Source organism: Coenobita brevimanus, chromosome 57 (genome assembly GCF_032717465.1).
Source record: "Coenobita brevimanus isolate Jiangsu-jjx chromosome 57, ASM3271746v2, whole genome shotgun sequence".
In the NCBI taxonomy this organism is placed as follows: Eukaryota; Metazoa; Arthropoda; class Malacostraca; order Decapoda; family Coenobitidae; genus Coenobita; species Coenobita brevimanus.
Genome location: NC_137010.1, coordinates 9,367,633 through 9,439,721, shown reverse-complemented (window position 1 = coordinate 9,439,721; position 72,089 = coordinate 9,367,633). Strand labels below are relative to the sequence as shown.

The 72,089-nt window shown below is 41.1% G+C and overlaps 2 protein-coding genes and 1 non-coding gene across 3 annotated transcripts in view; 1 reads left to right on the top strand and 2 right to left on the bottom strand.

The window, feature by feature from the left end:
* The window catches only part of LOC145402274 (sec1 family domain-containing protein 2-like), a 44,847-nt gene extending 42,013 nt beyond the window's left edge, over positions 1-2,834 (bottom strand). The window contains exons 1-2 of the mRNA XM_080274402.1: positions 2,736-2,834; positions 1,867-2,077 (exon numbers count right to left, since the gene is read on the bottom strand). Of these exons, the coding sequence (XP_080130528.1) occupies positions 1,867-2,046 (180 nt within the window). The 5' untranslated portion in view covers positions 2,047-2,077; positions 2,736-2,834. The remainder of the gene's footprint in view (positions 1-1,866; positions 2,078-2,735) is intronic.
* Positions 2,835-21,357: 18,523 nt separating this feature from the next.
* Positions 21,358-60,011, bottom strand: LOC145402275 (uncharacterized). The gene is made up of 10 exons (XM_080274403.1): positions 59,866-60,011; positions 53,555-53,664; positions 53,360-53,449; positions 49,033-49,172; positions 43,823-43,905; positions 42,688-42,865; positions 38,571-38,723; positions 36,775-37,728; positions 29,130-29,285; positions 21,358-21,477 (listed from the first exon to the last, which is right to left on the bottom strand). Exons 1-10 carry the CDS (start codon positions 60,009-60,011, stop codon positions 21,358-21,360), a joined length of 2,130 nt encoding a protein of 709 aa, XP_080130529.1.
* On the top strand, positions 23,797-23,915 carry LOC145402406 (5S ribosomal RNA). The gene has a single exon (XR_013897761.1). It is a non-coding gene; the product is annotated as a 5S ribosomal RNA (ribosomal RNA).
* Positions 60,012-72,089: the final 12,078 nt, after the last annotated feature.

The window sequence follows — 72,089 nt, the reverse complement described above, 5'->3', positions numbered from 1 at the left end:
ATTACTTATTACTTCAACATCTATCACAATTTGCGTGTCTTTCTCACTGTGAATGCATTATCTTACACTTACTTGAAGACAGGTATACTTATTACTTCAACATCTATCACAATTTGCGCGTCTTTCTCACTGTGAAAGCATTATCTTACACTTACTTGAAGATAGGTACAACCTGACTTCATTATGTGCAGTCCTGGCACTTACAAGAAAGTATTTACAACTTGGCTTCACTATATAGTCCTTACACTTACAAGAAAATATTTACAACTTACACTTATGTGAAAATATTCACAAAATGCCTTCACTATGTACAGAACTGGGTGAGGCACACACACAGATTGAAGCAGAGCGAGAGTGAGGGGGGAAGCGAGTGACTGTATGGCCTTGGCAGCCTGCGGGATGGTAGAGGAACAGTTACCATACGAGCCTGCCAATTTTTACCCGCGAATCTTGAAAAATGAAGTCACAGTCAATTTTTTTATTTTAAACTGTTTTAAAACGGCACTGCCACTGGCCGCGGAATTATGTCGGACCATTTTAAAACGGCACCGGCATACGGCGGGATATAAAATAAGAGTGATAGTATCTAGGGCTGTTGGTGGTACTGTCAAAGCAGAGGGAGGGTGGCCATGTGTGGCTTGCCACAAGGGTGTGGGAAGTACGGTAACTCCATCTTTTGCAGTATTTGTAATAACAGAGTGCATAAGAGATAAGAGAGGTAGACTGTAATATAATGCTAATTTCGTGTGTATGGTGTGTTAGGAGAGCATGCAGAGATTGAGAGGCATGAAAGGCCTGATCATGCCGAAGTGTCTCATGAGTGTGTGGAGAAGTTGATGAGATTTGCTATTTGTGGAGCATGTCAGGGCTCTTGTTTGGCGAGCCACAGCTCGCAAATGCGAGTATTTTTTCCCTTTGGCGAACAAATTTTACATACAAGTCGCCTTTTGGCGAGAAGAAAATACATCCACTTCAAAACCCAGTAAACAACAAAATTAGTAAATCTCACTTAAATGAACAAAAAAGCACATTGTGATCGATTATTAAGTCTTTCCTTGTCATCATTGAGAATGTTGAAAACCTCATTTCATGATTCTATTCATCACAATGTGTAAATAAATAAATATACTTATTATTCGTAAAATATTTTGGCTCGTAGTCAGTTTGGCTACTAAAAATTTATTTGGCTCGCAAATCTGAAACCTTAAGAGCCTAATGGCTCGCAACCATTGGCAGTTAGCAAGAGCCCTGTATGTTATGTGCTGGAGGTGGGGCTGGAGCTAGCACTGTGGCTAGGGTAAGGAATGGTTGGAGGAAGCTCAGGGAGCTGTTGTCTCTCCTAACACTGAGGGCTCTCCCTCCATGCTAAGGGATCTTTGTATGCAGCATGTGTCAAGAATGTAATGCTGTATGGTAGGGAGACCTGGGCAGTAAAGAATGAGGATATTTGTAGACTAAAACATACAGAAATGACAATGATTAGATGGATGAGTGCTACATCCTTGAATGCGTGACCTGGGGGGCTAGGATTGTGACATCAGGGGTAGGGTTGTGAGAGATAGACCAAAAAAGACTTGGGACGAGGTCATAGGGTGTGGTCTCAGAGATAACAGACTAATAGGGAGGCTGCCACAGACAAAGCTGTGTGGACATCTGCCATTAGGTGACCTAGGCCACCACATGCAAGCATACTGGAGCCTTTATAAGCAATCTGATACAAATATCTATGGGAAGTAGCTGTGAAATTCGTTGCTCCTTGGATTCAGTCCTGCTGATATTGTTTATCAATAAACAAACAAAATACAATAGTTTGTTGTGACACTCATAGACTAACAGACATGCACATTAAACAAAATGTATCTGCACCTCAAATGAAGAAAACTCCTTGACATTTTTTGCCCCAGCTTTGACCAGTCTGTCAAGGCCACCACTCCAGTGTAAACACTCAGCAGTGGGATTGTCGAGGAACACCACAGCATTCTTCATTTTCTTGCAGGCCTCTCCCCACCAAGCCTCTGACACATGACCTGCACTCACACTCCCCATGATGAGTGGAAGTGATGTGTGTGTGTGTGTTCTGTGGGGTACAAAATGTCAATACTACAAGGACAATGAAAAAATAAGATTACATTATTTATCATACCTTTAATGTGACTATTTCACAACAATGCTCTAACTTGAAAGTAATAACTGTACCTATTACTGACACATACTTCTGCTTGAAAGAGGTAGCACAGTTAAAACTATGTTTACACAAACTTTTCATATCTCAATTACTTTTATTTTTATACTGCATCCTCATACAAAATCTACAGACTAATCAAACTGAACCATACTGGCAAAAAAAAAAAAAAAAAAAAAAAAAAAAAAATCTGACAAATACGAAACACATTAGCCTAAGCAAAATTAATTTTCACTCTAATTACCACCTTATACAATATTTCATCCCATTTCTCTTCTGCACATCCCTTAAAAGGAGAGCAAATCACAATTAGACAAGTTAGGCCACATTAACGCTACACCTTGAATGTAGATTTTGCTGGCAATTTTAAAATTCATTTATATAATTAGTGATGTCATCCATCCATCCATCATCCAATCCTATGTTGCCCCATGAGGACCATAAGTGACCGCAGCTAGGCAAGCTGGTCCTGACATTTAAGATGAATGCAACCAACACAAACAAATGCTTGACATTTTGTAAGGTTTGCTTACAGGTAAATACTTATATTTACCTGTATTTGCATCTCTCATATGCAACAAAAGAATCACTCAACGGATGCTAGAAGGCCCATTCAAAATGAACTTGCTTCGTGCGGTACTATACTCGTATTCACTGCTGATACCTGCACTGGAATGGCTGTTTTGGTTCCTGTTAGCCTTGTACTTTTTTAAAAATTCATTTCCTGTCCCTCCTTTTTTCCCTTTTGGACTACAAAATCATTTTAAAGGTCTTATTCAAATATATAAGAAACCGATCTTGAGATACTAGATCCAGGCACATGCACACTAATTTCCATGTCAACTGACTTAGAACTAATCATGAGGTCATTACAATGAACGCTGGTAGGTAGACTGAGAATATCATCAACACCATGAAGAAACAGAAAATTCAGTACTGTTGTACAGTATTTTCCTTTAGGGAAATGTAAAAATGAACTCCCGACGAGATCTTATTAACTTCATCCTAAGAATTGTTTTTCATTTTATTCTATTTGACTTCAGACAAAATCACTCATATTAGCAAAGACAACTTAAGACTCAGGTTTAGATGTAAGGAAAAAAAAAAAATGCAGAAGAGCTCCCACTAAGAAATGATGAAAATATAACGGTAGAGATCTATCTATCTATTCCCAGACGCCTCAATCCCGTTTGGGGAGGCCACAAACAAATCGCCTCCAAGTCGCCCTGTCCCCCGCCATTTCACTGCCCTGCTCCCAACTCACACCCCCCTCTCTCATATACCTCTCCACCCCATCCCTCCATCTCATCCTCGGCCTCCCCCTCCCTCTTCCCCCCTCCACCTCACTCACATACACTCTCTTCGTCAGTCTTTCACCCTCCATCCTCTCCACATGGCCAAACCACCTCAGTGTGTTCCTCATAACGCTTCCTATCACATCCACATCCACACCACAACGCTCCTTTATATCCTCATTCGTCAGCCTGTCTCTCCACGTGACTCCACAGGCTCCTCTTAAATAACTCATTTCCACTGCTCTCACTCTTGACTTGTGTCCTTCCAACAATGTCCAAGCTTCACTTCCGTACGTTAGAGTTGGTATCACAATACTGTCATGTAGTAACTTTTTCACTTCCATGCTCACTTCCCTGTTTCTTATCAATGCTTTCAAGGAACCAGCAACCTTTCTTCCCTGCTGTACCCTTTCAAGCACTTCACCCTCCAAACCTCCATCCTTACTCATCACACTACCCAAATACTTAAACGTACTCACATTTTCCAATTCCTCACCATCCAACCTCGCTGTACATTCACTAACTTCACCTCTCTCAAAGACCATCACTTCACTCTTCCCTACATTCACCTTTAGGTTCCGTTTCTTACACACTCTCTCAAACTCATCCACCAAGCCTTGCAGCTCTCCTTCGTCTTCACTCAACAACACAGTATCATCTGCAAACAACAGTACAGGGAGTTTCCAAACACTATCCTCTCTCACCAGGGCCACTCCAACATCCACTACCCTACCTTGTACCTCTTTTATTACCCCATCCATGTACAGATTGAACAACCATGGAGACATGACACATCCCTGTTTCAAACCAACTTTCAAAGAGTTCACTTAGTTCACCATCCACACGCGCTGCAGCCTTCGCACCATCGTACATACTCTTCACAGCATTCAACAACTTCCCATCTACTCCATATATTCTTAACACTTTCCACAATCCTTGTCTATCCACCCTGTCATATGCTTTCTCCAAATCCATGAAAGCTGCATACAACTTCTTTCCCTTCTCTAGAAACTTTTCCATTAAAGATCTAAGAATGAATATCTGATCTACACAACCTCTTCCCTTCCTAAAGCCTCCCTGTTCTTCTCCAACTAATTTCTCTGTTCTTTCTCTAACTCTGTCTATAAGTATCTTACCATACACTTTTCCTATTATACTAAGAAGACAAATGCCACTATGATTACCACACACTTCTTTTTCCCCTTTTCCTTTGTACAAGGGAATAATTATACCTGACTTCCAATCCTCCGGGACTCTACCTTCCTCCCAGGCCAATCTGCACATCTTCCACATCCATTCTACTACTATCTCTCCCCCATGCTTCAGCATTTCACCACGCACTCCATCAATTCCTGGGGCTTTCCCCGATTTAACTTTCTTCATTGCTTCCACAACTTCTATCCTACTGATTTCTTCCTGTCTTCTCACCTCCCTCCTTCTCCCAGCCATTCCCCAGCCACTTATACTAGCATTACTTCCATCCTCTACGTTCAACAATTCCTTAAAGTGTTCTTTCCATCTGCTCACTTTTTCTCCCTTCTCCACTAGTAATCTACCATTTACTACGGTAGAGATACTTATCACAAACGAACTATTTTTTTATCTATTGCCAGACGCCATAATTCTGAAAAGGGTGGTCATTTGACTTTGAGTTATTTGGTTTACATGAAGGGGCACTAACCCTCCACCAACCCACTTGCTGACACGTAGGGAGCACATATGGGATGATTATGTGGTTACCACCCGATGTTGTAAATGGTTTCTTGGCTTACAGGAAACCATTTGGCTTGTCACTCAATGTAAAGCCACCTGTAAAGGAAAGAAGAGCAATAAGAAGTGACAGGAAATATGGGAGAAATAGGAAGAGAGGAGCACAGGCACAGAAAAAGAATGATACAGGCTAAGGAAGAAGTAGGCAGCACTACATCAAGTGAGTGGATGATGGTCGCCACCACCTACCACCTACAAACGTACTGTACAGTTTAATTCATTTATGACATGCAGATGCTATGGAAATAATAGTTGTAGACTGTACTGCTTAGTCACTTATGGAACCCAAATTTTGCAGAAATAACATTTGTTACTAAGCAGCACCAAGTCAGATTTGTTGGCACCGGCAAAGGCATCCTACAGAGGGAAATGGGGATTCTGACCCGAATCGTTCTGGTCAGTTTGGTTAGGCAGAATTAGGTAAGGTTATGTTGAATTAGATTAGGTTAGGTTTGGTCAAATTAGGTTAGTGGGGACAAACAATCACTGACAGACTGACTCTGAAGCCAAATCAACCTGAACGTCTGACATCGCGAGTGACTCCTTGTCATCGTTTGTGTGTAAAACTGGTAAGGCTGTACAGTTGCAACCTTCAAAATTGTGCATTTCTGAAACTTTTAAAGCTATCATAATTACATCACAGTTTAATGAGGAAAAAATACAATTGTAAATTATATGTAAGGGAGCTCTCCAGTAGGTTCATCTTCTTCTTCTTTTTTTTTTTTTTTTTTTTTTTTTTTTTTTGTTAATAATAGCTGAGAACAAACATTTTTACAGGCACACCTCATCCCAGATCAAGTTTTAGGCAGGGTGGGTCCAGAGGGGACCCCAAGGGGTCTCCTGTTCTGAAGTGAGGTCAGTTTTAATGTGTTTATGATGCCTTGTAAAAACTGAAAATTCTCACTGTATGATCCTTTCCCACACAACAAGCTTGTGCCATACAGATGATACGGTTGTAAAATTCAGACTGGGGAGTTTTCCCTGTAGTAAGTAAAATACCATAACATGTAAAACTACGAGAATTAACCCTCAGACTACAGGAAAATACTTCTTTACAAAACAGGAACGGCCATTCCGTATTTTCTATTGCAATGAGTCATTCACAGGTTACTTGTTATTTTTCCTGGATTACCGTAGCTACTGGGCATTTTTAATTTCACAGGTTACTTATTACTTTTCTTGGATAGCCATATCTACTGGGCATTTTTATAAACTTAGCTCTCAAAGTTGTAAATGAGAATCTAGAATTTGTAAATATTTGTATTCTGACGACGTCTCCCAGTAGCTGGCCATTTCTAATGTTCCTAATGCACGTTTTAAAATATGAAAGCTGGCTGTCAAAGACTGGACTTGGTTTGTTTAAATCGGCATCCCACAGCTTTTACACGGTTTTAATTTTTTTTCTTTCTTTCATACACCAGTGTATGTTTGATACACTGATGCGTCCAGTTGGAGCAATGGTTGGTAAACAATGCAGCCAGTCTGAGATCATTGGCAAATACATTGCCTGGCCGCTTCCTTATGCTGCATACCAAAAAATAGGTATACAGTATTTTGCTTTTTCCCCATCACTTCTTGCAGTCTGAATTCAACATTTAACTACCGGTATGTATTGCATATGTACCAAAATTATTTTTCTTCAGATCGCGATTTTGTTATTGGAATCGTCACACCCGTTTGGTAAAGAATTACAGGTAAATTTTCGCAAAACTACATTTCTCGATCCAGGAAATCTGACACAACCACATTGTACACCATGTTATTCTGAGCCTATTCCACTATACATTTGTTTTCAGAAATGTATATTTAACATAAAAATCATACGTAATATTATCTTGGATCTCCCCTCAGTTTCAATCTTTCACGTTGGTTTTTCTCCCTATCACGGGAGCTCCCAGGCGTGATGTCATGCCACTACAGAGCATGCTCAGACATCACAGCCAATAAAATTAAAATCAGCCGAAAGGCGGGCCAATCAAATCATTGATAGCGTTGAGAGATTTTCAAATTTCAAACATCCCTTACTTCAATCAGTTCCACGATGGCTTCCACTCGTAGTGGGTGTGCTGTGACAATAAGAGGCCATTGTTCATTTTTTTAACACACCGTGTGCCAGCCCGATGGGTCGCCTCTGTGCCGACCATTTATATGATAGATTTTGATATGAAAACAATGAATTTCACCATTAAAATGCTCACCAAAGCTCGGAAGAGGGTTTTATTGAGTCCTGCATACTCGCAAACAGGTAAGGCTGCTCTCTCACGCACATCATGTAGGTGGGAGAAAGCCATTTTCTATGTAAGGTATACTCAGGTATTTATGCTGGGAAGGTATAGCAATGTTCAGTATACTTTTCTGATTACTTATTACTTCAACATCAATCACAATTTGCGTGTCTTTCTCACTGTGAATGCATTATCTTACACTTACTTGAAGATAGGAACAACCTGACTTCATTATGCACAGCCCTGGCACTTACAAGAAGGTATTTACAACTTGACTTCACTATATAGTCCTTACACTTACAATATTTACAAATTACACTTGTGAAAATATTTACAAAATGCCTTCACTAGGTACAGCACTGGTTGGGCACACAGGCAGAGTGAGGAAGAGCGAGCATGAGGAGGGAAGCAAGTGAGTGTAAGGCCTTGACAGCCTGGGGGATGGTAAAGGAACAGTTATCATACATGCCTGCCAGTTTTTACCTGTGAATCTTGAAAAATGCAGTCACAGTGAATTTTTTTATTTCAAACCATTTTAAAATGGCACTGGCACTGGCCGTGGAATTATGTCAGACCGTTTTAAAATGGCACTGGCAAACGAGGCAAGTTAATAATAATCAGGAAAATGTGAATTTCCTACACAGTCACGGTGTTCTACCTTCCTCCATGAAGTGTAAGAAGTGTGGAAGTGACCAACGTCATAGACAGGACCTTCGTCGGTGGTACTGTAAGAATTTTAAGAGTTACACAAATTCAAGGAAGTGGAGGGCATGTGGGTTTAGAGGACTGAGGCAAACCCTTCCACCTCCTCCTCTGACATTTAAGGTAAGGTTAGGTTAGGTTGTGTTTGGTTAATGTTAGGTTAGGTTAGGTTAATAATATGAGGGGTCTGGTAGGCGAAGCCCCCCCAGTTGGGGTATACGGTTCAACCCATATCCTCGATTTTTAAACCAAAAATATTTTTTCTGGTCAAATTTTGTGTAATTTGAATGAATTTGATCTTCCTTTTTGTCGGAAATCACTAGTTTGAGAGACAAGCTTGGGTAGGCCTGTCTCCCAAACGAGTGATTTCCGACAAAAATGAAGGTTAAATTCATTCAAACCACATTAAAATTGACCAGAAAATATTTTTGGTTTCAAAATGGAGAAATGTAACCTAGTTTTCCGAAAATTGACCGAATTACACACAGGAACTTTCCCTACGTATCATGTGACTCCCTACATATCATGTGGGTTGGTGGAGGATTAGTGCCCCTCCCTGTAAAACAAATAACTCTAAGCCCTTGGCCACCCCGGTTGGGATTATGGCGTCTGGCAATGAATGAATGAATGAACTTTCTAGGTGGATTGAGTGGGTGAGTGTCAGACAGCAATGATTTCTAGGTGGAGTAAAATCGTCTCGAGTAAGCCTGAGTCAAATTGATGTCGTTCTCAGTGATTAAGGACCACTTGAAATCATAGTGGTCCACTGAATTATCAGGGTACATCTATATATAACACGTCTACTACTACCTTGCTCCACTCAGTCTTTAAGTGGTGTTTAGTTGTACACGTGAAATATTAACAAACTTTTCCACACAACCACGCCTCACAAACAGCTGATCCAAGTTGACATGGAAAACAAAGCGGGTGCTGGGTCAATAGATATAAGCTTTGAATCAAAACAGGATTAAATGGTGATCACCACTGTGTGTATAAGAATTTGTTGTACCATTTTTAAAAGTAAATTCGACGCGAGCTAGGGCTCCACATATTTTCTGGTAAACATTCGGCTTTATTTCTTTGAGTCAGGGAGCTCTATATGTTTAACTGCCTAGTACTCCCACAGTATAATTTTATATATATATATATATATATATATATATATATATATATATATATATATATATATATATGCCTTAATCCCGTAAGAAGCCTTAATCCCGTAAGGGCTGACCACAAACAAATCGCCTCCATATCGCCCTGTCCCCCGCCATTTCACTGCCCTGCTGCCAGCTCACTCCCATCTCTCATAATACTTCTCCAATCCACCTCTCCACCTCATCTTTGGCTTTCTTCTCCCTCTTCCCACCTCCACCTCACTCACACTCTCCTCGTCAGTCTCTCACTCTCCATCCTCTCCACATGGCCAAAACACGTCAGTGTGTTTCTCCTAACGCTTCCTATCACATCTACACCACAACTCTCCTTGCTTCCTCATTTCTCAGTCTGTCTCCATGTGACTCTATATCTATCTATCTATCTATCTATCTATTGCCAGACGCCATAATCCCGTAAGGGGTGGCCATTTGACTTTGAGTTATTGGTTTTATGGGGAGGGGCACTAACCCTCCACCAACCCACTTGTTGACACTAGGGAGCACGTATGGGTTGGTTATATGGTTACCACCCAGCGTTGTAAATGGTTTCTTGGCTTACAGGAAACCATTTGGCTTGTCACTCAATGTAAAGCCATCTGTAAAGGAAAGAAGAGCAATAAGAAGTGACAGGAAAGATGGGAGATATGTGACTCCACATGCTCCTCTCAAATAACTGATTTCCATTGCCCTCACTCTTGACTTCTCTCCCTCCAGTAAGGACCAAGCTTCATTTCCATACATTAGAGATAGTATCACAATACTGTCATGTAGTAACTTTTTCACTTCCATGCTCACTTCCCTGCTTCTTATCATTGCTTTCAAGGAACCAGCAAACTTTCTTCCTTGTACCCTTTCAAGCACTCTACCCTCTGTAACACACACACACACACACACACACACACACACACATATATATATATATATATATATATATATATATATATATATATATATACAGTAAACCCCCGCTACAATGCGGTTCAGATATTGCCGGTTCACTTTATCGCGGGATTTTCATTGGAACCTACAGTAAGTATTTTTACATTGCGGGAAACCCCGCCTCATCGCGGTTTCCGCAAAGCCTACTACGGCTATTTTTAGGGTACAGTACATATTTTACATCTTTATTTTCAGTACTGTATTCTGAAATGGATATGTTTATGGTATTTTACATCTTTATTTATTCTAAAATGTTAATAGCTGTATTAATTAAAATAATAATTAAAAATCGGCTAATATATTTGATAAAATACAAGCGAAATCGTGGCGTGGGGTGAGGAAATACCCAGACCTATTGGTAGGTGGCTGGAGCCGTGGCTGGAGCCTTACCAGTAGCCAATCCAAACACGCTTTACAGTACATTTTTACTTGCCGCTGATTGGCTGCTGCCGACGCGCCATCCTCAAAGAAAGGAACGGGACTGCACCGCACCACCATACCGCACCTCCCAGTTTACCGCGTGTTCCTACCATAGCTATATCGCAGTGCCCACTTCAGCCTTTCACCACTTGTTTTTGCCTTTTTCTCCCGGTTTTCTGAAGCCCCTGCAATGCCACCCAAACGCCCTGCATCTTGTAAGCCTTCTGGTGCCAAGGAAGTCAAAAGGAGGAAGGTTATGACGCTGCAGGAGAAGGCTGAACTTCTCGACATGCTGCGGGAAGGGAGAAGCTATGCCGCAGTCGGACGCAGTTACGGGATCAACGAAAGTACAGTGCGGTACATAAAGAAGAACGAGGACGCAATCAGGAGCGCTGTGTCAGCAAGATTTTGCCAGAATGCGAAGAGGGTGTCTACAGGCAGGAACAAACACATCGTAAGGATGGAATCGGCCCTGGCATTGTGGATAACCGACTCCCGGAAGAAAAACATCCCGCTGGACAGCAACATCATACGCGAGAAGGCCAGGAAGTTGTACAACCAGTTCGCAGCAGAGGGCGCCAAAGGAGACGACGACGAAGAGCCGCAATCAGGACCATCTACAGCACCAGAGCCTGAGGAATTTCACGCCAGTAAAGGGTGGTTTGACCGGTTCCAGAAGCGGTTCCAAATCAGGAGTGTGACTTTGCACGGGGAAGCTGCATCGGTGGACAGTGAAGCTGCGGAAAAGTACCAGGAAACGTTCCGGCAGATCATAGAGGAACGGGGTTACAAGCCCGAACAGGTTTTCAGTATGGATGAGACTGGCTTGTACTGGAAGAAGATGCCATCCAGGACATTCATAATGCAGGAGGAAGCCAAAGCACCTGGCTTTAAAGCACAGAAGGACCGAGTCACTCTTAGCTTCTGTGGCAATGCTGCTGGCTTCATGATGAAACCAGGCCTCATCTACAAGGCAGCAAACCCCAGGGCTCTCAAGAACAAAAACAAGAACGTGCTGCCAGTCCACTGGATGAGCCACCCCAAGGCATGGATTACGAAGCTCCTGACTTCCAACTGGTTTCATCAGTGTTTCATCCCTCAGGCCAAGCAATACCTCAGTGACAAGGGACTATTGTTCAAGGTGCTGCTGTTGTTGGACAATGCTGGTGGCCACCCTGTTGATTTGCACTACGAGGGAGTGCAGATTGAATTTTTGCCTCCTAACACCACCTCTCTCATCCAGCCCGAGTGTGTGAACGACTGCAAAGGCTTCTCCCCTGACGAAATTCACCACTCTGCGGTGAACAAGTCTGTCAAGCTGGCGAAGATCCTCGGTGGTGAAGGTTTTGCTGACATCACGCCCCAGAAAGTCAATGACCTCATTGACGCACACTCCGAGACCCTGACAGATGAGGATTTGGCAGAGTTAACCAAGTCAGCCAGCGAAGGGGAGGACGAGGAGCCGACAGATCCAGCACAAGAGGAGGAAGGTCTAACATTAGAGCGCCTGTCTGACATGGTAAGAGCCGCAAACGACCTGCAGCTGATGGCTCAGAAATGGGATCCATACATGGTTCGTGCTGTGCAGTTCTCCAGTGCGATTGACACAGCCATTCTGTCGTACAGAAATCTCCTCAATACCATGAAGAAACAACGGCAACAACTCCCCATCACCATGTTCCTCAAGCCACTGAAAAAGACTCCACCTACACCTCCAGCAGCAGCAGCACCTCCTGAAGCACCTGCATCACCTGAAGCGCCTGATGAAGAGGCGCCCTCTGAAGAGCTGTAAATGCTCTGCTTCACTGTGCAGTACATCATCATCAGCATCGTACTGCACAGCTACTTCATGATCATCAATCAAACTCATCATCCGTGAGTACCCGTACAGTACTGTACAATTCACTTTCTTTGTTATTTCTTAATTTCAGTGATATTTCATGTCCTTATTAGTTAGCAAGCAATACAGTAACTTTATACTTACGTTTCGCTCGCTACGGTCTCTATACTCACTGATGCAGAACGAGTTGAACTGACGATACACAGTAATGTACATCTTCAGTTCAACTCGTTCTGCATCGGTGAGTATCCTTACTGTTTTCTGTTATTAATAGTAGTAAATAGGCATTTTAGGGCAAGCAGTAGAGTACAGTACTGTACAGTACTGTTACTTTACACTTACGTTTCGCTCACTGCCCGCAGAAATGTCGTCATAGGTGCCTTCTCAAGAACTGCACAACTAATACTGTATACACCTTGTACTGAACTTCATGATCATCATCAACTTCATCACATTCATCATCAGTGAGTACCCGTACTGGTTTTTCTTATTAATAGAGACAATAAATAGGCATTTTAGGGGTAGCGTCAATACATCGCGGATTTTTGCTTATCGCGAGTGCCTTTGGAACATAACCCCGCGATAAAGTGAGGGTTTACTGTATATATATACTGTACATTGAAATACCCACCCGGTGGAGTGACCCCAACACCACGACCGCAGGAGGAGGACATGGGGAGGTGACCCCCACCCAAAGAGGAGGCTACGGGGAGACACATAGGTGTCCCACTCTACACCGACTCAATTCTTCCCCGTGACCCTATGCCCCTCTTCTACGCAGCCGGACCCCTGGGAAGTGCACCTACCAGGTGCATTACCCTCCGATGGGGAGAGCGCTTGCCAGAATCGGAGTGGGGCTTGCCCTATGACAGTCCCAAGTAGGCCCTCGGTAGCAGTGTCCACCGGACCTGCCTCCACAAGAAGAAGCAGGTACTCACAGACCTACTTTACCGCAGGGGAGTAGCAGCACAGTAGCATCCATCTTATCTACTGTAGAAGGAGTGTCCACTAGAATTCCTTCAGCCATTCACCTTTGGGAGCAGGTGCTTTGGACCGTCAGCCAGACGACCTTCGCCTGCAGTCCCCAGGAGGGCAGCGGGCCCGTGGTAGTGTCCACTGGGTCTGCCACCGGAGGAGAGACCACCGGTCGTCCCCCAGCTGCACTTTTCCCCCGACAGCAGGAGTGCGATAGAGTCCACTGGACCTGCCGTAGAAGCCAGAAAGTCCGCCGGACTTTTTCCTCCTCCTGTCCCCAGGACACGTGGTCCCCTGACAGTGTCCCCAGACCTGTCAGCCAGAAGGAGTATCTCCCGGGTCTCCTTCAACCACTACCCTAGGAGGGAGCCTGGGTAGCGTCCCCCAGACCTACCAGGCGGAAGGAATGTCCCCCAGACCTTCTTCCTCCGCCCCAGAGTGGAGCTCCAGCAGGGTCTGCCAGGCCCGCCAAGCTGAGGGACAGGCCACCTGTCGTCCCTCCTCCATTAGCCCAGAGGCTCCCTACCAGGGTGCCATCTCTGGCTCAGCTCTCCCTCCTCTTCAGAGGGTGGAGACTGCTCCTCAACAGAGTATCTGGAGCGGACCCACTGTGAGCCTAGGTGTCCTGTCCCTGCAGCCCAGCCCCCGTTGCCCCCAGCAGCTGACGGACTACCCCAGGGTGAGCGACCACAGCCAACCCCTAACGGCCTCACCCTCCCAGTGAGACTGCAGCCTCTGGAACTCAAGGGGCACCCTGCAGCTGACCCCAGGCCCAGACCAGCCAGAAACTGCCCCCAGGACTCCCACCAAGGCCAAGGGCAGGCACTGTGTCGCATGCCTCTTAGCCCTGTTTGGCCCCAATCCAGAGGACCACCACACTCCCAGGGCCCCCACCAGGAAAGGGCCAGCCACCACACCGCCCTTCAGCTCACCCCGGACACCTGAGTACACTGCCTGAGACCTGAGCCCCCATCAGGAACGCACCTCTGACGGCCCTTCTCCCACACCGGGCCGTCACCTGCATTTACGTGTGACATAGCTCTGGGTGCACCCCAGCACCCGCCAGCGACCCAACCAACGCTGTGCAACACTTGCATCCAGTCCCTAGTGCTACAGACCTTGTGTGAGCCCCACCTCCCTTCGTCCAGAGTGTTGTGCCCCTGTGTACCACAACAACCCCCTCCTGTAACGTGTCCTCAACCCCGGGCATATACCTCCCCTGTGTAATATTCATACTCGACCCCTGTGTAGTGGTCTCTATCCCCCCTCCCCCTGCATCACTCCTATTTGTGATCCATTGTGTATTGTCCAACACCCCTGAGTAACACTATACCCTGTGTGTAATATCCATACCTCTGTGTAATATTTGTGACCCTTTTATGTCTCGCCCATTCCCCTATTGTTATATTGCCACCCCTGTGTCATATCTGGAGTAACTTCTATAGGATATCTGTCCCCCTTAATATACATGTACAAAGACTTGTGCAGTATACCTTGTCTTTGATATATCTATAGTAGCCGCAGCGAGAAATGAACGCTGTGGTGGGGCAGGCGGGATGACCGGGGATTTCCCCACTGTAGCCATATCCACATGTCACCGACCATTGGCCACCGCTGCAGCCCCGCTCCATGATCCTTACCCTGTGTCTCTGGCTTTCTCTTTCTCTCTCGGTTTCTATATAAACTGGTGTATTTCCGAAACTAATTATGAAATTATTATGACTTTTGTTCCACACCACCACTGAGGTAAAAATCAAGGAGAGTTTTCTGTATAAAGGTGTCCCCCCCCCTCCTAAATGTGGCATATGAGCGGGGGAGTGCGGCCTTGCCGATACCTCCGCCTGACCTATAATTATACACTCGCCAGAACTGACCTGCCCTCAGACAAGGGGGGGGAAACCTTTATACAGAAAACTCTCCTTGATTTTTACCTCAATGGTGGTGTGGAACAAAAGTCATAATAATTTCATAATTAGTTTCGGAAATACACCAGTTTATATAGAAACCGAGAGAGAAAGAGAAAGCCAGAGACACAGGGTAAGGATCATGGAGCGGGGCTGCAGTGGTGGCCGATGGTCGGTGACATCCTACCTCTATGGTCGGTGACATGTGGATATGGCTACAGTGGGGGAATCCCCGGTCATCCCGGCTGCCCCACCACAGCGTTCATTTCTCGCTGCGGCTACTATAGTGTTGTGCCATATACCATACATGGGTTGCATATAGTGCTGTTCCCCTGTGTAATATATCATGTTTGTGTTATCTAATGTGTTGTGTGCTATATCCCAAGGGATGTGAGCCAGACTACAAGAGGCAAGAATCGGGAGTACATGGGGCAGCTCAGATCTGCAGGTACACCATTCATTGCTGGTAAACATCTAGGATAAGCTAAGCTTGTGCATAATGACCGAGTTGTGTGCCCTAAGCACAATTAGTTTTTAAGGATATATTAATAGTTATGATAATTGAAATGATACATATGATGCTGGCGATCCAATCAACAAATTGACAGAAGAGCAGACCTATAGTGATCTATGACTTCACATGCTCCTCTCATGTAACTCGGTTTCCATCCAAGCCTCACTTCATTACATTAGGGTGGGGATGACAATATTGTTGTGCAACTGCTTTATTTCTATACTCACTTCCTTATTCTTTATCATTTCTCACAATGTATTGTACACACATTCAAAAAAATATCTTTATGCAGGTATTCAATATTTCACAATAAGTGTATATTATTGTATTATATGGGATTCATAAGAAATCTCACTGGATAATTTTCCTAAACAAATACTGTACAGTATGGCTTTAATATTATACAGCTTGCTCTCTGGACCCTAACTACCTCATCCCATCCTTATGTGGGAGAGAAAAGTTTACATAATGAAAACTACTTCCCTCATTACAGACTTTGAAACTGAGAGTTGGAATGTAACTTGAAAAGTTCTTAAGTCAAATTTACTTAACAACTGAAGCCAAATATGTACAAGCATTGTTGATCTTTATAAACACAGGCAAAAATTGATGTACATTTCATGTACACTCGAGGAAAGTTTCACAATATACTCTCACTCTCCATTTCAAAATGGTAAATGAGAGACATGTGGCAGCAAAGCAGTAGCCAGCACTCACCTATCTGGTAACTGTATGGGAGGGGTTGGGATGGAAGGAGGAGGGGTAGGTACCATCAACTTCCCCAACCGTTCTCCCCCCATAACCTCTTCCCTCCCACACAGTTACCAGACAACTAAGTTTGTATTGTACATGAAAGATGTCACAATTCTTGTACTGTAATTGTAAAAATAATGTATATGAGTATCATGTGCTAGTGAATTCCCAATGGAAGAACTGGCACTTTTGAGAAACAAAAACCAGATAGTTATTATTATTACTAGTATTACTGCTTTGATGGCAAATGTCTCACACTTAAAGGTTTGAACTGGCAGGCTAGTGTATAAAGCAGAACTTTCCTCGAGTGTACGACTGTTTCAAGTAAATCTGATCATTAGTACCACTGCCATTAGGTCTTCATAGGTAAACTACTGTATACAGTATTTAGCATATGCCATTAAAAAATAATACTAAGTGCTTCTTTTTAAACAAATGTATTTCCATAAGTTTGTAACTCAACAGTTCATAAGCAGGGCCAGGAGCAATTATTGTATGCACTGTGTATCTATGTGTGTCTGTGAGTATATACAGTGATCCCCTGGTTATCTAGCACAGCTGGGACTGAACACAGTATGTGATAATGAATATACAGAACCTATGTAGTTTATTCTAACTAGTTCTTTTACAAAAACTTAGACCCACTAAATACACATATACTGTTATGGTGAGCACCAGAAACATACAAAGGCATAGTTAAGATTAATGGAATGTGATGAAAAGAGCACAATGATGAAAAATATTAAATTTGTTTCTGGGTGCACATATCTTGGAGAGAATTGAGATGGGTTTGAGGTAAGGGGTTCTGAGGCTAGGGGGTGGAAAGTTAGTAGTCTCCACAATCTTGGATCAACTCCTCGAGCAGGGCCTCATCTTCGAATCCCTTGAAACCATCAGAAACCACAGACAATGCATCATCATCATCAGCTCTGGTGTGCGATAACAATGTTTTTGAGCTAAAAAATACGCTATAACAACAGGAGTGCAGATTTAAGTCTGGCAAAATAGCAAAAACGTTGATAAAGGTAACACAATGTAATGAAGTGCACTATAACCAGGGAAGAGCTGTACAGTCTGCCCTCGTCTAACACGGTTAATTGCTTCCGCACCCCTACAGTGTTAGAGAAATTTCATGTTACAGGGACTCTTGAAACCCCTTATTTCCTTTCACACCCCTGCCCAAAGTCCATTTTTCCCCCCTTGTGGTGCAAAAATTTTTTTATACCTCCCAATTTTAGCCTCCTAGAAAGCATTAATATGGTTCAAAAAATTATACAAGCGTACTGTTACTGTTAAAAGCCACATTTCATTTATCTTATGGGAGGATAAGAAGAGACACACTGTGGAGGGAGCTGGCTGAGTGGGGAGGCAGGCGGGAGCAGGGAGTGTCCTGACTGGCTGGGTAATTTAAAAGCGAGAATGCTGAAGCGTGATTGGCTGGGAGGTAAATGACGCCCGTTGGCAAGGCAATGCTCCTATGATTCATCTCATCACCGCCCACCCGGTTCAAATAACCATGTTAGCTTCATCAATGGAAGAGCTAGAAGTGAGAGTGCTTCCGGAAAACTGTACCGTGTTAGACCATTTTCGTGTTAGCGAAAACCGTGTTTGATGAGGATAGACTGATGTATACACATCCGGTATATACAGTATATTCATATATACACAAAATACCATTAACATATGGTATACATGGTGAGTGATGAGAAGGGTGGGAGGTGAACTGAATGAATGGAAGGCAATGACTGATAAGGTGTGTGTGGATGATAGGATGAGATAGTGTGTAATGGATGCAAGAGCATACAGAAGATGGGGGAGTGGACTTTCTGACCACCACTTGGTGGTGGTGAGAAACAAGGTCCAAAGGAAATGGAGAAATAGAAGAAGGGAAGGACAGGAGGAAGTAGCTCTTACAAGGAGGGTAGAAAGCTTACAAGAGGATGGAAAAGAGGCAGAATATAAGAGAGAAGTGGAGGAGCAACTGGGTAACCATGGACTGGAGTAGATGGGGGACGTGGAAGGTGTGTGCAAGATATTCACTGAAATCTGTGCAGCATGTGTGGTGGTGTGTGGGGTGAAGGGAAGGCAATAGGGGGTGAAGGGGACAACATGGCGGAATGAAGAGGTGAGACAGGCTGTGACACAAAAGAAGAATGCATATAATCAGTGGATAAGCAACAAGGGCGTGGAAGAAGTTGAGAGACGGAAGAGAGAGTTATATGCAGAGAGGAAGAGAGAGGTGAAAATATTAGTAAACGAGAGTAAGAATAGAATGGATGAGGAATTTGGAAGGAATTTGAGTGTAAAATTGAGTGCATGTTCTGGAAAGAGGTAAAGAGAGTTAAACAGGGTGTCAAAGAAGTTAGTTGGGGAGTGAAAGATAAAAATGGTAGATTACTAGTGGAGAAGGGAGAAAAAGTGAACAGATGGACAGAACACTTTAAGAAATTGCTGAACACAGAGAATGAAAGTAATGCGAGTATAAGTGGTTGGGGAATGGCTGGGAGGAGGAGAAAGGTGAGAAGAGAGGATGGAATCAGTAGGATACGGAAGCAGTGGCAGCAATGAAGAATGTCAAAATGGGGAAAGCCCCATAAATTGATGGAGTGTGTGGTGATATGCTGAAGCATGGGAGAGAGATAGTAGTAGAATGGACGTGGAAGATATGCAGACTGGCATGGGAGGAAGGTAGAGTCTTGGAGGCTTGGAAGTCAGGTATAATTATTCCCCTGTACAAAGGAAAAGGGGAAAAAGAAGTATGTGGTAATCTTAGTGTAATAGGAAAAGTATATGGTAGGATACTTATTGAAAGAGTTAGGGAAATAACAGAGGAATCAGTTGGAGAAGAACAGGGAGGTTTTAGGAAGGGAAGAGGTTATGTAGATCAGATATTCATTCTTAGATCTTCAGTGGAAAAGTTCCTAGAGAAGTAAAAGATGCTGTATGTGGCCTTCATGGATTTTGAGAAAGCATATGACAGGGTGGACAGACAAGGATTATGGAAAGTATTAAGAATATATGGAGTAGATGGGAAGTTGTTGAATGCTGTCAAGAGTATGTATGAGATTGCTAAGGCTGCAGTACATGTGGATAGTGATCTGAGTTAATTTTTCTATTTGAAGGTTGGATTGAAACAGGGATGTGTCATGTCTCCATGACTGTTCAGTCTATATACAGATGGGTTATAAAAGAGATACAAGGTAGGGTAGTCATGTTGAAGCGGCCCTAATGACAGAGGGCAGTGTTTGGAAACTCCCTTTACTGTTGTTTGCAGATGATACTGTGTTGTCAAGTGAAGACGAAGGGGAGCTGCAGGGCTTGGTGGATGAGTTTGGGAGAGTGTGTAAGAAATGGAATCTAAAGGTGAATGCAGGGAAAAGTAAAGATATGGTCTTTGAGAGTAGTGAAGTCAGTGATTGTAGAGTGAGGTTGGATGATGAGGAAATGGAAAATATGAGTGCATTTAAGTACTTGGGTAGTGTGATGAGTAAGGATGGAAGTTTAGAGGGTGAAGTGCTTGAAAGGGTACAACAAGGAAGAATGGTTGCTGGTTCCTTGAATGCAGTGATAAGAAACAGGGAAGTGAGCAAGGAATTGAAAAAGTTACTACATGGCAGTATTGTGATACCAACTCTAACATTTGGAAGTCAAGATGGGGTGTCAGAAGTCAAGAGTGAGAGCAGTAGAAATGAGTTATTTGAGAGGAGCATGTGGAGTCACATGGAGAGATAGAGAGCAGTGGAAATGAGTTATTTGAGAGGGGCATGTGGAGTCACATGGAGAGAGAGACTGACAAATGAGGATGTAGAGGAGCGTTGCGGTGTGGATGTGGATGTGATAGGAGACGTTAGGAGAAACACACTAAGGTGGTTTGGCAATGTCCGGAGGATGGAAAGTGAGAGACTGATGAGGAGAGTGTATGTGAGTGAGGTGGTGAGGGGATAGGGAGGGGGGGACCAAGGATGAGATGGAGGGATGGAGTGGAGAGGTATATGAGAGGGGTGTGTGAGCTGGGTGCATGGCAGTGTAATGATGGGGGACATGGCAACATGGAGGCAATTTGTTTGTGGCCACCCCTTACAGAATTAAGGTGTCTGGTGATAGACAGACAGACCTTTAACATCATTATCTGAACTTTTCAAATATAAGTGCACTATGCTAATAGCCCAAATTCCTACAGTAATTCGCATGAATTATTATTATTTTACTCCTGTACAATATCCATATTACAGTCACACTATTTTCATCACAGGTTCAAAGTCTGTACATAATGCTCAATTGTCACATATTACTGTAAATGATGGAGTCTGATAAACAGATTTTGCAAACCACTTCCTATACTCTAACTGTATAATGAATCAGTTGATGGATGGCTTCTTTGTCTTCTGTCACTTTTACTGCATATTCTTGAAATTTTGGGAAGTTATATTCTTCTTACTTTTTACCATCTTCTTCATCCCCATTTCTTTTCCTATCCATTGACAGGGAAGGGTAAGATATGCTCCAACTCTGTATTTCATTCATATCCCCCACTATTCATTTATGATGAAGGTTTCTACTGATTATGTGTGTTAACTCAACATCTTACTCACTTACCACAGAGTATTTCTAGCAAGTGCAAAATGACTGTACAAGCCCAAGACACATCCTGTATTATCTGTCGAATGGAGTTCATCTTGTCTTACCGATGAACATATTCACAAATGTCGTCGTAATGTCGTTTCATGATCACTGTCTCATCATCCAGCAGCTGAATTGACGCTTTCTCCTGGTCTTTATGAAGCTGCAGAATTCGACCACGCTGAAAGAATAATAGTCAAATTAGAGAAAATTCCTTTTTATATTTTCATATCCCAGGCTGCACTTGAGTACTTTTATGGTTCTCTAAAGGACACAGGGAGATCAAGGGTGGGTCTATGTGCTGGGAACTGTTGTGGCTCATTAGTAGGGGCCAAAATACCTCAGTGGAAGCACTCACACTCCACGACTGTAGGGCTGGCAGCTCATGCCCACACCAGGGTAGCGTATTTCTGGTGAAAGATGTAGCAGTCCCTCCAAAGATCCCTCCTTGCCTTGCAGGGCTATATGATCCACTGGTCCTAGCTAGGGGGATTCACCCTTGCAGTTCATCAGCTCTGTTACCTTCATACACTTTTTTACTTTCACCTTAAATACCTATACTGAGTAGTCTATACCTTATGGGGCAATAATGGACTGGATGATGGATGGATACATGGATTGATTTTTTTTTCTTTAAGAATTTATCTCTTAGCATAAACATGAGTGTCCATTACCAGGAGATCAACAGTCCTCTATACTGAAATAAGACAGGTATCTCATTCAATGCTCATGTGATGGTATTACTGGGGATATTTTCAAGATATACTTTACTGATGCATCTACTCTAAGGCAAGTTCAGTAAGTTTTAATGAAATGCAGAACCTAAAACTGTTCCTTGCCTCAGTCAGGAATCAGATTCTGATCTTATAACCACCAGTCCATTCTTTTATCAACTACACTGAATCCTTGGTTATCGTGCATAAGGTATATATGAGTGTGTTGTCCAAGACGACTGGCTGAAGAGTGTGGCTGTAAATGTGTACAAGGGGAAGGGTGATGGCCTGGAAAGAGGATGCTGTAGGGGCATAATACTGTACTTTTGGATCAGATAATAAAAGTGATGGAGAAGGTATAATTAGGAAAAGAGTGAATACTTTTGAGAGGCAGTTTGGAATTATGCCAGGCAAAGCAACACCTGATGCCACATTTACTGTCAGACAGCTGCAGGAAAAATATACAATATATGAAAGAAAAGGAAGTTGTACCCTATTTTTATTGATCTGGAGGCCTCTGACAGTCCCTAGGAAGGTGGTGAAGTCGGCAATGAGAAAGCTTGGGATTGAGGAGTGACTGGCTAGTGGTTATGGCTATGCATGTGGTGGCTATGCACGTCAGTGCTTGCACCCTGGTGAGAGTGAATGGGAATTTGAGTGATGAATTTCTTGAGAATGTTGGCCTGCATCAGGGGGTCAATCTTGAGACCCTTTTGTTTGTCATGGTACTTGAAGCTCTATCACACCTCAGAAATGGACTCCCATGGCAGATGTAGTATGCTGATGAATTGGTGTTGATTGCAGAGAATGTGAGGGAGGTGGAGGAAAGATTTAGGATGTGGAATAATGGAATGGATTACAAGTGTTCGCGAGTAAATGCAGATAAAATAAAAATGATGATATCTAGGGCTGTTGGTAGTACTGTCAAAGCAGCAGGAGAGTGGCCATGTGTGGCTTGCCACAAAGATGTGGGAAGTAACTCCATCTTGTGCAGTACTTGTGGCAAGTTTGTGCATAGGAAGTACCAGACACAGACTTCAAAAATAATGCCAATTTTGTATGTGCATTGGATCAGGTAGAGCATACAGGTGTGAAAGGACTGATCTCTTGAGTGTCTGAAAGAGTTTTGTTATTTGGGGGACATGTTATGTGCTGGAGGAGGGGCTGGAGCTAGCTCTGTGACTAGGGAAAGGAGTGGCTGGAGGAAGTTCAGGATGCTGTTACATTGAGAGGGCTCTCCCTTCATGCTATGGGGATCCCTGTATGCGGCATGCATTCGGTATGTAATGCTGTGTGGTAGTGAGACCTGGACAGTAAAGGAAAAGGACTTTCAAAGGCCCAAATGTACAAAAGCAACAATCACTGGATGGATGTGTAGTGCATCCTTGCATGTGAGGCCTTGGGGAGCTAGGTCTATGAACGAAGAGTTGAGAGGAAGGATGGGACTGATATATGCTGGTGCTGGGATGAGGAGGGGTAGATTAAGATGGTCTGGGCATGTGGAGGAAGACAGCTGGCTGCAGAAGGTGAAACATGTGAATGTTGAGGGGCAGGTTTCAAGAGGCTGACCAAAAAAGATCTGGGATGAGATCACTGAATGTGACCTCATGGATGAGGGACTGAATAGGGAGACTGCCAGAGACTGAGCAGAGTGGAAAGCCATCATTAGGTGACCAAGGCCAACATGTGCAGGCATGATGGAGCCTTTATAAACCATATAAATTATATGAAAGACTGTAAATACATACATACATATATATATATATATATATATATATATATATATATATAACGGCCATGCCACGTTGAGTACACCGCTTCCCGTCCAATCAGCGAAGTTAAGCAACGCTGGGTCTGGTTAGTACTTGGATGGGTGACCGCCTGGGAACACCAGATGCTGTTGGCATCCCTACGTGTCAAGTGGGGTTGGTGGAGGATTAGTGCCCCTCCCTGTAAAAAACAATTAACTCTAAGCCCTGGACCACCCCGTTTGGGATACATGGCGTCTGGCAATGGATGGATGGACTGAGATATATATATATATATATATATACAGTATATAAGTAGTCTCTCTAATATCCAGACGCCCAATATTCGGACACCCCAATGTCCAGACATTTTGGGCCTGGGTCTTCAGAACCTTTATAAAAAAAAAAAAAAAAAAAAAAAAAAAGTAATGTGAATTTGGTGCACGGTGCTGAACAGCTGTGTTTGCGCGCGCTTCCCCACTCCCCAGGCTCCCTTTCCCAATTCCCGCTCAACTACCACTGAGTAAACGATCGTTGGGATGGCTGCAGCTCCTGCTCATTTTTGTCATTTATAATTCACAGTGCTAAGGATTAAGTGCAAAACAACACTGGATTACTGTATGTGCTTCAAGAGCATTTTCATCACTGTCAGAGCCTTAGAGGTGGGGTAATCATCATATCAACCACCATGGACAAGCTGCAAGTACTGTACACTGTCAACTGCTAAATATTTTCCATACTCACCTCTAAATTAGTGGTAGGTTGTGGCGACCATTATCCACTCACTTGATATAGTGCTGCCTACTGCTTCCTTAGCCTTTATCATTCTTTTTCTGTGCCTGCCCTCCTCTCTTCCTATTTCTCCCATCTTTCCTGTCACTTCTTATTACTTTTCTTTCCATTACAGGTGGCTTTACATTGAGTGACAAGCCAAATGGTTTCCTGTAAGCCAAGAAACCATTTACAACGCTGGGTGGTAACCATATAACCAAACCATACGTGCTCCCTATGTGTCAACAAGCCTTGCAGCTCCCCTTCGTCTTCACTCAACAACACAGTATCATCTGCAAACAACAGTACAGGAAGTTTCCAAACACTATCCTCTCTCACCAGGGCCACTCCAACATCCACTACCCTACCTTGTACCTCTTTTATTACCCCATCCATGTACAGATTGAACAACCATGGCGACATGACACATCCCTGTTTCAACCCAACTTTCAAAGAGAAAAATTCACTTAGTTCACCATCCACATGCACTACAGCCTTCGCACCATCGTACATACTCTTCACACCATTCAACAACGTCCCATCTACTCCATATATTCTTAATACTTTCCACAATCCTTGTCTATCCACCCTGTCATATGCCTTCTCCAAATCCATGAAAGCCGCATACAACTTCTTTCCCTTCTCTAGAAACTTTTCCACTAAAGATCTAAGAATGAATATCTGATCTACACAACCTCTTCCCTTCCTAAAGCCTCCCTGTTCTTCTCCAACTAATTTCTCTGTTCTTTCTCTAACTCTGTCAATAAGTATTCTACCATACACTTTTCCTATTATACTAAGAAGACAAATGCCCCTATGATTACCACACACTTCTTTTTCCCCTTTTCCTTTGTACAAGGGAATAATTATACCTGACTTCCAATCCTCCAGGACTCTACCTTCCTCCCAGGCTAATCTGCACATCTTCCACATCCATTCTACTACTATCTCTCCCCCGTGCTTCAGCATTTCACCACACAGTCCATCAATTCCTGGGGTTTTCCCCGATTTAACTTTCTTCATTGCTACCACAACTTCTACTGATTTCTTCCTGTCTTCTCACCTCCCTCCTTCTCCCAGCCATTCCCCAGCCACTTATACTCGCATTACTTCCATCCTCTATGTTCAACAATTCCTTAAAGTGTTCTCTCCATCTGCTCACTTTTTCTCCCTTCTCCACTAGTAATCTACCATATTTATCTTTCACTCCCCTGCTAACTTCACTTCCACCCTGTCTTACTCTTTTCACCTCTTTCCAGAACATTTTCTTACAGTCCCTCCACTTTACACTCAAATTCCTTCCAAATTCCTCATCCACTCTCTTCTTACTCTCTCTTACTAATCTTTTCACCTCTCTCTTTCTTTCTACATATAACTCTCTCTTCTGCCTCTCAACTTCTTCCACGCCCCTATTTCTCATCCATTCATTGTATGCTTTCTTCTTTTGTGCCACAACTTGTCTCACCTCGTCAGTCCACCACGCTGTTCCTTGCACCCCCCTCCGTCTTCTCTTCCTTCCACACACCACATCACATGCTGCACATATTTCTTCTGTAAATATCCTACACACACCTTCCACGTCTCCCATCTGCTCCAATTCATATTTGCCCAATCGTTCCTCCACTTCTCTCTTATACTCTGCCTTTTTCTCATCCTCTTGTAACCTTTCCACTCTCCTTGCAACTACTCCTTCCTCTCGTCTTTCCCTTCTTCTATTCCTCCATCTTACTTGAATCCTAATTCTGGCCACCACCAAGTAGTGGTCAGAAAATCCACTCCCCCAACCTCTATAAGCTCTTGCATCCATTACACATCTTCGCATCCTTTCATCCACACACACATAATCAATCATTGCCTTCTTTTCATTCAGTTAACCACCCACCCTTCTCATCACTTGCCATGTATACCTGTGGATCATTTTATGCCTGAAGAGGGTACTGGCTATCACCAACCCCCTCCCAGCACAAATGTCCACTAACGCACTCCCATTCTCATCTATCTCAGCAGGCACACCCCAATCACCAACTATTCCATCCACCTTCACATTCCTAACTTTCCCATTCATATCACCGATCAAAAACACTCTCTCATTCCTTCCAAACTTTTCCATGCACACTTCCACATTTGTCCAGAACTCTTCTCTCACTCTTCTAGCACGATCTTGCGTTGGCGCATACACACACACAATCGCCCACATTCGTATTCCAACTTTCAACTTTACCCACACAATCCTTGACCCAACTGATCCATACTGTCTTATGCTCTTCTTCCATCTTTTACTCACAACTATACATACTCCTTCCTTTGTCCTCTCATTCTCACTTACTCCTGCACATATACCCCATCCTTACTCCCATTCTCTCACACTTTCTCCTCTCCATTTTGTTTCAGTTATTCCACATACATCCACTTTCGCACCCTCAAGCACCTGGACAATCTCTCTCTCTTTCACCTCATCATTTGCTCCTCTTACATTCCATGCACCCATTACCAAGTCCTTTGTCCGGTCCTGGGTCGTCATCGTTTGGTCAGTCCTTGTCCGAGGCTTCTTGTTTGTTTTTTTAGTTAGTTGTTTTCCAGGGAGGGGCACTAACCCTCCACCAACCCTTTTAGTCGCCTTTTACGACAAGCAGGGATACTGGGGGAGTATTCTTGAAAACACCCCCCTACCCCCAGTATATATTCAGTACTCAAATTCACTGAATGAATATGATAATGAATGATTACAGTGGGGCACAGCTATGGCTAATTTTTGATAAAATTAACTGTGAATCACTTGCATGACCTAAGCAGGTCATTCCCTGTCAGATCATCGTCAGGCAAGGTTGTGGATTGTTACCCGTAATATCCTTTACAGATATACTGTATACTTGTTATTTCATACATATAGTCTAATTTACTACATGAGTATGATTAAGAATTATTACCATGGGGTACTGCTAGGGCTGGGTTTCATGACAATATTCTTTGATAATTACTTGTATTACCTAACCTTGACTGGTCATGTGTTTCCTCATCAAAAACATGGAAGGGTCTGCAAACTACCAGTAGTTTGCCTTCAGAATGTTGCCCTGTTATAATACACATATACTCTATATTACTAAATGAATATGATAAAGAATGTTACCATGAGGCACAGTTAGTACCCTATATTATGACAAAATTTATCATGAACTGTTTCCATGACCTAACCTCAATGGGTCCCTTGGTAGGTCATGTCCCCATCAAATTACAGTCAGGGTATATTAGGTCATGGTCGGTTCCCCATTTGCATGCTTTCAAGATGTGTACTTCTTATTTTGTACAGATACTTTAACTTACTGGATGAATATAAAATACAAATAATGCCACGGGGCACTGCTACTGCTGAATTTTCACAAAATTAATCGTGACTTACATCATGTCACACAAGAATATTGTTTATCTTAACACTCTAACTGACACATTCTTCATCTGCAAAACTGCCAACATAATCAACCACAGAGCTCAAGCCCTCTCTTATTTATTAAATACGTTGATAAAGAGGCTTAAGTAAATACTGTAGAGGTGAACGCAAAATGTCTTATGGTAACAAGTCTTTGACATGGAAAACTTTGCTTTATAATGGAATTGTATGTCAGAACATGAGAAGAGAGAACAAATGAAAAAATTCAGGGACCATCACCATTTGGCAACTGCATTTTCCAGTGACTAAGTATCCTAGTACTGTATTGCAAAAAAATTGATTTCTCACTAGCAGTCTTGTATATTATTCCAACATGGTTTAATCTGTACATATTAACTGGTTGAACATCATCATACATGCTCAGAATGTCTTTTCCTTTCTGTTTCCCCAAAATTTACTGACCTCCATATTTTCCCTTGTTGTTTTTGCTTTGTGGGCATATTAACTGAGTAAAATGAGAAGCACTTGTGCTACCTCATCAAGGGCACCCAAGTTTGTCATACGTAAAGTGCACTTAAACAGTAAGTAGTTTGGTAGGTAGTAAATGGGTTAATGAAGGTAGTTTCTAACCCATTCACTCAAAGTTATCTCTTGAAGCTGAATAAAATTGTTTGGCAGTAGTGTAAGTCCTCATTATCAATCACTCTTTTCTTTACATTTATTTTGCTAAACTGGAGAAATACAGTATATTCCATTAACTTCCACTGACACTCATAAATCTGATCTTCAAGTTTGTCTCAGCTTACAGTGCAGCAAGTCCCTTGATAAAAAACAAGATTCGTTTTCAAGACTGTCTTTTGAATTTTGTAGTTAACCCATGTAGGCTACAATTGCTACAAGTACACAGAACACAAAATAAAGTAAGGATTATTAAGATAACTTACTTTTTGTTCTAATAATATCCTGCATACCTGGATAGGGATTAATGAACTAAGCTGTGCACTCACTGGTAACAATTAACCAGATTTTACAATCAATAGGTTCATTTGTACCAATAAAGCATCATAAGTCAGATGTTCATTAGCTGTGGACTTGCCGTACCATTTGTATGGAATATGTTGTGATATTCTGTAACAACTGTGGCTTATAACAAGGGCTGGCCATACCATCAAACAATATAAACATATTATCACACTAAAGAAAAGTGCAGACTCACTTGTCCTTTACTGTCTCCCTTAACAATCATGACAACCTGAGGAGGAACTTTTGGTATGACTGTTTCCAGCCATGCCGGGTGGATGTCCTCCAGCAGTTGACCCCCCTCTGCCTCACACTCACAGCTTTCAGCTGTCACCACACACCGCACAATCACCTGTACAGGAGTAGATGATGGACAAGTGGTCAGCGTTGCCTAGTATCAGAAATGGGACAAGTGTGATCCCATGCTGGGGCACAGAACGGTTTAATTTTTAAATTTTATTCCACTATAGTGACTATACTCACTGATGTCTCATAAAATCACCCTCACCATCATACCAGTCCTGAATGGCATGTATTCAACGAGGAAGCTGGGTAATAACACCAAAGTGGTGACAGTTGACGGTATGTACCCTCGATAAAAAAAAGTATCGGCACCTTGGGGTCAGATAAGATGTGAAATACTTCGTCTCTGGTTCAATTGATAGTGTTGGCATGCCTGTTTAATTCACAAAAATGGTTGATTTACCATGTACTACAATGTTACGCCTACTAATCCAGCTATATATCTATAAAATGTATGATAACAACACAAATGAAGGATGCTTCAAACACGCGCACAATACAACTGTGCCAAACAGAGGATATCCCACTTTGCCTCTGGTAACGAGGGCTTCTATAGACCCCATTACATCACTCTTTTTTTCTCCATCATCCACTCACTCAAGATATGGATGCTTTATGGTCTCTACACCGAGTGACAAGCCAAATGGTTTCCTGTACCCAGGGAACCATTTACTACACAAGGTAGTAACCATATAACCGGGGTTTTTGGCCGGGTTAAGTGTCCCCCAGATTCCCCTATCTATTTATTTATCTATCTATAGCCAGACGCCTTAGTCCTGTAAGGGGTGGCCACAAACAAATCACCTCCACGTTGCCCTGTCCCCTGCCATTTCACTTCCCTGCTCCCAGCAGGGAAGTATTCCTATCTAAAATCACTTAATCATGGCAAATGTTTCGAAGGGCCTCGGAGAGCCCAATACCTGTCCAGGGCTCCAACCATATGCGCAGATTCGCATGGCCATGTGGAATGTAAGAGGTGTGAATGAGGAAAGCAAGAAGGTGGAAAAGGTGAACATGTTGAAGAGTGCAAGATATGCCTTGACGGCACTGTGTGAAACAAAGACGAAAGGATGTGAAATGGAGGAGTGGGAGAGTGTAAACAGTGTGATATTGGTCATGAATGGGCAAGGAAGATGCAAGGAAGGAGTTGTTTTGTTGATGAATGAAGAGTGGCAGAACGGAATGTAAGATTACAAAAATGTCAGCTTGAGATGTATGTACCTCAAGTTCAAGTTTGAGAAGATGAAAGTGGCTGTGATTATATTGTATGCACTGTGTGATGACAGGAGTGAGAGACAGAAAGACAGGTTTTGGGATGAGCTGGATGAAACAGGGGGGGAAATGCTCATGAGCTATAATGTGATCGTCATAGGCTATATGAATGGAAGAATAGGCACTGGTCCTGAGGATGACATAATGGAGTGCCAGGAGAAAGTGATAATGGGAAGTTACCGAAGGATATGTCAGAATGGAGGCTGTGCATTAGTAACTCATATTTCACACACAAAGCTGTACATAAATATACATGGTATAGAGGGAAAAGTGATCATGCTGAAAGGAGCCTGACTGATTATATGCTCATAGAGAGGTCAGTGCTGGGAATGGTTGCTGATAAGAAGGCTGTGAGAGGATGATGTGGAGGTCTGTCAGGTCAAATGATTGTGGTATGCAAGATCAAGATGAGAGGAGTGAGGTGGACCTGGAGAGAGAGGAGCAGTCAGGGAGAAACACTGAAAGTCGAGAAGCTAAGGATCAAAGAAATGGCAGATGACTACTGGGCCTTGGGGTAGGTCACTGCTCCCAAAAAATAGGCCCTGAAGCCTTTGCCGAGAGTTGCATGTTAAAAAAAAAAAAAAAAAAAAAAAATCATGGCATAAGTTTACTGAATGTGGTAGGGAAGGTATACAGAAGAATTATTACATAGAAAGTAAGAGATATCAGAAGGCTTGGTCAGTAATGAACAAGGTGGCTTAGGAGTAGCAGAGGATGTGTGGAACAAATATTTGCAGAAAGACAGATGGTGGAGAAGGCTTGTGAGAAGGACTATAAGGTGTTGGGCATTCGTGGATCTGGAAAATGCATACAACAAGGTAGACAGAGACGGACTTTGGAAGGTTTTGCGCATGTACGGTGTAGATGGTAAGCTACTAGGTGCCATCAAGTTTATTTATTAGCATGTGTACAGGTAAATGGGCATCTAAGTGAATGGTTCATGATCGCTGTGGGAATGCAACAAGGTTGTGTGATGTCCCCATGATTGTTCAATATATATGTATGGAGGGATGATGAGAAAAGTAAAAACACGAGTAATGGAGAGGGGGATGGCACTGGTAATGAATGCTGATGGATGGAATATCTCAAATTTGCTGTATGCTGGTGATGCAGCACTACTTGCAAATGCCGGACAAGAACTTGGTTGACTACTGCAGAGATTTGCTTATGTCTGTGAGCATTGTGCCTTGACAGTAAATGTAGAAAATAGTAAAGTGATGGTTATTGAGAGAGAAGGTGATTCCCAGTGGGTACAGTACCTCAGTACAATGATGGAAAAGAGAGGAAAATGTGCAAAAGATGTGAGAAGTAGAGTGATACAAGGAAGGAAAGTAGCTGGTGCAATGAAGGCCTTGATAAGAAACAGAGGCTTGAGTGTTGCAGCTGCACATGGCTTACATGAAGAAGTGTTAGTGTCAACTTTATCATATGGATGTGAGACTATGGTGTGGCATGAAAATGAAAAGCCAAGAGTGACAGCAGTGGTGATGGGACTGCTGAAGTATGTATGTGGAGTACAGAGGGTGGATAGGATACGAAATAATGTGATTCATGAAAGATGTGGAATGAGGAAGTCTATGGACACCAGACTCGAAGAGAGTGTATTGAGATGGCATGGTCATGTGGAGAGAATGGATAACAACAGAGTGGTGAAAAAGGTATATCTGAGAGAATTTGAAGGAGGGAGGAGGTGAGGAAGGCCATGGAGAAGGTGGAAGGATATGGTGGATGAGTGTGTCAGGAAGAGAGGTTTGGAAGTGAGTGAGGCTAGAGGACTGACAAGAGATCAAGTTGGCTGGATGAACATTGTAAGGAGAAGCACATGATTAGGGATTTGGCACCCCCTTTTTAACCCGAGGCATCCCATCGACGTACGGGTAAGTCGCAACATTTTGTCACACCTAGTCCTGTCGACGTACTGGTATGTCGTGCAATTGCAAGGTTCATAATTTGCACAATTTTCAATTTTCGCGCATGATTTTTCGTACGTATACACGGGACACCTTCCTCTATTCCTCTGCAAGATGCCAGGCAGGGACAATGCCTACACCGCATAACCTCCCCCCACCCCGCACGCCATTGTCTCGGCAATTCGCCTGTTACCAGTGACCTCGCCAATAAAGACATACAGGGCCAGAGTGATTCCCCAATCGATGACAATGTGGAGGACAAAGTTTACATAACATTAGCGGAAGAAACAGTCAGAAATGATGATCAGGTAATGTTGCCAAAAAAGGTCAGGTATGATGATGAGTTAGTAAGTGAAACAATGCTTATAATGCCTATAATACTGTTTGAAAACCAATATACTCTCGTGCTACATATGAATTCGTACCAAATAAATAAATAAATACCGTTTATGAGTGGTGTGGAATAGTTACCCTCCCATAGAACTCGTTTTCTTTGGAGCCAGCCTGATAGAAAACCCAGTAAGGTAAGGAGGTACTGCTACCTGTATCGCGTATTTTAAACCTCAGGTGAGCGATTTCTCTATGAATTTTCGGTTTCTCACCAAAAGTGGAGGTTTTAGCCAAAAATTATTTTTTCTAAAATAGCTCGGGATTGGGGGGTGTTGGAGGTGCAAAATAGCGCAGGATGTGACAGGTTAAGTGACAGCATTCGGACTGACTTTATCTGGTATGTCTATGTGAAGGTACTGAATGTGGTGAATGTTTTTAGTGTATCAGATAGAGCCAGGATTCCGAGGGCTTATGGTGAGTGAATAGAAGCATGGCCCACTGGATTGGGCAAATTTGGGCTGTCTGGATGCTGCTACTTCTCACCCTGCCATAGGGTGGGAAAGGAGGTCCGGATGATGGTGATGATGATGATGTGAATAATTTGGTGAGTTTCGAACACACATGGTAGCGTAGCACTGGAGGCCACCAATGGGGACACTCCAGACAACAACGAACAGTTCTTCCCCGGGATGTACGGACTAGGACGCCACCAACTAACCAACAACATCACTGCCTTCCAAGCCTCGCCTCACATCCCACACCGCTGCCAACCAATGTAATAACTGAAATGAAACTTAACAAATTAATCACTGGTGTTGGCTGGGATTCAGCCTCAGGCCCTCGTGCTTCAAATGTGCACATGTTACCACTAAACCAAATAGAGGATCCCCGCTTTGCCCCTAGACAATGCGGACATTTATAGACCCCATTACACCCGGGGGGGGGGGAGCTATTGGAGTTTTTGCCAGTGAATCTCATGCCATGTCATATAAAAAATCTCTGATTAACTAAAAAATCACAATGGCTACTATGCAAAGTGCAGTTCTTCAATGAATTATATAAAGTGGTTTGTTACTATCTATCTATCTATATATCTATTGCATCTACATACAGCTATATCTATTTACAGTATCTCTTTATGTATCTATAAAGCAGCATTTAATCCAATCCCTCTCTGCCTCATCAGAATTATAGGGACAGGGGTTAGGTTAACCAGTCCCTGCATTTAAGACAATGGTGACCAGCCTCACTCAACTCTAAGTGGTATTATATAAACATCAAGCATCAACCATCCCTTAGATATGAAGCTTTATGGTTCCCATCTGGATGAAGCATCTTAACATGCTAGTCCACAAGGCTTTTTTTTTTTTTTTTTTTTTTTTTTTTTTTTAAATGTGTCCAATTCTGGGCATAGGCTTTACAGTCTGCTGTCAAGGCCCAGTAGTTCTCCTACATATCCTACATACCATACACCTCTCTACATGTCACCACTTCAGTGCTAACACCCACCGTCCACATTGAGTACATGCTAGGGCTGTCTCATACAGGACTGATGTATTGGTATTAACGGGTATTTTTACGACGTGTCGGCGGGTCTCCTGGTAGATCAGTAAAGTCTGATTTCATGAAATTCAATTCCTTAAACTGTTCCCTGCCCCAGTGGGGATTTGAACCTGGGTCTGGTAGGACTGCGGGCCACCTCTCTACCGACTTGTTGTAATGTTATCACCCAATGTGGCAGAGGGTTGCCTGGGTTACAGGAAACCACCTGGCTCATCACTCTGTGTACAGTCACCTGAAGGTAGCACATACTGTACTATAAGTGGATAAAAAATACAGTACAAAAATACCTCATGTGTAATTATTCTGATTTTGCAAATTTCTTATTTTAAGTTCATGAAAAGTTCCAATTTTCAGGGCCAACCTACTGCAGACTATGTAAATAGTTGTACAGTATTTATGATGGCAGCAAAAATTTATAACCATCATTATCAGCAATGTACCATCATGTTTTGTACAAAATTCTTTTTGTAAAATTAACAGCCAGTAAAATTGGTAATAATAATTTTAAAAAAAAGCCATACGTCAGTAAATCATCAGTTATATTCTACATCACATTTAATGGACAGAGTCTAATATGCTGCTCTTCGATGTGTTTTGAGACATGAGAAAGAGGGGAGGGAAGTACAGTATTAAGTACCACACCAACTGCACTTACCCACACCTGCTTCTTTTTACATGGTCAAGCTCATGTGACTCCCTCTCAACTGAACAAAGTCATCTGATGTTTGTGGGAATAAAATACAAGAATAGCTCCAATCATGAAAGAGTTAATGGTGATATTACAGGCATTCTCAAGCCTCTGTGGTTCACTCTCTATCAAATAAAATTTTCTGGCATTAGAAGGACTGGAGTACAAGAGCTGTCCATATCATGAGGTAGTTCATCTTTTTTTTTTTTTTTTTTTTTTTTTCTGACACATAATAATTATCTGGATATTACCAATAAATTCTTTAACCCCTTCTTTACCGGAAATGTGTTTTGATGTACCCCCGTACACTGCTTGTAAACACCTGTGAGACACCAGAACCACAACTGTGGTATGCTGGTACAACCTCTAATGAATGGCAGCATAGGGGCCTCAGGGTAGCCCAATAAGGCTGTTTCTGAGGACCTTGTGATAGCAACAGCTCTGTGTTTTGACAACAAAGACTGTGATGAAGTTCTGACGAATTCTGACATCAAAAGATACGTCATGACTGAGTTGTGGTGGCACCAATGGCTTGCTCACTCATCTGTGATGTAATCTCTTTTAGACCAATCATTATTTTATTTATAATTTCTACTACAGATATCGTACTAAATTTTCCACTGACATACGGCAAAATTTACACCCCTTGGCCCGCCTGAGAGAGCCCGTTACCACGTGCTTGATCACAAGATAGGGTGTACAGGATATTTTTCTCTCATGGTGTCTCTGGAGGATTCTGATGGTGATGAATTTATTCCTCATGAGGACACTTATTTAGATGTATCAGATGATGTAACAGTGTCTGATGTGTAAGTAGATGACAATGATGATGACTATGATCCTGAAAATGATAACGAGGTCGATGTGAGTGAGGAGAAGGAGGAAATTCGTAGCGAGCTTAATGATGCCACACTCTCAGGAACAAATGGGTCAAGGTTGCCATCACTGTCACATGTCCACAAACTTCATGCTCAGCTTACAAGGCAAGTAAATAAGCCATCCATCTATGCACGACATTTTTTTCAAGCCAATATGTACAGTAGTTACCTGGATAACAATACTTTAGCATAAGACATGTAAACTTATATAATGAGTCATTTTATAATCATTTCCTTACAATACCATCATGCTAGGTTTATGTGATCATCAGTATAAAAACAAATCACAAAGGGTGAATAGTTTCAATGTGGCAAAAAAAAACAGACACTACCCCTCACACTACGGGAGGGGGAGCTGTCAGGTCGGTATGGGGGTGAATGTGGTGTTTACATTGGGGGGGACGGGTCAGTAAAGAAGGGGTTAATCCTAAGGGGTACAGAAATTAGTTTAATAAAATTTTATGCAAAATATTGTGGTAGTCACAGGTGCCCATCACCCACTCATTTGATGCGGAGCTACATCCAGGTGACCCTACATCAAGTTACCAGCAAAATTATTTCTTAAAGCCTAGGATACTGTTTATTTTGCTAGGTGGTATCCATATAAACAAATAGGCACCTCAGGGTCTACTGGGTTCAGTTGAATCTATCCACAGTGGCCTATAAATGATGACACCTGAGGGTTGACTGAAGTTTATTGCTCACATAATACCAATCAAGGAAGAGCAATTGGTCACTTTCATCTTGAATACCCTGACTATGTACCCTACCCCTAGGTCCCTATGCTCCTGATGAGGCTACAAAGGACTGGATGAAAGATGAGCAATGTTAAATCAAAACACACTGGACTATAAACATAACTGTACAGTAATGCACACTTAAAATTAGACCACTCACCTTTTCTTTATAGTATTTCCCTCCCTTGTAAGTTCTGCTGATGAGGCGAACACGCAGGTTTTCTCTCACCCAAGGGGCAGCTGACATCCAGGCTTGTGGTGGTTCCACCTTTTTACTAGACTGACTGTAACCATCAACCTCCCTCTCTCTCTTACCATAAGATCTGCTGCTGGCTTGACACCCATATTTCTCTTGAATTCTTTCTTTTTCACTGTGTCTTCTTTCCTCTTCCAGTTTCCTTCTCTCTCTTAATATGTTCATGCTTGAATCATTGTATGACTTTTCTTTGTCCCATTCCTTCCTTTCTTTTGATTTCCCACTTGTTTGAGACCCATGTTTTTCCTGAATTCTTTCCCTGTTGTCAAAGTGTCTTTCCTCCTGCTCCTTCTTAGCTCTTGACTTTTCACGAGTAAGGGAATCGTAGTTTTTCCAATTTCTTCCACAGTCACTACTTTCTGTTTCCCATTCTTGCCTTCTTGATTTTCCATGTGTCTGGGAGTCATTATCTTCCCAATTCCTATCTGAGACTTCTTTCACTCTCTCCTTTTTGTGGTCATCATTTTCAGTTCTATCTTTTGCTCCATATTTTTCGGGATGTCTGTCACTGTCCCTTCTTGATTCTTCACTTCTCCCCAGTATTTCAATTTTAGTCTTACCTTCTTTTCTACTGTATGTGCTGTCTCTGTCTTCTCTGTATTTGTATGATTTTTCCTTATATTCTAAGTCTAATCTCTGCTTAGTTTCCTTGGTGCTCTCTTCCCTCTCACTTCGAGACTTATCATGTGTTTTTGATTCTTGTTTATTCCTCTCACTTTGCTCTGATATTTCTTTATATCTGTCTGTTGTTTTGATCTCCTTACTTCTTTTCTTCCTATCATCCTTTGAGGTGTCATTACTCAAATCTGAATACATGGACTTTTTTCTAAGTTCCTCTTTTTTTCTTGCTTCTTCTTCCTGAAAGGCAAAATGTAAATACTGTACAGACAATGCACATATTTTGCACTACTATTCTGTCTGACACTGTATCCCAATTCCCATCCAGGGCGGCTGTGACAAAAGTACACAATCTTAACTTTCCATCCCAAGATATTTTTCAAGGCAGACCTGTGTTCTTAAACCCTGTCATTCCCTTACATTCAAGCATACAATTGCTGTCTACTAGAACACTAGTTTCAAAGCACTCCAACTGGATGTAAGCCAACTGAAAACAGTTCCATGAGGTGGGTAGGGTTTACATACATACATACATACTTACATCATCTAATGCTGAGTTGCCCCATGAGGAGTGTGCAAGCCCAGGGCTAGGCAAGTTGGTCCTGACAATTAAGTTGCGAGTGACCAGCCTCACTCATCCCAGAGTGGCATTATATGAGGAGTAAACCTCAACCAGCCTTTCGATATAAACCAACACAGGCTCAATCTGGTTGGAGTTCCTAAATTACCAACTAAACTCACATACTGTTATTCAGGGAAGAGTGACTAGCCACCCTCATGTACAGTATGTCTGGACTACGTACGGTATGTCTAGCATTTGGGTCCTTAAGCTTCTGATAGTGCAACACAGGAATGGACAATCGATGGATGGTAATGAAATGCTGCAGTTATAACACAGCAAGCAAACATAGCTCATAACAACACAGAAAGGAGATAATTTTGATCACACATTGTGATTACTGTAATGTATTGCATAATTTTAAAGGAGTTCCTATTCATTATTTAAGACTACTATTTCTTTCAATATAACATCACAGTACTTAAACTTACACTTGTATGACATCTTCCCCCCGAGTACTAACCTTATATTTGTCATACATGTCCTTGTTAATGACACGAGAAGACTCCTTGTACTCTCGGTGCGTCACCACCCTAAGGTTCAGCTCCACTTCTCTGATCATGGTGTGACTCACTGCTGCTTTCACCAACACATGATCCTCATCCACAGTCTCAACCTATAGGAGGCAGAAGGACAAGGTACTATGTTAATACTATGTACAATACCTTATTAAACATTTCGTCCTCATACAGCAAATATATATATACAGTATATATATATATATATATATATATATATATATATATATATATATATATATATATATACATACATACATACAGTAAATCCTCTACAATTCATCATCCTTCAAGTCAGAAACCTCTACAACTCGGGAAGGCTCCAAAATATTCATATAAAAAATAAAAAATTCCCCAAAAGGCGCACGTGAGAGGAAGAGTCGGCAAAAATCCCCCCAACTCGGTAAGATGCTGAGTTGTACAGTAATGTTTAAGTGTTTAGTGTTTAGTTCCCCAGCACAGTACAAGTGATACATTACAGTAATGCCCTTTATAGTGTTAATAGTGTACAGTGTCAAGTACAGTACAGTAAAGGTGTGCCCAAAAGTGATCTTGAGCCCCCCTGACACCTCCAAAAACTACCAAATGTCCTCCTCCATGCCTGGAATACACCCTAGAACTGCATGGAATCATGGTAAGGCAGCTTTTACTGTTTATTGTAGAAACTTTTAATTTCTTTCCATTTTTTTTCATTTTTTCCTTTTTTTTTGTGTGTGTGCTGGGGGGGGAACTCAAAATTCATCCCTACAACTCGGCAAATAGGCTAACTCGGCAAGGCTTGCACATGTATTATGCCGAGCTGTAGAGGTTTTACTGTATATATACATGGTATATATATATATATATATATATATATATATATATATATATATATATATAATACATATATATATATATATATATATATATATATATATATATATATATATAATACATATATATATATATATATATATATATATATATATATATATATATATATTAACCATGAACACAGTACTGGTGTAATATTAAAAATGAGAGGATGAAATGCTATCTCACTGATTCATTATTACAGGTGCATTCTGGTTTTTAGTCTAGCTTTATCCCAGACACTCATGCTGAGATGAGGGATATGCTTAACTGAGTAAGGTTTAATTCCATTCAGTTAACATCAGAGCTATATTTCTGCCTGGAAAATAAAATGCACTTAAATATTTTGCACCTTTGTAAGTTATATTTTAGACTCCACTGTCAGCACCTGCTAATATGAGGTCTGTTAAAAAGTATCCAAGCTTTGACTCTAAAAAATTAAACAGCTAATGTGTTGGGGTAGGAAACCAATCCCCTTCAGAGTAGGCCCCTTCTAACGTGACACACGTAGCCCAGTGTATTTTCCACTGCCTGAAATATTTTTCAAAGTCAGTTTTTGGTACCTCCTGCAGGTGCTTCGTCGCATTCATGATTTCTTCTCTTGGATGAACGTTGCTCAAGACATGTTGGAGTGAGCAAATTGTGATCCAGACTTTCTGAAGACTGTTATCACTGGAGATGAGACTTGGGTGTATGGATATGACCCAGAAACCAAAGCACAATCATCCCAGTGGATGCATGCAGGGTCGCCTAGGCCAAAAATAGCACATGTTTGCAGCAAGGTGAAGTGTACTCATATATTGACTTTTTTTTATTTTTTTATTACCGTGGTGCTGTGCGTCACGAATACACACCAGAAGGTCAGATTGTCAACAAACATTACTACCTCGACGTGACACAGTTCGGAGGAAGAGACCAGACCTGTGGAAAGCGGCAAGTTGGAAGGTGCACCATGACAATGCCCCTGCCCTCTCTACTCAACTGATTCAGACATTTTTGGCCAAGCACAACATCCTGAAGGGCCAGCAGGCTCCCTACTCACCAGACATGGCTCTGTGCAACTGTTGATTATTCTCCAAGCTCAAAACTTGGCTGAAGGTTCCCCAATTTGAGACAAGAGAAGAGATCATGACAAATGCAACAAAGCACCTGCATGAGATACCAAAAACTGACTTTGAAAAATGTTGCAGGCAGTGGAAAGAACATTGGGCTACGTGCGTCAAGTCAGAAGGGGCTTACTTTGAGAGAGATCAGTGTCCTAGCTCAACAGGTTAGCTATTTATTATTTTTTTAAGGCCTAAGGTTGGATACTTTCTGAACAGACCTTGTCTACTCAGATGGAAGAGCCTCTTGGTGTCATATACAACCTTTTTAAAGTACCTGTTAACCCTCTCACGTTTGTCTTTGTGTATTTTATTCTAAGTAATGCCAGACAATTTTTCTCAGCTAACTCATATGAATCTAAGTGTTAACCCTGTGAGATTCGCTGACGTGTTTCCATGTCATTTCAAATCCAACCTCTGAGATTTCGATGATGTGTTTATGCGTCATTTTAAAATACTTTTGTAAAATATTCACCATAGATCGCATTTATGCGTCATAACAAAGAGACTTGAACGTGACATCACAGAATGTTTGCTCTATGAACGACGCGTGCTGCACAGCTGGTCTGACTCATGGCTTTGTCTCTTTATTACTTTATTCTTGGCAAATAGGCATAACATTTTTGGTTTTTGTCTAACTTCAACTCATCATTCTGACCGTTTTTTTTTTTTTTAACATATGACACTGATAAAGTACAACTCGTTAACTGTTCTATACAACCTGGGCAGTTCCGACTGCGACTGCTCAATACAGCCCTGGCTGCGCTTATGACTTTTGAATATAGTGCCATGATGACCAAGGCCAACCCATGCAAGCATGTTTGAGCCTTCAAAACCGAAGCCGAAAAAGAAAACGAAAACCATACATTCCAATAGGGAATCAGACACTTCGATGTTCATCCATGGCTTTATCAAGGTAAATATTGAGCTAATATTTCGTTACTATATACTTTGGCATATGTTCTCTCAATTCCTAAGACAAAATTGGGCCTTTGGGAAATTTCATTTTTACCCCTATGTCTGCGCACCATGCCATGAGCAGTGAATGGGTTAAAATGACACCAAACCACCATTCTATCATGAAAACTATATTTACATAGACTAGTGAATGAAAGAGATCATTAAGTGAATATGCAACCTAGAATTATACAAAATTGTGCATCATTTTTCTTTCACTTTACCGTGCAGTAACATGCATAAATTCCATAAACTACATATCATTAAAAAGGTAATTTATTGTAGTTTTGCATGGTTTAAACCAGATTTATATATCTTTATTAGTTTTTCTTTTGCCAAATATTTCTCTACAGCAAGGTATAAAACTTGGTTTTCACCTAACTTCAACTTGTGATTTTTTTATTTTCTTTGATTTCCTTTTTTGAAGATAATACTATAATGTACACTATTCAGCTTCAAAACACCACCACAACCAGCATCCCATCGTAAAAAGTATATTTACACTGACTGATCAAAGAAAAAGATCACAAAGCAAATATGCAGCCAAGAATCATAAAAAATTTGTGCTTCTTTTTCCTTTTACTTTACCATGCAATAAAATGCAGAAATAACCATAATTTACATTATCATTGTAAAGGAAATTTCTTGTAGTTTTCCATGATTTAAACCTGATCTATATATCTTTATTAGCTTTTTTTTTTTTTTTTGTTGAATATTTTTCTATGGCAAGGTATAAATCTTTGGTTTTTGCCTAACTTCAACTCATCATTTTGGTTTTCATTTTCTTTGTTTTCCTTTTTTGAACATACAACAATAAAGTACAGCTATTCAGCTTTAAAATGACACCAAAACCAACATTCTATTATGAAAAGTGTATTTACACAGAGTGATCAAAGAATAACATCGTGGCACAGAGACGTGGGTCAACGTAAGAGCGGCTGACTCTAGCACAAACATAATCTGCCCAGCCCGGAAACCTGGAAGATTAATACGGCCATTAATCCTCTCACAGCAGGACAACTCTAGTATTCTGTTCCAGTTAATGCCAGACTTGTCTTTAGTGAGAAGTCATAAGAGCCTGAGTCTTAACACAATTATTTATGCACTGTATATGACCAAAAACATAAACAACAACTGACAACATACTTACCACCCCATAAGTTCCTCTATGTCGGCCACTGTGGAGGAAGATGAATGAGCCTTTTACGAGAGGCAGTTCCTCCTCCCCCTCCTGAGCTCCTCTCTGTCCCTCCCCTTCCTTACTGCTTCCTTGGCTCTTCCTGGCCAAGTTGAATGCTTTGGTTGATGGATCAATTATTTCAATCACCCTGGAATGAGGACAAAGAATAAATTATAAAATGTTGCCATTTCAAATCTGTACAAATTTCAAGTGTCAATTCTTTTTACATAATAAATACAGTGCTGCAAAACCATAAAAATTCAATGTATGACACCCATACTGCATTACTGTATACAAGACATTGTTTGGTATTATTCTTGCAACCTTCTGATAATCTTATTCTTATGGCTTCTAGTAGCCACTGATATGGTTAATGAAGGCTATATATAACCATTGCAGCCTCAGAAATATTTCCTATGTTGAACAAAATCATCTGGATGATAGCAAGTATCTAACAAAAGTTACATCACTGTATGGAATGGGTTAAAAATTGAAAGCTAAACTAGATATAATGCAGTATGTCAAGTGAACTGTACAGGTACAGCATAACACATCATGTGCTGTATTTTTGTGAGCTTAACAATGCTTAGTAGCACCTCTTTCTTACTGATCTCTTTAGCATAATACACAATGATATTCTCTGTTTTTGTTTTTGTAATGCAAAGAAGAAAGAACCAATGACTATTAAAAAAAAAAAAAAAAAAAAAAAAAAAAAATCCAAGAAAAGCTGAAAAAAAGATTGCCAAATTCAAGTTCCGTACAGTTTGAGATGTCTGGACACACTGCATTTCAAAGACTGAGAATCATAAGTTGAGTGAAATACACAAAGAGTTGACCCGTTGCATACGTAAATGACTGAGAGCACTGTTTAACTCTAGCATTGGAGAGCTGGACAGATAAGGGGTAACAGTGAGTTCCTAGACATAGCTTATATTAATACCATGAAGAAAATATTAACATGTCCTATCCAGAAATCAACTGGTAAGTGCTAAGAAGTCTCTAAACTCAAGGAGAAAACAGGCTCTTGGCTAATTCTGCCTCACTGTCCTTTGAATAAACCAAACCCAATCTGGCTTACCTCTCCAGCTCTTGCATTACAGCCTACCTCTTTCCAATCCGACCAATGCCTTCTGATTTCTTCCATCCCATTCCTCTTAACAAGGCTGCTCCATATGATGCCACATCTACCTGCATTGAGGGGAAATTTAAAAAAAAGTAGGTAATAACAGTGTCAAACTATCACCAAGAGAAGTGAAAAATTAACAAATACAAGAATAGGAAGTGAAAAATTAACAAATACCAGAACAAGTACGGTAAATCCAGAATCCTTTCTTACTAGTAAAAGAACAGGTACAGTAAACACAGACACCTCTCTTACAAATAAAAGAATAGGTACAGCAAACAAAAACTCCTCTCTTACAAATAAAAGAATAGGTACAGTAAATAAAAAAATTCTCTTTGACTTTAAATTTATCTTTAATGCCTAAGTACAATATAGCATATGCCACTTAAGGTTAGACAGCATATTTACTAAGCTAGCTATCATAAACGTTACTCATCTAATTTACTTACATTAAGTAAGAATAAATATTCTGTTATCTGTGCTGATAAAATTAGTCCAAAAAATGGGGTACTGTACACAAAAGATGTATTGGCTGATTACTCTACATCCCATGCTAAATCTTTTCTAAGCATCCAAAGTCTGCTCCATAATCACAATTAATACTGTACAGTCATTATCACTAGAGTCTTTATCCCCTCCCCCTCCCCAGTGAGGAATGTGGAAATAAGACTGATGTATAACCAAGTGAGTGGATGTTGGCAGCTCAGTTTTTTGTATGTATGTGCAGGTGTATGTATCTGACAAAATGCCAATATTTATTCCCCTGGTCCTTCTCCAACTTTGTCTTCCTTATCCCTCTTGCCAGAGGAGTAATGAAACTAGAAATCATGACTGTACACGCATCATCATTCTAAACCATTTTCCTGTGCTCACATGGGTTGGGAAGACCCAGCAGGGCTCTCTGTTCTGTCTGATGATATGAGTCGGAGAAGAGAAGAAGCCCCAAGAACATACCTCTTTCTAAGCCACAGAAACTGCCTTGCGATCCGGTGGTAAAACTCTCAGGTTATAATATGATGAGACTTCCTATTGTGCTCTGAGTCCCAAGGCTGACCAGAGGTCTCTTTATCATGCAAAATCCTACCAAGAGCATGTCAGTCTCATCATCATCATCATCTCTGTTGCCTTGCACCCTCCTAGGAACCCCAAGACATGGGATGGCCATGACAGAAGTGCCTCCAGGTTACCTTATACTCACACACCATTCTTACTCTCTCAAATGCTGTTCTTCCTCTTCCTAATCTTTCTTAAATGTATTGTTCCAATTTCTTCTTCAACACCACATAAGGTCTGCCTCTACCAACACTGCACTCTATATCACCTTCACACACAGTCTTTGGTAGCCTATGTGTATTCTTTGTACATATCCATACCATCTCTGTGAATTCTTCTTTGTCCACTCAGCAATTTCATATTCTAATACATTTTTCTTCCATTCCATAATCCCCATATATTTCTTAAACCCTCCAACCTTCCCATGCCTGCAGCTCTCCGAAGAGGTAATTTTAACAGCTTGCAACCTAGACAGGGGGGCGCGGTAGCACAGTGGTAGCGCGCCGGACTCGTAATCGGGGGATTGCAAGTTCAAGCCTCGCCCGGGCTGCCGTGCCGGGAGTGGTAGCTCGCTCCTGTAACCCTAGCGGGGCTATATAGTCCAATACAGGGCTTAGCTCGGGGGAACTCCATTTCTCCCATTTGCAACCTAGACAGTTTTATGTCACTCACTGCCCAGGTTTCACTCTCATATGAGTGTCAGCAATAAGACACTCTCATGCGGAGCTCTCTTAACCTCCATGCTAATTCTCCTACCCTTCAAAACACAGATGAGCTCCGCAATTACTCTTCTCTCTTGAAGGGGTCTCTCCTTAATTTCACCTTCCATCTGCCGTATTTACATAATACAGCTCCCAGATACTGAAAACTTAACCTGAAAACTTAAAGTTGCCCAACGAGGCTATTCAGTGCTAAGGACTACAATAGCTTAGCCTTGGCCCCTACACTCTACAAGGGCAATATGGGACTGGCAGTCATCATCTACCCGTGCCACTGGCATTATGAAACTTCTTGCAACACAAGATAGTGGCAGCAAAGGTGCCAGATCCCCATACTGTACCATTACACAGGAGGAGGATTTTCAACCCAGCACTCCAGCCCCTTTAGTCAATTTCTATACACATACCGGTACGTGGTACATAATGATATTCTTCTCTCCTCTTCCAGGGATAAACACACACTATGTGTTGTATCCAATATCTATCTATCTATCTACAGTATATATCTATATATATACATTTATATCTATCTATCTACAGATATAGATACAGATAGATAGATAGATATATACTATCTATCTATCTATTGCCAGACGCCATAATCCCGCAAGGGGTGGCCATCTGACTCTTGAGTTATTTGTTTTACATGGAGGGGCACTAACCCTCCACCAACCCACTTGTTGACACGTAGGGAGTAAGTATGGTTTGATTATATGGTTACCATCCAGCGTTGTAAATGGTTTCTTGGCTTACAGGAAACCATTTGGCTTGTCACTCAATGTAAAGCCACCTGTAATGGAAAGAAAAGCAATAAGAAGTGACAGGAAAAATGGGAGCAATAGGAAGAGAGGAGGGCAGGCACAGAAAAAGAATGATAAAGGCTTAGGAAGAAGTAGGCAGCACTACATCAAGTGAGTGGATGATGGTCGCCACCACCTACCACTAATATACATAATCATCAGCCATTTGAGTATCCACTGCAGGACCGGCCTATCCCGACCGAAGTCAGGACGATACAACCAATGTATCTCTACCAAGTGGCTTAGGCTGTCTGGTAGAGATTGTATGTAGGGTGAGAAGTGCTTGTAAGTGTAACCGTAGTGTTGTAGTGGCTTTGGAGGTGTGTGTAGTCTGTGAACAAAGTGTTATCAGCCCGCGCAAACCGACTGGGTGCAAGCATACTTTACAGTATGCGACACTGGTTCAACCACAGCATCCCTTATATCTGCCAATGCAGTACATGGCCGGGTGAACAATCTCAAAGTTTATTACCCTGGCGGGGCGCAAACCCTGGTTCACCTATGTACGAAATGCACACTCTACCACTGTACCACAAAGGCTCCTATATATATACATATACATATTTATATATACAGTAACCTCTCAACTAACACAAGTTGCGTTTTCATTTTAACACGAGCAAATATTAAAGGAGATGTTTAACTAACAAAGGTTTCTCGATTTAACACGACTTTACACGTACGTGATGGTTTCAAATTAACCGTGCGCGCCTTGGACAGTCCCGAGCTGATAGACTGTGTGTGGCAGTTTATGCAAAAATACAATTTTTTATTTGTCTGTTGCTTAAGCTGGTTTTATTTGAACTATAATAATCGAAAATGAAGTTTGGCCCCATTCTGAGCAGTTTGGCTCATATTCAGACAAAATTTGGCCAGGAAAGTGATGGCAGATCTAAATTGTTACAACTTGATGCTGCAGAACAGAAAGAAGAAAACTACTTAGACCAAGATAAAGCAGTTCTATATGAAGAAGACAGAAAACTTAAGAGAGTTATCTTCATCACCAGTAGCACGGGAGTCAGAGGAAGAGGAAGAGGAAGGACAGCAGAGTGAGGAGGGACAGCAGAGCGAGGAGGGACAACAAATTTAGGGTGGGGAGCAGTGGGAGGTTGGGGAGCGGGGTCAGGATGGACAGCAGCAGACGACGAGTGATGCATAGATGAAGTAAGGCTGTGTGTTGTTATTGTTTGTGACCTACTTACTGTAATGAAAATGTTGCTTTTACTGTAGTGTTTTTATGATCTACTAATGAATTAATAATGTTGAGTAACTTTCATAATGCCATGAATGGAGCAGAATTGAAAGAAAATCCATGTAAAAAATGAAAACAGTATGTAATTGCGGTGAAGTAAACAATGCTTCGGCCCAACTAGGGCTCAAATGATGTTTATTTCTCCCCAAATATACTGTTTTTGTTTTTTATGCGGATTTTCCTTCAAATTAATATTATTGTTTTTAAGTTTAGAGCAGCATAACTCCACAAATGGGTAGACTTTCCCAGAGTCCAGGAATATAACCCCCAATATTACCATTGTTTCTTATGGGAAAATTATGTTTAAAAAACACGTTTTTAACTAACGCGACCTCTCCAGGAACCTAACCTTCGCGTTATTTGAGAGGTTACTGTATACACACACACACACACACACGCACACACATATATATATATTCATTCATTCATTGCCAGACGCCATGTATCCCAGACGGGGTGGCCAAGGGCTTAGAGTTAATTGTTTTACAGGGATACATATATATATATATATATATATATATATATATATATATATATAATATATACTGTATATATATATATATATATATATATATCATCATCATCATCATCATCTAACCCTCTGTTGCCCCATTAGGAGTGTAACAGCCCAGAGCTTGGCAAGTTGGTCCTGACAAGATGAGAGTAATCAGCCTCACTCATTCCTGAGTGGCATTACATGGGCAATAAAATCCAACCATCTCTTGGATATAAACCTGCACAGGAGTAAAAATAAAAAGAAGATAATACTGGCCACACAGTGTTAAAGTTTTGAATAATGGATTATCTACGCATTAAAAGTTATGGAATTCTCCTTAATACAACAAAAGATAAAGCTGGATGTGCTATTAAATTTCATTTACAATCATCAGCGTCCCCTCCAGATCTTGCGATAACCATTTTCTATCTCTCTTTGTACCGTATTCTACTGGTCTAATCTGACAGTTCAGATACCGGTAAGGGTCATGTTCCATGTGCAGTTCAAATACCCAAGACATGGCTGGAGGTTTTTCATTAACGTATTGCCATCTGGGGCATAGGTCAGCCACCTAATTTTAAACTTTCTGTTAACTATTAGCCTAGTCTCACACCCCTGTATCTCATTAAGGGTGACATGGAACTGCTTATAACCACAGGATGTAATTTGAGGTTCAGCAGAAAGACATTATTTCATTTAGCTTATGAGTACAAACCCTAGTAGTGCCAGAGGTTACTGAGGGCTGCAATGTACCTCACCAACTTGAAAATTCTATCCTAAAGCTGAGTAAGATCATCTAGAGACAGCATGTACATCAACGAAATGAAGGAGTTAATCATTCTACATCTCTTACTTCATTTACCTGCACCCACCTGTTCATAATCATCCAGTGTGGCCTCCTTTCCAACTTCTGATAAAGCAGTTGCCAGATAGTTGTCCTCGGTGGCAGCAGCAATTGTCAGGTTGGCATCTGATTCTCGTTTCTCCCACTCCTCTAGTCTCCGCTGACTCTCTGGAATCATGAAGAATTAGTGTTGCAGCATAAGAAAGGAGAGAGGATGGGTTGGGGGGGTGGGGGAAAAAAAAAAAAAACATGAGTAAAGAGAAAATGATGGAGGGATGGAACAGGATACATAGAAGGACGTAACTGTGCAGTAAACAATATGAAAGTGGGGTTGGTGGCGGATTAGTGCCCCTCCCTGTAAAACAATTAACTCTAAGCCCTTGGCCACCCCGTTTGGGATACATGGCGTCTGGCAATGAATGAATGAATGAAAACTCTCTATTCCATCTCTCAACTTCCTCCATGCCTCTACTTCCCATCCACTCACAAATGGTTTCTTCTTTTGCACAAAAGCTGTCTCACCTATTCATTCAATCATGCTGTTCCTTGCACCCCCTTTCATCTTCTCTTCACCCCACACACCACATCACATGCTGCACGGATTTCTTCTCTGAATATCGTGCACACACTTTTCACCACCCCCATCTGCTCCAAATCATATTTACCCAATGGCTCCTCCACTTCTCTCTTGTTTCTACCCTTTTTTCGTCTTTTTGCAACCATTCTACCCTCTTTGTATGGACTACTTCCTCCTGCCTTTCTCTCCTTCTATTTATCCATCACGTTTGTACCTTGACTTTCACCACCTTCAAGTGGCAATCAGAAAGTCCACTCCCTCAACCTCTGTATAATCTCACATCCAGTGCACACTTTCTCATTCTCTCATCCACACACACACACATAATCAATCATTGCATTCCATTCATTCGGTTCACTGCCCATCCTTCTCATCACGCCATGTGCACCTGTGAATCATTCTGTGCCTAAAGAGGGTATATTTAAAACAAAGGCAAAAAAATGTGTACCAACTAAAACATGAGTCTGAAACGTTAAAATTCCATTGTATCAATCAACCAGTCAAACACAGTATGAACAAACATGGCATTTACTTTTTGAATATTTAATCTAGGTTTTCTTCTGATAAATATATTCATCCTTTGTTGGGAAGGACTGTTGCTATAAGTTGTTTAGGCAGGGGGGGACAGAAGGATATGGGGGTGTTGGTGTGATGGTTGTGGAGAAATGGGTGGAATATGTTATGAATGTTATAAGGGTAAGCAATAGCATATTGGTAGTGAAAATTCTATTCAGTAGGAAGATAGCTGCAGTTATATCGGCATATGCTCCACAGGCAGGATTGAATGAAGCAGAGAAAGATAGATTTTGGGATGATTTAATATGTGTAGTAGGTGGTATGCGGGATGATGAGATAGTGGTTTTGGGAGGGGACTTAAATGGTCATGTAGGTGAAGCAGCACAAGGTTATGAAGGAGTACATGGGGGATGTGCGTATGGTATAAGGAATGCGGAAGGTGAAAGGATACTCGAGTTTGGGGAGGCAACGGACATGATTGTGTGCAACACATATTTTAGGAAAAGAGAGAGTAGGTTTTATTACATATGAGTCTGGGGGAAATAGCAGTCAGATAGATTACTTTCTGGTTAGGAGGGCTGATAGGAGGTTATTGAGGGATGTTAAAGTTACAGGAAGTGAGGAGTGTGTGTGCAGCAGCACAAACTATTGATTTGTGATATGGTGCTTAAAGAAAGAGTGATGAAAAAGAGGACTTATGTACCTAGGAGGAAAATATGGAAGCTGAAAAACCAAGTAGTAAGGGATGCCTTCTATAGCGAGATGAGGAGTGTGATGGCTGAACAGGGAGCTGTAGACAGAGGCATTAATGAACAGTACAGAGCCCTCAAGAACAATCTCTTGAGAGTTACTGATGTAACATGCGGTTGGACAAAAGGACCACCAAGACATAAAGTAACTTGGTGGTGGGATGAGGGTGTAGATGCTGCAGTTAAGGAGAAAAGAAGGCTTTTCCGGGAATGGATGAAGGGTGGTAGCAAGAAGGGTGGCTGCCAAGAGTAGGGCTAGAAGAGAGGTATACAGGGCGAGGTCTGAGTCACAAAGACTTTTACTTGATAACCTAAATCATGGGGAAAGGAAAAATATGGTGGGATGAGGGTGCAGAAGCTGCAGTTAAGGAGAAAAGAAGGCTTTTCCAGGAATGGAAGAAGGGTGGTAGCAAGAAGGGTGGCTGCCAAGTGTAGGGCTAGAAGAGAGGTATACAGGGCGAGGTCTGAGTCACAGAGACTTTTACCTGATAACCTAAATCATGGGGAAAGGAAAAATATGATATTTAAGGTGGCAAATCAGATGAAGAGGGCTAATCGGGATATTATAGGCGAGCAGTGTGTGAAGAATGATGAAGGAAGGGTAGTGGTGAACAGTGAGGATATTAAAGATGCATGGAGAAAGCATTATAGCTGGTTGTTGAATGAGGAGTTTGACTGGGACAGGGAAGGTTTGGAGCCAGCAGATCCAGTGTTTGGCCCTTGGCCTTTGATTGATGCTGCTACTGTGAGTGACACAATAGGCAGGATGAAGGTGGGGAAGGCAGCAGGTGTGTCTGGGTTGACTGCCAAAATGTTGAAGGCCTCAGGAGATATAGGGGTTAGGTTAGTCACTGACGTGATAAATATAAATATTTATGAGTGCGTTGTCCCAGATGATTGGCTGAAGAATGTAATTGTAAATGTGTATAAAGGGAAGGGTGATGCCCTGGAAAGAGGAAATTATAGAGGTATAAAGCTTTTAGATCAGATAATAAAGGTAATGGAGAGAGTTTTAGAAGGTATGATTAAAGAAAGAGTGAATATTGATGAGATGCAGTTTGGGTTTATGCCAGGTAGGGGGACCACTGATGTCATATTCCTTGTTCGACAGCTTCAGGAAAAATATATTGGTAGGAGAAGGGATCTGTGTTTTGTTTTTGTGATTTGGAAAAGGCCTTTGACAGAGTCCCTAGAGAGGTGGTGAAGTGGGCAATGAGAAAGCTTGGCTTGGAGGAGTAGCTGGTTAGGGTGGTTATGGCTATGTACTGTATGTGGGTGCTCGTACCCAGGTTAGAGTGAATGGAGATTTGAGTGATGAGTTTTCCGTGAATGTTGGTGTGCATCAGGGGTCAGTTTTGAGTCCCATGTTGTTTATCATGGTACTTGAAGCCCTCTCACGTGACTTTAGAAATGGACTCCCACGGGAGATGTTGTATGCTGATGATTTGGTGTTGATTGCAGAGAACGAACGGGAGGCAGAGGAAAGATTTAGGAAGTAGAGAGATGGTATGGGGCACAAGGGCTTAAGGGTAAATGCAGATAAAACAAAAGTGATGATATCTTGAGTTGGTGGCGGTACTGTCAAAGACGAGGGAGAGTGGCCATGTGCAGTTTGCCACAAGGGCATGGGAAGTAATTCTATCTTGTGCGGTGTTTGTGATAAATGGGTGCACAAGAGATGTAGTGGTATCAGAGGTAGACTGCGAGATAATGTTGATTTTATGTGTACGGTGTGTCGTGGAGAGCAGGTGGAGATTGTCAGGCGTGAAAGGATTGAACTTGTTGGTGAATCTCTTGAGTGTGTGGAAGAGTTTTGTTATTTGGGAGACATGTTGTGTGCTGGAGGTGGGGCTGAAGCTAGCTCTGTGGCTAGGGTGAGAAGTGGTTGGAAGAAGTTCAGGGAGCTCTTGCCTTTTCTGACATTGAGAGGGCTCTCCTTACGTGCTAAGGGGTCTTTGTATGTAGCTTGTGTTAGGAGTGTAATGCTGTATGGTAGTGAGACCTGGGGAGTAAAGGAGGAGGATATTCCCCAGCTCAGATGTACAGAAATGACAACGATTAGGTGGATGTGTAGTGCATCCCTGCGTGCAAGGTCAGGGGTGGCTGGGTTTACGATGGAAGAGTTGAGAGGTAGAATGAGACTGGAGTGTATTGGTGTTGTGATGAGGAGAGGTAGATTGAGATGGTTTGGACATGTGGAGAGGATGGAGGACGATAATTGGGTGAGGAAGGTGAGAAGTATTAATATTGGGGGTGGGGTTATGAGGGGTAGACCAAGGAAGACATGGGACAAGGTCATTAAGTGTGACCTCAGGGTTAAGGGACTGAACAGGGAGGCTGCAATGGATCGCGGAAAGCCGCCATTAGGTGACCAAGGCCGACGCACGCAAGCATGTTGGAGCCTTTAAAAACGAAACGAAACGAAACAAAACAAAATAAATTCATCCATAAATGCTTTCTCTGTCCATCATCAGCCTGAGAATAAGCTAATGCAATAAAAATATAATCCTTACCTTCCAAGAGGGCTGAGGCTGCCTGCTCCTCCAGTGTTAAAGATTTCTTTTCTGCTGCCTCGTCGTTCTTTCCATCTCCATCCTCCTTCTCTCCATTCTCATTATTCTTATCTTCTCCCTCCTTCCCACATTCATCATTCTTCTCCTCTCCGTCCTTTCCACCTTCATCATTCTTCTCCACTCCATCCTTCCCACCATCTTCGCTCTTCTTCTGTGCCTCCTCCTGAGCTCTGCGCAGTATGGATGAGCGGTTACCCTGAACCATAGGAATCACCAGCTGCTGCTCCTCCACTGCACGCTCATCTCTGAACATGGAAAGAGAAGGTGGTAAGTGGAATGAAGGGATGGTGAATGGAATGGAGCAGTGAATGAAATAAAGGCATGGTGATTGGAATGGCAAAAGGAAAGAAGAGATGGTGAGTGGAATGGTGAGAGGTAAGAAGCAATGGTGAGTAGAATGAAAGGATAGTGATTGCCATGGTGAAAGAAAGAAATGAACAATGAGGGGAATGGCGAGAGGAATGAAGGGGTGATGAGTGAAATGGAAAGAGAAATGAAGAGATGGTAAGCGGAATGATGAATGGCATGATGGGACAGTGAATGTAATGGAGATATAAAGGAAGGGATAGCGAGTGGAATGAAGGAATGCTGAGTGGAATGACGGGATGATGAGGGGAATGGTGAGAAAAAGGAAGAGATGATAAATGGAATGAAGGAATGATGAAGGAAATGAAGGAATCATGAACTGAACTGCATGATGGTGAGTGAAATAATAGGAAAATTAAGCTGAACGAAGGGATGCTGGATGGAATAATGGGATATTAAGTGCTATGACAAAATGGTGAACAAAATGATGGGATAAGTGAATGAGACATGGAATGAATTACAGTTGCTAAAAAAGAGAAAAATACTGGTACGGCAGCTGGAGATATGACAAAGAGTGCAGTAAAGGAAGGAGGTCTGACCCTTCCATCATTCACCTGACATATAGCAGACTACCTGCACATGAATAAGTCAAGACGTACATAGATACACATAATTAGCAACTAAATTACAATTACTATACAGTACAGTACTGTCTTTAATTTATGGTACAAGTAATTCTGTGGCTGCTATGCTACTGGGTACCGTACTTTACCTAAGTTTCTTCACTGTCTACTGTACTGTATGGTTTCATGAACAATTGTCTTAGAATCTTCCTTAAGCTGCTGTGATGTGACATAGCTATACCATTTTCTGTAAGAAGATACTACTACACCATACAAAGATACCCGGTACCTATGACTAGTCTGTACAGACGAGTTCATGCTGTGAAGATGAGCACTGTATGAAGGGTGGTACTTGCATCTGGGTTAGGAAGGATAGCTAAAACACATATCCCTTTTAGAAGTCTGAAATGGGTAGGGGAGGGGAAAAAAAAAAAAAAAAAAATTGAGATGGACAAGGAGAGGCGGGTAGCTAAAACATAATGGAACAGTGGTGGGTGGCAGGACAGAACAAGGGCAATACAGTACACTCTGTGAAAATGACTTATTAATTTTTTGGTGCAGGGATTTTCTCCCAGGAGAAACAAAAAGCAAAACAGCAATGACAAGAAAATAAATACACCACTCTCATTTACCTATCATCACACAAAGCAGAAAAAAAACAAAAGACATGCAAACAATGATGGGGTTAAACATCAAGTTCATGATAATTTCCCCCCAAAATCATTAACAAAAATAAAAAGTAACTGTATTAATTTTGAAACAATATGGTTCCACTCAAGGTACAGCCAAGTACAGTGATCACTTGGTCATCATGCACTTAGTTATAACTGTTTCTGTTATCATTGCTAGATGAAAATCTCCACTCCTGCTGTTATTACACACTTGTGCCAGTTTCTGCTGACAATGATGGTGCAAAATCTGTGGTTTCTGATGGCTTCAAGGGATGCAAAGATGAAGCTCTACTCAAGGAGTTTAATCCCATGTGATGGAGGCCACTAATCCTCCACCCCCTAGCCACAGAACCCCTTACTTCAATCCCATCTCGGGTGTCTGTATGTTACATGCTTCTTCCTTATTGTGCCCTTTTCATAATCTTCTATTAACTTAACCATGCCTGTGTGTGTTTCTGATACGTATCATAACAGTACGTATGTATTCAGTAGGTCTAAATTGTTGTAAATGGAAAAATTGGGGTTTACAAGTGGGGTGCCTAGCACAACTAGAATAAATCCCATAGCTTCTGTGCTTTCATTATTGTACAATTTTTGTTATTATGCACTAGGCACAGTACCAATTATGCATGATAACCAAGGGTTCACATTTTCCAAATCTTCATCATCCTATCTCATTGTACATTCAGTGACTTCATTCCTCTCAAAGACCATAACCTTACTCTTCCCTACATTCACCTTTAGATTCCATTTGTTACACACACTCCCAAACTCATCCACCATGCCTTGCAGCTCCCCTTTGTCTTCATTTAACAACACAGTATCATCTGCAAACAACAGTGCAGGGAGTTTCCAAAGCCCTCTCTCATTAGGGCCGCTCCAACATCCACTCTCCTACCTTGTATCTCTTTTATAACCCCATCCACATACAGATTGAACAACCATGGAGACATGACACATCCCTGTTTCAATCCAACTTCAAACAGAAAAATTCACTCAGTTCATTATCCATACGCATTGCAGGCTTAGCATCCTCATACACTGTCTTCACGGCATTCAACAACTTCCCATTTAGCCTACTCCATATATTCTTAATACTTTCCACAATCCTTGTCTATCCACCCTGTCATATGCTTTCTCCAAATCCATGAAGGCTGCATACAACTTCTTTCCCTTCTCTAGAAACTTTTCCACTATACTTAAGACGTCTGGCAATAGATAGACAGATAGACTTAAGACCTAAGAATGAATATCTGATCTACACAACCTCTTCCTTTCCTAAAACCTCCCTCACCCTGTTCGTCTCCAACTAATTCATATATGTATAATTATATACAGTATATATATATATATATAGATAGATAGATAGATACAGATATAGATATATACCAGTATATATATATATATATATATATATATATATATACTGTGTGTATACCCGGTAGATACATAGATAGATGATAGATAGATATAGATAAAGATATAGATATATACCAGTGTATATATATATATATATATATATATATATATATATATATATATGTGGTGGACTGAAGAGGTGAAACAGGCTGTGGCACAAAAGAAGAAAGCATACAATGAATGGATGAGAAATAGGGGCGTGGAAGAGGTTGAGAGGCGGAAGAGAGAGTTATATGTAGAAAGGAAGAGAGAGGTGAAAAGATTAGTAAGAGAGAGTAAGAAGAGAGTGGATGAGGAATTTGGAAGAAATTTGAGTGTAAAGTGGAGGGACTGTAAGAAAATGTTCTGGAGAGAGGTGAAAAGAGTAAGACAGGGTGGAAGTGAAGTTAGTAGGGGAGTGAAAGATAAAAATGGTAGACTACTAGTGGAGAAGGGAGAAAAAGTGAGCAGATGGAGAGAACACTTTAAGGAATTGTTGAACGTAGAGGATGGATGTAATGCGAGTATAAGTGGCTGGGGAATGGCTGGGAGAAGGAGGGAGGTGAGAAGACAGGAAGAAATCAGTAGGATAGAAGTTGTGGAAGCAATGAAGAAAGTTAAATCTGGGAAAGCCCCAGGAATTGATGGAGTGTGTGGTGAAATGCTGAAGCATGGGGGAGAGATAGTAGTAGAATAGATGTGGAAGATGTGCAGATTGGCCTGGGAGGAAGGTAGAGTCCCGGAGGATTGGAAGTCAGGTATAATTATTCCCTTGTACAAAGGAAAAGGGGAAAAAGAAGTGTGTGGTAACCATAGGGGCATTTGTCTTCTTAGTATAATAGGAAAAGTGTATGGTAGGATACTTATTGACAGAGTTAGAGAAAGAACAGAGAAATTAGTTGGAGAAGAACAGGGAGGCTTTAGGAAGGGAAGAGGTTGTGTAGATCAGATATTTATTCTCAGATCTTTAGTGGAAAAGTTTCTAGAGAAGGGAAAGAAGTTGTATGCGGCTTTCATGGATTTGGAGAAAGCATATGACAGGGTGGATAGACAAGGATTGTGGAAAGTGTTAAGAATATATGGAGTAGATGGAAAGTTGTTGAATGCTGTGAAGAGTTTGTATGATGGTGCGAAGGCTGCAGTGCGTGTGGATGGTGAACTAAGTGAATTTTTCTCTTTGAAGGTTGGGTTGAAACAGGGATGTGTCATGTCTCCATGGTTGTTCAATCTGTATATGGATGGGGTAATAAAAGAGGTACAAGGTAGGGTAGTGGATGTTGAAGTGGCCATGGTGAGAGAGGATAGTGTTTGGAAACTCCCTGTACTGTTGTTTGCAGATGATACTGTGTTGTTGAGTGAAGACGAAGGAGAGCTGCAAGGCTTGGTGGATGAGTTTGGGAGAGTGTGTAAGAAACGGAATCTAAAGGTGAATGTAGGGAAGAGTAAAGTGATGGTCTTTGAGAGAGGTGAAGTCAGTGAATGTACAGCGAGGTTGGATGGTGAGGAATTGGAAAATGTGAGTACGTTTAAGTACTTGGGTAGTGTGATGAGTAAGGATGGAGGTTTGGAGGGTGAAGTGCTTGAAAGGGTACAGCAGGGAAGAAAGGTTGCTGGTTCCTTGAAAGCAGTGATAAGAAACAGGGAAGTGAGCATGGAAGTGAAAAAGTTACTACATGACAGTATTGTGATACCAACTCTAACGTACGGAAGTAAAGCTTGGACGTTGTTGGAAGGACACAAGTCAAGAGTGAGAGCAGTGGAAATGAGTTATTTAAGAGGAGCCTGTGGAGTCACATGGAGAGACAGGCTGACGAATGAGGATATAAAGGAGCGTTGTGGTGTTGATGTGGATGTGATAGGAAGCGTTATGAGGAACACACTGAGGTGGTTTGGCCATGTGGAGAGGATGGAGGGTGAAAGACTGACGAAGAGAGTGTATGTGAGTGAGGTGGAGTGGGAAAGAGGGAGGGGGCGGCCGAGGATGAGATGGAGGGATGGGGTGGAGAGGTATATGAGAGAGGGGGGTGTGAGCTGGGAGCAGGGGAGTGAAATGGCGGGGGACAGGGCGACTTGGAGGCGATTTGTTTGTGGCCACCCCAAAAGGGATTGAGGCGTCTGGCAATAGATATATATATATATATATATATATATATATATATATAGATATATATATATATATATAGATATATATAGATATATATATATATATATATATATATATATATATATATATATATATATATATATATATATGGTAGGTGGGGGCACTCACCGTCCACTCACTTGATGTAGTGCAGCTCTTGGGTGTCTGCCCTTTCCTCTCCACCCTTCTTTCCTTCCATTCTCTTCTGTCTTTCCTTCATTCTTTCCTTGTCCTTCTGCCTACGGGTGACTTTACACTCCCATTTCTATCTTTCTTTCCTTCATTCTTTCCACTTCCTTCAGCCTGTGGGTGACTCTACACTGAATGACAGGTCAAATGGTTTCCTGTGCACCAGGAAATCATTTATTACGCTGGGTGGTAACCATATAACCAAATTTTGGTGCCTGGTAGTTTAGTGGGTAATTATTGCGCTCCAATCAGATTAAGCCGGTGAAGGTTTATATCTATGGGGTGGTTAGGGTTGACTGCTCATGTAATGCCACTCAGGGATGAGTGAGGCTGGTCACTCTCATCTTAAATGTCGGGACCAACTGCCTAGCCCAGGGCTCCTACGCTCCTCATGGGGCAATGTAGGATTGGATGATGAATAATGGATATATATATATATATATATATATATACTGTATATGTGTGTGTGTGTATCAACCTAGTTGTGATATATAAACAGGAAATGAGCTATGCTCGTGGGGTTCTGTCTGTTTCTCGATGTCAAATTTTGTTTTGAACTTGTTTAAGTTTTTAGACTGGATGATCTCTGTCCAGGCTATTCCACAGGTCTATGCATCTATATGGAAAACTATATTTCTTGATATCCTTCAAGCAACTTGGCTTTCTCAGTTTCATTCCATATCCTCTTGTTACTCTCCCACCCCATACAGACAGATCTTCTCTGTCAATTTTTTCTACCCCCATCATGGCCTTGAACAATGCAATCATGCTGCCTTTTTCTCTCCTTTCTTCTAAGGAAGGCAGGTCTAGCTTTTCCTGCCTTTCACTGTACTACAGATCTGCCAGGTTAGGGACCATCTTGGATGCTGTTCTTTATATTCTCTCGATCTTGTTTATATTGTTCTTTATATGTGGGAGCCACACGACTGCTGCATATTCCAACCAGGTGTGTGTATGTGTGTGTAACTTTTAAAGTTAGGTTGGACCTTCCTAGAATTGGTTATGTAATATCTAAAAATATGGGTGGAAAAACAAACTCAATGATTACCTCAAAATAAATATTTAGGTATAATTATTCTCAAAACAACCTAATCCACTGGCCAAAAATATACCAACATTTTCAGGGTATTCTCATCAATGGCCTCCAGAACTTGAAGTGCTGGCTCATGCTGCTGGGGACCGTCACTGCTGATGGCTGACGGCTGCAGGTTCCTCTTCTCGATCCTCTTGGCAAAAGATAAGCTGAATTTTTGCTCAGACATCTTCACAAACACCAACCGTTTTCACGGAACAAACAAACGTTGTACTGTATTTACGACGTCCCGAAGTGTCAACATATACTCCATTTTACCCGTAGATGCCGAAATGTAGTAAGTTGTTACTGAGTTTTTATTTACTTGCATTTTCATCAATATAAACATCATATACATTACCACCTTAGAGTAAGACGTTGGCTTCGTATTTGAATCCCACATATCAATTTGCTGACCACAATTTACTTTACTAAATGGTCCAGATTGACGAGTTCTTGAACGTCGATAACGAACATTTCTCTGTATAATTAAAGAGAGAAGTAGTGCACGTATTACATTTAAATTTGAACTTTGGAGCTGGCGTATCAATATTACTGGGCATTATTAAAACTGGTAAATTACTGAGATACCTCTCTGTAGTTTTTGGTAGAACTGAATGTTTATTTCTAGTAAACGAACGTTTTACTTTAAGCAGCAGATGGACGTTACCAGTTCAGTTGCCATTACTTCAGTTTTCTGTATTTTTCGGTATTATTTTACAAGTGGACAATATGCAGCTTAGGAATTATAGCACCATTAACGTATAGTATAGTCCCTAAGGATCATAATGAACCCCCATAACCCCGTTCGGAAAATGATATTCTATTTTTCTACTATTTTCATGGTGGTTTTCTGTCGACTTTTTTCCTCTTGTTATCATATTTCGGTAAACATACGCTTTGCTTTTTACGGTAGAAGCACCTTACCAAATCAGTTCTTCCTGTGTGTTATATTTTTCTTATTATTTCTGGGGTTTACTCACCTGATGGTAAATAAACATTTGTTAAACATGTTTCCCAGTTGTTTTTAGCTGTTCCCCAGTTGTTTTTAGCTGTTCCTCTGTGACAGCTCTTGTTTGATTCATCAGTGTAATGGTGGAAGGGACTGTCCTATCTTAAATATTTAACTAAGCCTAACCAAGCCTAGCTTAAATGTATAGTACTATGGGTCACAAAAGTATCGGTGATGAGGACGTCCAATGCCCACTGAAAACATTCGATCAGTTGATGTTTACCAATGTCTGTTGTGTATGAACAATGTTTATATTAGCATAACATTTACCATATGTTTGCAAGAGGATAGTGCTAGTTGGCGATATATGACACCTCTTGACATAAAGGCAACTAGCGTGTGGTAGGTCAGACACTAACATTTCAGTGACAGTCGTTCTGTGATCCCAGATGTTTCACACATATTGTGCACCAATACTTTTGTGACCCATAGTACCTTATAGTATATGGTAACCTAACCAAACCTTGCCTAAGCTCCAGTTTCGTTGGGAAATTGGGAAATGAAATCCACATTTGAGTATGTTAAGTGAGTTTCTTCCATTATGCAGGAAACAAGCAATCATAGGTAAGGCTTAAGGAACTTGATATTAATAGGGGGAAAATTTCCCTCCCTTTCTTTGGGGGAAGCAGCCTACTGTAGGTATGTACCGGTACTGTATATAGATAGATAGAGGAAAAGGTTATTTACCACCCTGAAAATAGTCAGAAAAATACAGAAAACAAACTGCAGGAATATAAATTGAAATAGTAAGGTCAGTCTGCTGCTTCAAGTAATGTGTACATTTAGCTACCTGTATTTCTTATGGGGACATGTTAAAACTTACTTGAATCTTCATTAAGCTAGGTTAGTTTAGGTTAATACATAAGGTTAAGAAGAGAAATGTTGGAAGTGTCATCTTTTACACTTGAGAAACAGTTGACATGTAGCAAAAGGAACATGGCTGAAAACAATAGGGAGAGAAATTTAACATTCATTTACTGCCCCCAAAATAACCAGAAAAATATAAAAGACTATCATGAAGAAAAGGAACTGATTCTACTTATAAGATGCTTCTGCTGCTTAGAGTAAAATATGTATTTACCCTCTTTTTTTTTTCTTTTTTTTTTTTGCAGTTCATTATACAGTATTCACCAATAATTATTAGTCTGTGCATAAAGTGTATAGCCCCAAATATTTTTGTAAGCAGATATTGCTTTTCTTTCCTTTACAGGTGGCTTTACATTGAGTGACAAGCCAAATGGTTTCCTGTAAGCTAAGAAACCATTTACAACGCTGGGTAGTAACTACCATATAACCAAACCATACGTGCTCCCTACGTGTCAACAAGTGGGTTGGTGGAGGGTTAGTGCCCCTCCCCGTAAAACAAATAACTCAAAGTCAAATGGCCACCCCTTACGGGATTATGGCGTCTGGCAATAGATAGAAATATAGATAGAACATCAGACTTTGCCTGCCAGACACAATACAGTAATTCATTCATTTACAGTAATTATAGTACAGTACCTGTGCAAAGAGACAATATCTAGGAAAGTTCCTATCCAGACCTTGCAGAAGTATTATTTTGAAATGACACCTAACAGACTGAAACTAATATGTTTTTTGTAATTTATACACTTTTGAGCAATTTCTCTTCTATAAACAATTATTGCAAATGGATTTTTGAGTGGCCTATTCATTAAGTAATGCATGGGTGAGGGGATTGTCCTGCCCCTAGCTCAGTCCATCGTCCCTTTATGCTTAAATTAGATTAGGTAGGTCATTAGATTAAGAACAGATTGAATTTGGAGCTGGAATCCCCCTCTTTCTAATATACTATAGCACTAGCTGTGTGTGTGTGTGTGTGTGTGTGTGTGTGTGTGTGTGGAATTGGAGTGAAAGTTAGTAGATGGATTAGATCTTGGCTAAAGTTAAGAAAGCAACAAGTGGTAATTAGAGGACAGAAATCGGAATGGAGTGAAGTGAAAAGTGGTGTTCCACAAGGATCGGTATTAGGTCCACTTTTATTTGTTATATACATCAATGACATTGACATGGATACTACTAATCAGGTGCTTAAATTTGCTGATGACACCAAAATTTTTGGTATGACAATATTACAGGAAATTTGTTCTGTGCAGGATGACTTGGGTAAAATGTACCAATGGTCTAAAGAATGGCAGATGCTGTTCAATGTGGATAAATGTAAATGTCTACACATTGGACATGGGAATATAAATCATACATATATATTAGGAGGACAGGAAATTGCAAGTGAGGATTATGAGCAAGACCTAGGAGTGACAGTTCATAGATCACTGAGTCAGAGTATCCAGGTAGCCAAGATAGTGGCCAAGGCTAACCAAATTATGGGAACTATCAAGAGAACAATAGACAACAGGAATATAACCAATATCGTATGCCTATATAAGTCTCGAGTAAGGCCGCATTTAGAGTACTGTCAGCAGGCTTGGAGACCTTACAACCAGAAAGATGAAGATAATATAGAAATGGTGCAAAGAAGAATGACAAGAATGATAGACAGTATAAAGGAGGATCCCTATGAGATTAGATTGAAGAAAACTGGACCGATATCACTGGAGATGAGGAGATTGCGAAGTGACCTAATTGAAGTTTTTAAGATAATGAAAGGTTTAGAAGGATTAAAGAAAGAAGACTTCTTCATTATGGACCATGGAATAACAAGAGGGAACCCGCTCAAGATTTTCAAACAAAGACCACGACTTAATGTGAGGAAATTCTGCTTTTCAAGTAGAGTGGTGGACGAGTGGAATAATCTGACAAGCGAAGCAGTAATGGCCTATACAGTGAACAGTTTTAAGGCCAAAATTGACCCACTATTTAGGCAAGTAGGGGGGCTATATATGAGCCAGCGCAGACTTACTGCTCCGATCCTGAACTGACCACCTCATCGAGACTAGCTTTGGGGTGGCCTTGGTAAGCTAATGGTAAGTTAATTTGGGGCAGCCGAAACTATACATTCAAATTGCACCAAAATTGGCACAAAAATCGCAAAAAATTCACTGACGTGAAAAAACTTGATCCCATCACGTTTGAAAAACTTTTACTATATTTCATGAGCGATCACATTTTGACCAAAAAATGCCGTTCCTGGCGTCCAGCATAGGATCTCCGTAGAATTTTTTGCCCATAGGTACAACTAAAATATACTATAGCAGTAGCTGTGTGTACGTGTGTGTATTTTGGACTTGCATTCAGACAACTTGGGTTCCATTCCTGGAGCTGCAAATAACACGATCAATTGGTTAGCTGCAAAAAATGAAAGTGGCAGCATTAGACTAGAACAGCACATAGAAGTGTCTTGGATTACCTGAAATGATTGCAACGTGCACACGAAGCGCAAGCAAATGAGTGAGAAGCACGAGGAAACGAGTGTGAAACATGAGAAAGCGAGCGCGCAGCGCGAGAGCTCTCTGCTGGAGCAAGTGCAAGGGGCCTGAAGGGCCCATGAGCACTTGTATTTATTAAGCACATTACATAAAAAAAGCGTATGTATTGGATGTTTATAGAAAAATTGGTTAGCACTGAATAAGGGGCAGTATGCTGTTTTGGACAGCCAGGAGTTAGGAAAATTTCCTCTGACAGTTTGTAAATCTCACATTCTACTAATTTTTTTTCCAGTACAGGTAATTGTTGCAAATTAATATTAACCATAATAAACAACTCTTCAATATGATCTTGACTGTGGACGGGAAAAGAAGGCGAGGCGATGGCTGGCATGTGAGGCAGTCCGATTGAAGCAGGGAAGCCATTGAGAGTACTTCTTTTGTGTTACATGACACTTACATAAGCGGTCGCATCACACTTGCATACGCAGCTGCGCCTCCCCAGCTTTGAATTTGAAATCAGCAAAAAAATAATTGGCAGATATGGTGGCTGTTCTTACAATTACAATACTTGTACTGTATTATGAATTTGTGATTACTGTAATTTTTTCAAGAAAATTATGCAGCCGCCGAGTTAATACTGATGTAGTTCAGCAGGCAACACTAGAGAATATTAAGGAGCTTGATAGTACGAAGACAAAAGAAACAATAGGAGGAATGGAGGAACAGTGGATTGGAAAAAGGAATGGGAAAGGGGTAGCAGAAGGGAACAACAATAATGGAGAAACAGAAGATTCAGGGGAAGTAGAAAGAGCAGAATGTAAGAAAGATAATAGGGAGAGGAAAGAAACAACAAATAAAAGTGGGAATATACCCAAGAAAAATGAAAAGAAAGAGGACATGGAAAGAAATATTAGACCTGAAGATATAGAGAAAGAAAATTGGAGAGGGAGGGAAGAAACATGAAGGAACAGAGGAAGAATAGTTTCAGGAGAGAGAGAGAGAGAGAGGTAGAGGGAGGGAGAGAAGTAGGTAGAAAGTGAAGTGTGTGAAATGAAAAGAAAGAGGACATGGAAAGAAATATTAGACCTGAAGATATAGAGAAAGAAAATTGGAGAGGGAGGGAAGAAACATGAAGGAACAGAGGAAGAATAGTTTCAGGAGAGAGAGAGAGAGAGAGAGGTAGAGGGAGGGAGAGAAGTAGGTAGAAAGTGAAGTGTGTGAACATAGGGAGGTTGAGGTAGAAAAAATGAGAGAGAGAGAGAAAAAAAAATCATGTGTGCAGAGTCCAGTAAGCCAGAAACCAAGAAGAGAAAACCAGACCCAGCTATCCCTGAACTAAGTGCTGATGGATTCAAAGTCAGTTTTGCATTTTGAGAGAAATTTAGATAAAGTTTGGACTACCCAGGACTTTATTTATTATTATAAAGCTAAAATACAAATTAATAAAATTAACTAGCCCACCACCTCACATGAAGCCGATTTTGTGTGGCTGGACCCACAGGCCTAACTTAGACCTTGTCCAGAAGGTCAACTGTTAGTAACAGTGAATTATTAAGAGATCATTGAGTGTTACCAAGAGTGGTTGACTCTCCTACCTGCAAGCTACCATATAATTATAGAAAAGACAAGTATTTATGGTACTGTGCATGCTGGGCAACCTTTAAGCAGGTACAGTTTATGCATTTGCAATGTTAGTTTTGAACACAGTGAAATAGTTAATGTTGTTGGGGGGGGTTCGGGGGGTGCAGGCCCCCAGTTAGGATGTCAGTGTTTTCTTCTAGAGTTGTTTGTTGATTCAATATATTTCTGCCATAATATCTTTCAGAAATTAACCTTTAAGCTATGCTTTCCCACCCAAAACCCCCTATTTCCCATTGGTCTTACATTATCATCACGAGAGGAGGGGGCATAACTTGGAAATGGTTGATTTGCCACAGGTTTGAGGGTTAATCTTGATTGATTCACAACAAAAAACAGTAGAGAACATATTGTCATACAGTAATTAAACTCCTGGTTGTTCAAACAGCAGATTGACCTGCTCAAGTACGGTAATGATATTTACCCTTACAACAACACATGGCTCGAAGTGAGAATGGCCCAGCACTTGAGGCAGATATACGAGTATAAGTCAGATGAACAAGTAAAATGCCAGGATAGAAGGTTATTATTATTATTATTTATTTTTTCATAATATTTTGAGGGAGGCTGTCTTACAGATTTCATTGTTAGGTTAATTAGTCAAGTTTAGTGAGTAGTGAGAAAGAGTCTATCTATCTATCTATTGCCAGACGCCATAATCCCGTAAGGGGTGGCCATTTGACTTTGAGTTATTTGTTTTACGGGGAGGGGCACTAACCCTCCACCAACCCACTTGTTGACATGTAGGAAGCACGTATGGTTTGGTTAAATGGTTACCACCCAGCGTTGTAAATGGCTTCTTGGCTTACAGGAAACCATTTGGCTTGTCACTCAATATAAAGCCACCTGTAAAGGAAAGAAAAGCAATAAGAAATGACAGGAAAGATGGGAGAAATAGGAAGAGAGGAGGGCAGGCACAGAAAAAGAATGATAAAGGCTAAGGAAGGAGTAGGTAGCACTGCATCAAGTGAGTGGATGATGGTCGCCACCACCTACCACAGAGTAAATTCTAATAAATTCATGATATGGAAATGTGTCTAGATCTGAAAAGGGAGAGGATAGGTGGTTCATTCCAGAAGGGAAAAGAATTCCACAAGCAAATGATATGGCAAGAGAATAATCATAGGCTGGTATCAGTCTGGGTATGTGCAGGATTCTTTTTTTTTTTTTTTTTTGTACCAGGGTGTGGAGATAGGGTAAAAATATCACTTGATCTGATGAGTAAAAGGTCATGAAAGATCTCATGGCACAAGATCATGTCAGCTCAACAGTTTACCTTTGTTGGAAAAAATATTTAGCCTGTTGAATCTTAAGGATAAAGAAAAGCAGGGAAGCCAGAAGTTTGTTTTGTCATTCTATGCTGGACTGCTCAGTAAGTTTCATATCTATCACAAAGCCAAGGTTCCAAATGAGAGAGGCAAAATCTAAACTAGGATCTCATGGAAGACAGTAATAACATCATTGACCGAAGGGGTGAACACAGAGTGGCTTAAGTAAATTAGTAGCCACATGACCTGATATAAGTTTACATACTTCATTATGATAATTCAGTGCTTGGTCAGGGTTGGCTTAATCTGGTATGGTAACCACTTAGTATGAGTAAAATTCAGTTAGCATGCATTGGCAGCTTCTTGTACTCCAGCCCAACCAAACCTAGTGCAGTGTGAAGAAAAAAAAAATACAAAGTGCAATAAATGCATGTGATAGGGAAGTATCACATTATTACAGTAATGAAATACCTTAAGTTTAATGTACATTACAGCAATATTCTGATGTGAAATATGCCATAAAAACAGAGGCCCTATGCTGTATATGCAGATAACTGTAGTGCAGAATCAGATTTTAGTTACTGGTTAATGATTTTTCTTTCATTTTCAGATGTAACAAGCTATTAGCACACTTTATTACTTCTGCTGAGCTCCAGAGCTGTACTGGATATGGTAAGTAGTGTACAAATTACAAAGGTTATACAGGAACTGTTGTATAATTACAGGTGATGGTGACCATTAACCAATCACTTGATGCAGTTTTGTCTTACTGCTTCCATCACCTTGTATCATTCTTCTGTGTCTGCCTTCCTCTCCTCCTGTTTCTCCCATCTTTCATTACTCTTCTTTCCTTTTCAGGTGACTTTACAGAGTGACAAACCTAATGGTTTCCTGTAAGCCAGGAAACCATTTACAATGCTGGATGGTAACCATATAACCAACCCATATGTGTTTCATATGTGTCAACAAGTGGGTTGATGGAGGGTTAATGCCCCTCCCTGTAATACAGCAAACTAAAGACTAACAGCACTCCTTACAGGATTGTGGTGTATGGGATTAGACAGATAGTAATTTGATTAATAATGGCTTATTTATAGTGTGAAATATGAAAATAAAAAGAAATTCTCCACTCACGTAGTGAAGAAGATTAAAGATTCTGAAAAATGTTGGTGAGTCATATTATTTTCCTAACAACATGCAGTTTCATCTGTGAGAAAATAATCACATATAGGTATATAATTTGTTAATACAGAAGCACTAAATATGTAAGAAAAATATTATAATAATTTTCATTCATTCATTCATTCATCTAATCCTATGTTGCCCTAGGAGAAGCGAAGAAGCCCGGGCCTAGGCAAGTTGGTCCTGACATTTAATATGAGAGTGACCAGCCTCACTCATCCCTGAGTGGCATTATGTGAGCAGTAAACCCCAACCATCCCTTGGATATAAACCTGCACCAGCTCAATCTGATTGGAGGACCTTAATTACCCACTAAACCACCGGGCGCAATAATTTGGTTATATGATTACCACTCAGCATAGTAAATGATTTCCAGGTGTACATAAGGCAGTTAGATAATTTATATTACATTAATTTAATCTAATGTAATGCAGTTCAGTATGATTAATGGAATTTAATGGAGTTAATTTAAAAGATCGTAATACTTCATTACCATTTATACCATTTGCTAAAGAAAGGATTCACTGATCCAGCACTGACCAAAGTCAGTATTGGAAAATTGGCATCTTCACCCCTTCAGTACTAAACAGCTTTTATGATAATGATGGTGATGCAGTTTTGTATTACATACAATGTAATATAAATGCAGTATATGCACAATACTATATTACTGAGATTGTATCATAAATACTTTTTGTGTAGTACAGTATCCCTGTAAGTTACAGTACTTTAAAAACTCTCACATTCACATTTCATATATTGCATCTTGCATATCTTGGTTTTTAACTGCAGTCGCTTCTGTTAGTGCTTCTTTTTCTAACTTATTTCATTTTTGTTAACCAGATAAGAAAGGAAGGGAAAGCCATGTTAATTTATCATAGCATTTTTATTATAAAAGCACTGAAACACTAAGTGCATCTTGAGACATGAAATAGCAAAGCTGCATTATTATAAGGCTTGTACTTATATGGAAGCAATTAAAAAAAAAAATACTATGTGTAAAAATGGATGATTGAAATGTAGTCTTTACTTCCCTAATCTATTCTTTCACTAATTTGGTCGTGAGATATCATACAGTATCATGAAGCTACTCTAAGTATAGTACAAAATAGTACAGTGTATAGCAATGTACATGATATTGTATTGCAGCTCTAGCTTATTATTTACCTTAGTTTTGACCAGCAAAACATGGCATCACACAAACATACTAAAACAACCATTGGGGTTAATTCTGTTCCTCTAATCATTGTTAACCAACAAAAACAGTGAAATGCCAGATTTGCAGATAATTTTTGCGGTACAGTATTTCATGATGAGTATTTGAAACTGTATACAGTGCATTATAGTAAGACCTTGTTATACATGGGAATGTGTGAAAATAGTACTTTTTTTTTTTTTTTTTTTTTTTTTTTTGGTTAATCAGTTGATACAGGTACAAGTACTTTAAATTAGGGGAAACTGGCAAATCAGTTTTATATGTGGCATTGAAGGTTTGATTGACAGATTTTTAAAATGTATTGTGGACTTAATAAGACCACCAGAAAGAAGGCATACAGTACAAAGAGAACGTACACTAGTGAAGTTTCAAAATCTAATGACTGTGGTACCTCGTGTTCTTTACTTTTACTTACACATACCCATAAAACACTTTTATTAGCAAAAATTGTAACAGTTAGAACAGTAATATTCCTTATGAGGTGTAGGTGCCTGAAGGTAGTCCAGAATTTTTATTGGTAGCGTAGGTGACCACCTTACAACCCTGATGCACTACATGATTCAAGGGGTTCAGATGAATGTGCAGGGTATGTGACTATCCAGACTGGCACAGTAGACCACTAAACTGCCAGACACGAATGACATTGATGCTTCAGTCATACTCTTGAATTATATTTAACCCCTTTACTGCAGTGATGTTATGTATTCATGCTGCCACCAGATTATTTTGGTCTGAGAGGAACTTCTCAGATTATAGAGGTGTGAGATGATCTACGTTAACCCTTTCAGCTTGAGGTCCTTAATTAAAGAAAATTGCCTGTCAGAAGTGAAAATAAATTTTTAAGACAATGTCATAGTGAAGCGGTTAGGTACAGTGTGATGCCTCTAAGGGTGCGTGCACAGAAGTTTACCCACGTGGGCTACTGGTGCCGACCTGCGTCGAGAATTAAACCTTATAAACAAGTGTATGTGTGCATAGAAGTGGGGTTGAGCATGATGGAGCAGGCTTCCAGCTTCAAACTGCTTTCTGGATTCCTCGGACCATTCTTGCCTGCTTAGCGTGTGCAGGTAGATGTGTGCAGACTGGCGAGATGGACATTGAGCTCCTGTTTACCAGAGTATTTGAGCAACCACCATTGTGGGACAAAAGGTGTAAGCTCCATGCAAACAGAAATGTGGTTGATAAACTGTGGACTGAAATAAGCAAAGAATTAGATTTCAGTTTACATATAATAAGAAAGAATTAGATTAGATTGAAATTTATTTCATATATTGCTCCTTTTTTCCTTTTGAGCTTTGTATGAACATTGTCAAGCAACATGAACTCATCATCAGATGATGAGCTTGACATCTTCGCTGTTCTCCTGGTGGATCACGACTGACTGCGCCCTTGTCCCTCGCCATGTGGGTCAGAGCTGGTTACTTGTTTCCTTCGTGACCACCTACCCGCGCAGGCAACCTGCTTTCTTTGTGTACACACGCTAAAGCAAATGAAAACGGAATAGACTTTGTCCCAACGGTAACAACACCATAATAGACCAGAATCACTGCCTTCAATATTGAAATTTTGGCTGGTAAAAACTTCCATAATTTTTCTGGGAATGTATATGATTTTCCTTTCATGCAGAGTATAGTAGAATTTTACAGACATATTTTGTAAGTTTGTATGATATAGTCTTATATTAAGGTTATGTGATTTAAGTTTAAATTGAGGTGCCTATTGTGCATAATATGTTTTCTTGATGTATTCACTGAAGATTGAAAAACTGAATAAGGCTCACAACCTTGTAAAGTGCAATATTAAACATTTAAGCAGAGGCAGATCACATCCCAACATCTCACCCATTGTCTGTCTTATGATTACTTTTATCTGTAATGTAATGTAAAGCACTATGCATTATAATTATGTCTTTATTTTATTCTTGGTAATGCCAGGTAATTTGTCCATATTAGGGGAGACCATTTAAGAGGGAAGGGCTTGAAACAGTCTCCATTAACTCCTTTAGGTACTGTACAATAATTCTTCATTGTATTACTGCTGCCACTAATTAATGCACTCATAGCCAGGCCAGTTCAGTTATTTATTCTGTTCAGGTGAGAGTAAGTCTCAGGAGCCTGAAATTGTCAGTATTATATGGCTTAGGAAAAGACCCTTCACAGCAAAGGAATTAATGAGGGTGTAGGCCATAGTCCACTTGGTAGTAGTTTGGCTTATGGTACTCAGGCACATGGTGGTACTCTACTGTGTGGTACTCTGTTGGGTGATGGTACTCTGTTGCAGGGTGGTGTTCTGGTTGGTGGTGGTGTTTATGGTGCTTGCGGTGAGCATTGTGGCGACTCCAGGTATCCACAAAATATGATGAGTCTCCAATCTTGGGTGCCTTGACTGATAGATTTGACTCACCTATTTTGTGTACCTTGGTGACATCTGCCAAGAGGAAGACATCAAATAGAGGGTGCTTGGGTTCATTGTATTCCACCGAGTCATGCCCATAGTCCCCATGTGGGTGATGATTACCATACTCGTCCACAGTGACATACTCATGTGTTTCATGTACTTGTGGAAGGAATTCATGTGGGCTGTGGATGGGAGGAGGACCAAACTG

Excerpts from the sequence above, each read along its gene's own strand:
- LOC145402275 (XM_080274403.1), bottom strand. The coding sequence starts at position 60,011 with ATGTCTGAGCAAAAATTCAGCTTATCTTTTGCCAAGAGGATCGAGAAG. Across the intron at positions 53,665-59,865 it reads GATGAGAATACCCTGAAAAT|AGATGAGCGTGCAGTGGAGG; the intron begins GTTGGTATATTT and ends TTCCATGTTCAG. Across the intron at positions 43,906-49,032 it reads CACTGGATGATTATGAACAG|GTAGATGTGGCATCATATGG; the intron begins GTGGGTGCAGGT and ends CCCTCAATGCAG.